Source organism: Lates calcarifer, linkage group LG5, assembly GCF_001640805.2.
Source record: "Lates calcarifer isolate ASB-BC8 linkage group LG5, TLL_Latcal_v3, whole genome shotgun sequence".
In the NCBI taxonomy this organism is placed as follows: domain Eukaryota; kingdom Metazoa; phylum Chordata; class Actinopteri; family Centropomidae; genus Lates; species Lates calcarifer.
The window spans coordinates 13,172,395-13,244,483 of NC_066837.1; the positions used below are offsets into that span (position 1 = coordinate 13,172,395).

At 38.9% G+C, this 72,089-nt stretch overlaps 4 protein-coding genes across 7 annotated transcripts; 3 read left to right on the forward strand and 1 right to left on the reverse strand.

Annotated features, from left to right (window-relative positions):
- Positions 1–2,953: 2,953 nt before the first annotated feature.
- bdh2 (3-hydroxybutyrate dehydrogenase, type 2) lies at positions 2,954–11,061 on the forward strand. Of its 2 annotated transcripts, XM_018695823.2 has the most exons (11): positions 3,024–3,046; positions 4,773–4,800; positions 5,530–5,620; positions 7,279–7,357; positions 8,439–8,535; positions 9,009–9,117; positions 9,486–9,546; positions 9,713–9,826; positions 10,199–10,257; positions 10,427–10,519; positions 10,679–11,061. In XM_018695823.2, exons 3-11 carry the CDS (start codon positions 5,549–5,551, stop codon positions 10,730–10,732), a joined length of 738 nt encoding a protein of 245 aa, XP_018551339.1. In that variant the 5' UTR covers positions 3,024–3,046; positions 4,773–4,800; positions 5,530–5,548; the 3' UTR covers positions 10,733–11,061. The 2 variants fall into 2 exon arrangements, with proteins under 2 accessions (XP_018551338.2, XP_018551339.1); XM_018695822.2 differs by lacking the exon at positions 4,773–4,800 and having other exon boundaries at positions 2,954–3,046.
- Positions 11,062–11,111: 50 nt separating this feature from the next.
- On the forward strand, positions 11,112–22,082 carry si:dkey-162b23.4 (sodium/hydrogen exchanger 9B2). Of its 3 annotated transcripts, none has more exons than XM_018695818.2 (13): positions 11,112–11,247; positions 12,584–12,840; positions 13,735–13,936; positions 14,546–14,716; positions 16,432–16,574; positions 16,829–16,956; positions 18,052–18,227; positions 18,665–18,771; positions 19,025–19,174; positions 19,391–19,499; positions 20,212–20,348; positions 20,600–20,822; positions 21,170–22,082. In XM_018695818.2, the coding sequence occupies exons 2-13, from the start codon at positions 12,706–12,708 to the stop codon at positions 21,229–21,231; spliced, it is 1,743 nt and encodes a 580-aa protein (XP_018551334.1). In that variant the 5' UTR covers positions 11,112–11,247; positions 12,584–12,705; the 3' UTR covers positions 21,232–22,082. The 3 variants fall into 3 exon arrangements, with proteins under 3 accessions (XP_018551334.1, XP_018551337.1, XP_018551335.1); XM_018695821.2 differs by having other exon boundaries at positions 11,113–11,247; positions 20,600–20,783; XM_018695819.2 differs by lacking the exon at positions 11,112–11,247 and having other exon boundaries at positions 11,356–12,840.
- Positions 22,083–22,821: 739 nt separating this feature from the next.
- Positions 22,822–27,221, reverse strand: cisd2 (CDGSH iron sulfur domain 2). The gene is given in 4 exon segments (XM_018695824.2): positions 22,822–24,002; positions 24,141–24,341; positions 24,343–24,356; positions 26,981–27,221. Coding segments are annotated over 4 exon segments (408 nt in total). The 5' UTR covers positions 27,084–27,221; the 3' UTR covers positions 22,822–23,912.
- A 1,594-nt stretch (positions 27,222–28,815) lies between these two features.
- Positions 28,816–48,912, forward strand: suclg1 (succinate-CoA ligase GDP/ADP-forming subunit alph). Its single transcript, XM_018695845.2, is given in 10 exon segments — positions 28,816–28,974; positions 31,534–31,634; positions 34,577–34,669; positions 34,671–34,694; positions 34,916–35,128; positions 35,694–35,751; positions 36,331–36,414; positions 39,417–39,568; positions 43,683–43,871; positions 48,483–48,912. Coding segments are annotated over 10 exon segments (975 nt in total). The 5' UTR covers positions 28,816–28,940; the 3' UTR covers positions 48,510–48,912.
- The last annotated feature ends 23,177 nt before the right edge of the window (positions 48,913–72,089 follow it).

Below are 72,089 nucleotides of genomic sequence, written 5' to 3' on the forward strand. Positions count from 1 at the left end.
CTCTTATTATTCTCTAGGACAAATCTATTTTGAGAATATAACAGCCTCCATACAGGCAGAAATCCCAGAAACTGCCTATTTCCTAATTTGTCTGATTATCAGACAGGTATTAATTAAATTTCCATCCTCATTTATTCATATAAAAGACCAAACAGTCTGTCTCAAAGTTGATGAGTGGTATCTTCCTTTAGTCATTAAAGAACCTTTGTTTCAGCAATTTCAGACCATACTGACAGACAACAAAGTCCTTCAGTGATGTGACTTGATCAACTCAAGATGTTTTAACAAGCTTTTGGAGGGAAAATTAATTACAAGAAAAGTTCACACCATAAAAAAGAAAGAAAGAAAGAGAGAGAGAACGAAAGAGAGGGGGAGATATACATTTCTGTGCAGAGTGTATTTTGTGACAAAAAGACAGAAATAGTAATCTTTTTCCACATGTCATATGACAACTGAATTGCTGGCTCGCTTATGAAATCTGCTTCATTCCAGTTTATGTATTTGGAACTAATTTGCTGTCTTAAATGTTGATAGACATGTTCTATAAGCTAATTTGAATATTAATTTTCCTTCTATGCTGCTATAGGAAAATGGGCAGTAGCCTCTGTGCCTGTTAACTGAAACCATTTAGATAAAACCAAAAAAGTAATGGAAAATAATAGAAACACACTGACTGCAGTGTTAATGGAAACTGCTAAATATGTGGATATTCTAATTTGTAGTCTTCATGCACAGCACTGTTTCTCTATCTCTTACAATGGTGAATACATTCTGTACAGTATTTTTCACCTCCATGTGTGTCTGCTCCTTTTCGACAAGGCATCAGTACAAACTTGGCAGAAGCCAATCTGGATTCTTTCCCCATTTGTAAACTGTGAGAATGACATGGTGGGGATTGGGTATTTTGAATGGTTACCAGGCCCAGTCATTCTGTATTGCTCCAAATCCAAACCCATTTCCAACTGCACCACAGTTGTATTTTTGTTGCCAAACCTTTTTTTTCCAGAACTTATCACAGATAGGTCCAGGGTCTATTAATTCTTAGTTTGACACTCACTCTGCTCTTTAAGAATAGCTGTAAGTATACTTTGCTATTAGTATGTGTGTGTTCGTCATGTTCTGCAGCTATCCAGATGCAAAGTACCTCATGAAATAGTTCATACTCCCCACAAGGGGGAACTGTTTGGGTGGACTCGCTCTTTTCCTGACAGCCTGCACCACCTATAGGAAAGGAATGTAATAACAGGAAGTCAAACCCTCAGGTGTAAACATATTAAGTTGCCTCTAACAATCAAATATATCCTGGCTGGTAGCTGAAATTTTAACCTTTGAATCCCCTGCAGGGAATTATTTCTACACCTGCAGATGCCTTATTAACTCACACGTCAGGTATTTATAATGCTTTAAGTATGCAAAAGACTCAGACATACTTGTATATCCTAGTATATTTTCCCATGTACAAAAAGACCCTCCTCTTCACATTTTACTCCAGCAAACAAACAGATCAGGGAAACAATGAATGATCTTCAATGCATTGTTTAGCAGAATAAGCTGAAGAGCTCTCTTGAGACAAAGACTGTAGTTTAAACACTGTAATGGCTCCTCATGTATTGACTCATTTGGTTTACACAACTAATGTAAATCTTGCACAAGGTCTTGACAGACTATTTTAGATTAAATGGATATACAGCCTTAAGGAGGAAAGTGCTTTAATTTTCTCCTCCAGCTCAATCAATAAGTCATTAAGGGTTTGCTACAAGTCACTTAAAAGGCAGGTTCTGTACTTATGCATAGATTCTCAAAGGGATCTTGTCCCCTGCTGTCTGAGTACATACTTTTTGAATAGACTAAGAGTAAATTACTGAAATTTATATACATGAATAAATCATATTATAAAAACATCATATACAGTATGTTACTCAGATGAAATACATGAAGGCATACTGTGTAACAGATTAGGATATGCCTCATACTTACATATAAGAAAGTGTAATGTACCACATCAAGAAGTGACCAGTTTCAAAGAGTACCATGCTGCAATAGGCCCCATACTCTATCCTTGCATGTTATTGTCCACTGATTATAGTGTGTCCCCCAGGCGTGTACCAGTCTGGCTCTCAATCCACTTATCTGTGGTGATGAAGATAATAATGGCGACCTCACTGCCACCTTGGCCTCATCCAAGAACAGCTGCTGGGCTGATCAAGCCTCTAACAAATGTAAAATTGTTCATGCAAATTTTACCATTCAAGACACATGCAGTCTTTCAACAGGTCGTGTACTTCAGTCACAATTTGCTGTGTGTGTACAATAATTTTAACCAGAGACTGACATGTCAAGAATGAGCCACAGCCACAAGCTTTTACTCTTCTCTGGTCATTTTGCCCATGGTCTGGTTGGTTTGGTTCCATGCCTAAATGTCATGGCATCTACAGGTGGCTGATGACTGTCAGTCAGCATTCACAAATCAAACGCTGACTGATTTGTAGTTTACACCATCAGCCAATTATCGAGCTTAGTTTTTATATTCTTTTCACAAACCATTAACCTGTGGTGATTATAAAATCAGAACCTTGCAGAACTTTGTGCAGATCTCGTAGGTCAATTTCCAAAGATACTGAATGTCATTATCATTATCAAGACAGTTCACACAGTGAAAGACTGAAAAGACCAAAATCTCCTGATGCATAAGATGGCAAAAATAAAAGAGAAGAGTAGAAAAGAAAAGAAGAAAACAGACTATTAGGCTAAAAACTGCTTTTATCACATTTGAAGGGGAAGCTAATACAATTCTTAACGAATCAACTGTCGTGCAGAAAAATACATTCATTTGACTAAATCTTATTCAGTCTCATAATAGCGTCTTCTTATCAAACAGAGTGGGGAATAAAATCTTTCACTGCACTCTTTTTCTCTCTATTTCATCTTCTCAATTTTTACAATCAGCTGTCATGCGCACTTCCTGTTCGGGAACCAATAGCAGTAGAAGCAGAGGGCAGCGTGACGGGCTTTCCTGCTCTTTGTCGCAGTTGGAAATCAACAGAGGGTGAGTTTCCAAAACGAGTTTTTCCAAGTCAGTACTTGGCTGCACAGCCTATGAATACAGTAGTCGTCAGACGTAATGCGACGACACTGTGTCTGCTAAAAATAACGAGGATCATAATCACACCCTTTGATTACTGTGTTCTGCTGAGTTTTGTTCACCTCAGCCTGATCTCGTTGCTGCTCCTCTCCTTGGACTTAGCACCCGCTGCATGTGCCTAGTATATTACCATTCGTGTTGTGCATGCAACGTTAGAGTCACTCAGAATAATGCAGCTCTCAGAGAATTCAACTTAAAAGTAAACGTCCCTAGCTTTCTGTTGAAAAACTGAAGCTATGGCTTAAGTTTATCACGATTTAGCAACAACAGCACACAGTCTTTCAGCTGATTAAAACATGTAATGCCAACGCTCTCACAGAGATGAAGTACAGCAGTTTAAGTGGTTGAATAAAAAGTTTAAAGCTAATTTAAAACAATAGGTGTGGATTCTGATATGTGGGGAAATTCAAAAGAGAAGTTAATATTTTGCTCCACCAACTACTAAAAGTCCACTAAATCAAGACAATTAAAAGTCCAAGAAGCAGAGCAAGTGTAAGGATTCCAACTAAAAAGAGGAGGGGGGCATTTAACACATCCAACAGCTCACACCTCTTGCATCCACCTGGCCAGGTTCAGTGCCTCTGTTTTCAACACTGCTGCACTCTAAGCGCCACTCGTCTGTCAGTGTAATTGATTCTTATGTTCCTTTCTCCCCCCTCTGCTTTTGTTACAAGGCCCTTCTCTCTCTGTGCTCTCACCCAGCCACGCCACTGACCTGTCACCACCTCCAGTCTGTGAGGGTTTGTGTGTTAAACACAGGGAGTCTAGTCCAGGTGTGGTTAATAGAATGTTTGTCATGGCTCATGTCCCAGTGGCAGCAGAGGGAAAGACAACCAACACATGCTAAACAAACAGCAATCAGAAACTAAAGCCTGCAAACACACCTACAGATCACTGCAGAGTCTAAGTCATAATAAGCACGAAACACAAATGATAACTATCATGGCAACACATTCACACAAGAGGCCAAACTCTTAAGTTAGTTTAATTCAGGGCCAAATAAAAACAGAATGGGTGGTTGGTCCGTACAGATCCAGACTCTACAGCTGCAAAATATTACAATTTCATTGAATACCTAACCATTTCTAGTCATCAGCAGACAAATACAACTTAAAGCAAAACTTGAGGGCTTTTATTCACCAAGGACACTACACAGAAATAGTGCTTATTTCTCATTTGATTTATTTTGCATTGTTATTGTATGGCACTGTAAGCATGTGGTCTTCAGCTTGTTGAAAGAGAAAAGAAAAGAGGGGTGTGAGTGAAATCGCTGACTGATTAGACCAAATTGTGCCAGACAGAAACTGCAAAAACCACAGGCAGCTGCTGGCCACACACAGCCCAACAATGCTCGATAGCACACTGTTGGCTGTGAATAACTGAATAACCATGAGTATTTTATTTTGAAATTGAGTTTTCTCTACTGTGTCTATGCTGTAGTTTCACTAAGGCAAAGAATGTTTGATATGTTTTACTTTTAGTTTGCCTATGAAGCTAATACATAGGTACTCTCAATAATTAGTGGAAGGGGTTTGATCACTGTAACATCTATTTGTTGACGTTGAGAAAATTAGGGAAATGCTGAAAGTGGAAATTTTGCGTGCAACTGGTAAAACACATTTCTTCACAGGGTCTTTTCCTGGAGGCTACACGTCAGTGTGAGTGATACTGTAATAAAATTCACATGAATATTTATAGCTTAGGACTTTGCAGCTGTCAGTTATGGTGTACTATTAAGTACAGACTCATTATAGGCAGCTGCCTAATGAATTCAGGTTCATAAGATCTGGTACTATGTAATCTGCATCAGAGGTTTCATAATGCATAGTAATGTCTGGGTGGTCACTTGTGATTTTTCTCTGAAGCTGTAAGGCGTCGAATGCAGCAGCCTACTGCCAAACCATTTTGTCTCTGCAGTCTGTTGAGAAACAGCCTGTCAATTATTACTTCTTGGCTACACAATTGGATCCACCAGTGAAATTAAATGCAAACCTCAAGTGGTAAATTTGTTAAGAGACTGTCTTTGTGGTGTTTTGAGCCGCATGTGTTAGTTAATGTGTTTACTTTGACATCTTTCTAAGTGGATTTTTTTTTTCCTCACCACAATCCAGTTCAGACTCTCTGAGGCTGGTGCTGTTTTGTTTTTATCTTTAACAATAGTGGCTTTGCTTGTACTTATACAGTGCTTTGTAATATGTAACAGACATTGCACGTAAACCTTTAATGAACTGGGACTGTGTTTTTCCACCATTTCATTCAGCTGAAATAGAACTTCATAAACACTTTTGTAAATACCTAATGAATTCTCAGCAGGATTTTTTCATTTTTAAAAGAGAGCTTTTATCATCACAATAAACCTGTTGTTATTGTTCATGTTTTGATCTCAGCTGCAGTGGAAGGAGCACTATGGGCCGCCTGGACGGGAAAGTGATTGTGCTGTCAGCTGCCGCGCAGGGGATTGGACGTGCTGCAGCATTAGTAATGAGCTTTAATAAGTACTTCTCACTGATAGATTTCATACTAAATCACAGATTACTTTTAACCTATTTACGTTTACTTAATAGTGTGTGGTGTACAGACTCAAAGCAGCATATATTTTTTTTTACTTCATTACATATTTCAGCCAGTGTTCGTGTGTGCAAATGGAAGATTTTTATGTTGCTCACATTTTATTATATATTATATCTTATCTTGTCTTTCTCTTTCAGATTAGTGTGCCAAAGAAAAGAAATACAGAAAGAAATACGAACTGTAATTGTTAAAAAAAAAAAAGAAAGAAAAAAAAGATAATACATTGTTTCAACTAGGGATAGACCGGAGAGGAGAAAAAGTTTTGCTGGGTGGAGAAGCTGATATATGATATAGAGCAGATATATATTTCTTTATTTACTGTAGAAAACTTTAGAGAGCTATTTATTTGTTTAAGTTTTCATTTAACTTTATAAGACATGCTGCTGAGCCTTGGAGCTCCCTGCACTTTTTGTTAGAATTTTAAAACAAAGATGTCTATTGTCTAAGATAAAAAAAAAAAAAAAAACACTATAAATCTGAAAAGCTGTTTAATAAACATATGCTTAAAGGCATTTAAATGAAGTTAAGTGTAACACCAATATTTTCACTTTTACTGCAAATGAAAATTGGCTCCAAATATCGGTTATCAGCCTCCTTGACTACTAATAATCGGTATCGGCCCTGAAAAAACCATATCGGTCTATCTCTAGTTTCAACAACTATTTTTACCTTGCATGAAGATTATAGATTTTGTGTTGTGTATGTTTACAATGCTATCACTCCACGAGGATGTGCTGTAAATAACTGTGCTGTTATAGTGATTCTTGAGATGGTGCAAATACAGATTCAAGACACTCGTCACGGACAATCCTCTGGTGATATTCTTGCCAAAGTGATAGAGCAAAGCACTTGAGAATCTCACACACACGTACTTGTCAAGATTGGGTCATCATCACTTCCATTCCCTTTAAGTGACCGTTTTAAGTGTGTGAAACTGTGCCTTGTATCACAATCAGGGATTTGTGTTTCTATGTAGTGTGGAGGAATTCAAATACAGAGACCTCGGTTTACAGTATCTCGGATCATTAGGTTCAAATTACATAGTATTACAGGTTGTATATGGTGTTAAGTGTCTATTGAGCATTTCCCATTTAGACTGGAAATAGGTGCCGTTTGTTGATGTGGTCTGCTCTGTGGTTAATGGTGCAGTCACTCCCTTAGCTATCAGATGACTGCAGATGGAGCTGAAGGATTAGGGTTAGAAATGGACATTCAGAGTCTATAGATACTATAGATAATGAGATCTTGATGTCAACACTGTGACCTGAGTTATTGCCTCAGAGGGAGTGACAAGCAGCAGCTCAGATTTGGGAAAAAATTACCTCATTGTTCCCAGCTTTCAGTTTGTTTGTGTTTTTTTTTTTTCTTCTTAAGCAAATGCTTGTCTAACAAAATGGCCCTGGTGAATTTTAGAATTTAAAATGATTTGCTTGAATCACACTATCATAACTATACAGAATATTCTTCTGTTATTTAAATGAGGGAATACTGGGCAGCAAATGTTGCAAAATTTTGCATGGACGTTGTGTAACCGCTTGTAACTGACTCAAGTTTTTCAACTGTAGGCATTTGTGAAGGAGGGGGCTCAGGTCACAGCCACAGACATCAACGGAGAAAAGCTGAAGGAACTGGATGGTATCCCGGGTAAGATTCATCTCTGTCAGTCTACAGCTGCCATCTGCTGGGTAACCAGTGTGATGCAGCCAAGTCGGCTGAGCCAGAAGTGTTCTTCCCCCTTTTCCTCTGTCTTTCATTCTTTGAGAACCTCATGAAGATCATGTACTGACCTGGTAGCTGTTAACAAGTATCATGTGATACATTTCCCTAGTTTATCCTGACAGTGTACTTGATTTATGATTTGATCTATACAGTGGTATGAAAACCATAGATATGCAGTTTACTATTATAGAAGAAAATCAGCAAATATATTACATTTATCTTTGTTTTTTGTTTTTTTTTTTGTTTGTTTGTTTTGCCTGAAGTTACTTGATTGATTAGTAGATTATCAAAATAGTTAATTTGTTAATTAATTAGGTTTAAAATTTGTTCTAGTTTCAGTTCAGAAATAGCCCATGAATATGACCACATTACTAAAGATTATATATGACATATTTTAAATGCGATGGTTAGTGTTGTTTTTTCTTCCAGTTTGGTTATACAAGTAAATTACTGCTCACTGATCTCCACAATACATTGCCAACTAAATGTAGATACATAGGATAGTACTGTTAAACCATGAAAACTGTCAACAGGATCACAATATTTAATTTTCAGTATTTTAAATAGTAGGCAATAAATTTGAGGGAGCAGGTTTATTGTAGGAAATTGTCTCCTCTAGTCCCTGTTGAACCAGGCTTGAATAAATAGGAGGTGATCAACACTATTCCCTCTCTGAACACCACTCTCTTCAGTTAGCTCACAAGCGAAGCATTTCATTTTTAACAGCTTTCCACAGACCTGATGAGTGGTCAGCAGAAAATGACAGGTGGTACAATGCAGCAGGTAATGTAGTAGGTCCCCTGGTTTGTCAATTTTGCGCAACAGACCATTTACTCAGGGCTATTCAGTGTAAGAATGTAGATGGAACTAACAGAAATATGATCTGCTTCATCTTTACGATTATCTTCTGCAGCAAAATAAATAATAATAAATCTGCCTTTATTATAATGAAATCAGTGCATGTGTCATCATACCTGAATTGGACCCTTTCCCTCGTCACCAACAGGGATCAAGACCAAGGTGGTGGATGTGACTAAGAGGGACCAAGTGGAAGCCCTGGCCAAGGAGCATGACCATGTAGACGTGCTGTTCAACGTTGCTGGGTATGTTTTCATTCCTTTTCACACTTTTAATGTAATGCTAATGTTGCCTTAAATTACTAAAGTAGTTATGCAATTCATTTATAGCAAAAAAGGGGGGAAATCAGTTCTATTCACTGTCTGCTGTCTCCACATTAAACACGTTTATCCATCTCCTGCTTAACTACATTTCTAAAATCCCTATAGCATAAGGTTTAACCTCCACTTGACCTTTTGTCAATCTACTTAACAAAGGTCTCTAAATTAGCACCTTTAAGGCTCAGTAAAACAATGGCAGGGCTAAAGCAGGATTTCGTGTTTATTCCTATCTAATAACAATCTCTTGTGCTCTTCTGTGTTTTGATTCTGATTGACAGATGAAGTATTTTACATTTTATAGCTAAAGCCATATGTTTAGATGATGTATGTAATACTGTTTTATAGAATAGTGCGAGACTGTTTTAGCCACTATCAGGTTTGTCACGTTCTGTGTGCAGGTTTGTGCACCACGGCTCCATCTTGGACTGCGAAGAGTCTGACTGGGACTTCACAATGAACGTGAACGTCCGGAGCATGTATCTCATGTGCAAGGCTTTTCTGCCTAAGGTGACCTTTGCCCAGTTTACCAAATGCTTAACACAGTTTATCCTGTTGTTGAGAGAATGAAATAGGTGCCGTTGAAAATTGAGTGACATATGCTTTTATTTTGTTCTCATCCTTTGTTCGCTGGGATTAGCTGTATTACTCTGAGCCTGTGACATGATGGGCGGTGACTGCCCAATCACTAATCCAGCTTTAGCTACAAACTTAACCAAACTGTCTCTAAGGGTACTTTTTGGCTTGGATCGTAGCACATTTATCAAGTCTTTGTTATATAAAAATAAAAACCTAAGATTGTTACATAATTTTAATCTTCATTTTACCAATTATAACCTGTTAATATGCCAACTTTCTGATTTATTTTGTTGTTCTAGATGTTGGCAAAGAAGTCAGGAAATATTATTAACATGGCTTCTGTTGCATCAAGCATAAAAGGTAAATGATAATCCACAGATCTTTTTACTGTCAATGTTTGTAGAACACATTTTACATTGCCCAATTAAAAGGACATTAAGTCACTGAAGTATGACCATGTTCAATGTAATCCTCTTATCTTAGATAATTGCTCTGCGTGTGAGTGACATGTGTTCCCTTGACACAGGTGTTGTGAATCGGTGTGTCTACAGCACCTCCAAGGCCGCAGTGATTGGGTTCACCAAATCTATAGCGGCTGATTTCATTGAGCAAGGCATTCGCTGCAATTGTGTTTGTCCTGGTAAGTTTAAAACATGATGTACTGTCCTTTTACCCTTCAAGTATTAGTCAAGGTTACAAACATTTTGATAGATAACAATATCCTGTAGACATTCTTTAGAGCAAATTAAATTGATGTTTTATATAAGAGATATACAAATCTTGAGTTTGTCCCCTGTGTTCAATTCTAAATAACTGCCATATAAACTAGAGATCTTCAGGTTTTTTAATGAACATTAATCTGAAGAGCTGAAATAAATCCCATTGTGTTTAGTTAAAAAAAAATCCCCGCAAGTAATCAAAAACTCTATATATATAGATATCTATATATCTATGTTCACTATTACTGAGGTTTTCAGAAGAAAGTCAGGGCTGCTCTTTTATATTTCCTCAGGGACTGTTGATACTCCATCACTGAGGGGTAGGATCCAGGCCCAACCTGACCCAGAACAGGTACTGTAGGCTCTGATGTACTCATGTCATTTTCTCCATTCTTAATCTGACAGTAATGCCTGCATGAGTCATATAACAGGAACATCTTATCTTGGTTTACAAATAGAAGAAATCCTGATGGCTGGGTATTGAAGATAATGAATGCTACAAATGTTACACCTCTCCACAGGCTTATAAGGATTTCATGGCAAGACAGAAAACTGGCAGAATGTGTACAGCTGAGGAGGTGGCATACCTGTGTGTATACCTGGCCTCAGATGAGGTAGGTGCTCGCTCAAAAAAGTCATGCAGTCATGGAGTGTGTGTACAGTGTGTAAGCTCAACCACAGTGTAAACTTTTAATATTCCAAAGAAATCAATGCAATGCCACTTTGTTTGCAGTGAAATAATTAACCTGATGTTTGTCTCTGGTCCTCCACAGTCAGCCTATGTGACAGGGACAGAGCACATCATTGACGGAGGATGGAGACTCTGAGAAACCTGTGGCATCCTTAACGTGGCAGTAGTGGAGACAGTTGGCTGTTCTTTGAAGCAAATGCCTTAAGCCCAGATAAACTGTGCACAAAGTGATGATTTTTTTTCACATATGATTTTGATAGGAGAATTTTTCCCATTGTCTAATCTGAAATCTATGCTGCAAATGTGTCCATCGCAGTGCCAAAATACTAACATGCTGGCAAAGGTTGACAGACATTGTGACTGGCAGGTACAGTGTCATGGTGTAAACCAGCTTTTTTAATACAAAACGATTTTGTGAATTTCAATGTGATTAATAATAAAAATGTGTCTTAAAACCCATTTAAACGTCTTCAGCAGTGCACTTCCATTTAACCTTACTTCCCCCTCCCTAACCAAGCTCTCCTGTGCTGGGTACATACTTGCTTGGACATCACTAATCCGCCTCATTTCCCAGCTGGTCTATCTGCTACAGGACTGTCAGAAACGCTGCTGGCTATAGTTCACGAGAGGTGACAATGTTTACGATATGAGGTGAGCTGCCATTTTTATATATTTATTTATTTTCTATAACGCCAGATATCTATAGGGGCCCAGTCAGGGGGGTCAGGAGCGGTCGTTGTAGCTAGCTACTGTGCTTTTAAATGGGAGTGGAGAGTTCACTCACAGCTGTTGGTAGGAAGCACACAGGCAGCTACCGGGGGTGCATCCAATATCGGACAAGGCTCATCTCGCTAAGTTTGACGATTACCTGCACTAAACCGTGTCGGAATAGGAAGTCAAATTGCGCCTGACCATATTTCCCGTATTCAGACGTTGTCGGCGGCCGTGTTTAGTTTACCGTTAACGTTACCTCTGCGTAACGCTAGCTTACGTTACAGGGACTTCTGTCACTTCAACACGAGGACGCTAATGCATCGTGTGCCAAGCCAAAACTATCGCTAACATAACGCTAGTTTGAAAAGGGATTAGAAGTTAAAAGACAGTATGATACTTGAACGATTTTGAGGAAATAGCGGTGTGCGGAGATGGCGCGTCCGATAATGGATCTACTAAGATGGTTTATCATGAGGCGTGGATTTGCCTCTTCGCCGGCTAATTGCTGTCACGTTAGCTGTGGTTTCAGCTGTCTCGGTGCCTACACGTGTTGTGTAGGCAGCTTCACTAACAAACTGAACTAAAACGCAACTTAAGCCGTCCTCAAACATATACTTTGCTTTGCTGGCTAGCTAAGTGACTAGCCAGGGATAGGTTTGTTGTTTGCTGGTTGCTAGTTAACTCTAACCTACTTGCGCTAACGCTAGCTAGGTGTGCCATATGGTCAACCTGTAAGCATTGATTAGTGTGGTCTGTTCACAATTGGATTAACCAGCGTCTGTCGCCATAAGCAACTGTCAAAACATTGTAGTAGCGTCTCTTTAATATTATTTATTTGTAACACAATTTGAACTAAAACTAATAAGAGTTTAGCAGAAAATATACTTGTTCCGTGTAAGACGTTAGGTTTTAGCCCTGTTTCCTCGTAGTGGTGAGACAAGTGGACATGTGAAGTACACACAGCTACCAGCACACAGTGTGTACTATAACCCACATAGATCCTTATTTAGGAATTAGTCATGTGGCTTGAACCCAGGTTAGCTTTCTCTACATCGTTACCAAGAGCCAGTACAGTATCTGTAAAATTAAGTGAAATCATGTCTCTTAAACATGGACAGTTAAATCCTGTATGTTTTAGAGGATAGACCAGAGTGTGAGATTAAAACTTATTCCATGTCATGCCAATTTCCACACCTGTACCAACATCGCTGTTCTCCATTATAAGTAAACACTAATTTGTTTCCCTACTGATAAAACCATTCTGAATGAATAGGTCAGAGCTGGACATACAGAAACAGAGGTGAAGGAACTGCCCATCAATGGCCAACCCCACCCCTCAGCTTGATGTACTGTAACAGAGAAGTGAGTGGACCAGAACTACTATAGTGAATTGCCATGGAAGACACTCAGCCCAAACCTGCTACTCCAGAGCCAAGCCCCGCACCCAGTCCTGCTCCCAGTCCGGCACCCAGTCCGGCACCCAGCCCACTGCTGGACAGAATTGCTTTACCTGCAGCAAACCATGTGGAGGTAAAGTATTTTACTAATAAGAATCTCTTACACTTTTATTCTGGATGCAATCTGGTTTTACCTGGTTTTTACCTCCCCAAGATTGAAAACTGTCCTGATAATTGTTTTTTTGGTAGCTTCTTAAGTTACATTGCCTTTGTGGTTTTTTAATATTTACTAAATAAGACATTTTAAGTCACATATAAATGATGTGGTTGCTGTCATGTGATTCTATGTCTCTTGCATTACGCTGCTGTTAGTTGTTTTAATGCTTCCACATTTTCTGTAATATTCTCTAACCATGTCAAATTAATTGTCTGCCATCATTTGTGAGAATTAATTGAAATGCAGCCAGAGGCAAAGTCAAAACTTTGAGCCAATATTCTTACCTGAGCAATATGACAAAGAGGGTGTTCTAGGAGTCACAGAGATATCAGCTTTGAGGGCAAGTTCATATTTTCACTCTATTATTTGCCAAGAAACTGTAGCTTGTAATCTGCCAGTATGACGTGCCTCTGTGTCAACAATACTGATAGGGCACCACACTTGGAGGATTTCGCAATGAATATGCCTCAGGAACATCTACCAGTTTTCTCATTGTTCCTTAAGCACTGCATTCATATTCATGTCAGTGTGACACATTAGATTTGATGCTCTGTGTAAGGTGCCTTATTTTCTTGGACTACTTTGACTGCGCAGTCATTTTTTTAACCTGCATACTTTTTCAGCAGGTGAAAAGAATACAGAGACATCACTCACCTTGTGTGTTCATGAAAAACATTGTAGGGTACTGTAAAAATTGAGGCTATGAGCCAAAAGTGCCAAAATTGCCTTTACAGATGTAGTGTTTGGACAGCTGCTAAAACATGTTATCACTGACCTGTCCCTCTCCACATCCTGACTCCTCTACTCCAGCACCTAAACGTGAACCAGATCCAGGTGGTGGTACGACGCTGCTCCAGTCCAAATGTTACGGAGGAGACGACCTATTTTATTCCTCGAAACCCTGTGGTGGACGCCGGCACAAACACAGACCCGCCAGTGGTCTGCTGCCCATTACTCCACAGATTTTGCCCATGTCCACCGAGAGGCCTCCTGGCCTCTCTCATTACCAAAGGTAATAGAGCAGTGGGGGTCTCCTGTTGACTCAGAGGGTTCCTAACTGCACATTTATTGCATGGCCATCCTTTCTTTAGAACTTTAGATCACATGACATTTGTGTATGCTCAGAACAATTTAATAGATGCAGTCACATGATAAAAAAGACTTACAAAACAGTCATATGTAATATGTATATATATATATTTAGGCGCACAAATACTAATGCTATATTTAAATTCATAAGACACATAATTGATATCATTATACACATTGTATATACATACATATCGTCTATACAAATGGATAAGAAATGACAGATGAAACCATCATAATGTCTTAGGTGTAGATTCATGTTCATAACAGCCTTTTATAATGGATAGGTTGTCCATCAACACTGAATTCTTAGTAGCTTTATCTGTTCAAGGGGAACAACATTGTTTTCTTATAAAATACATTTGAGGAAGTTTTTGAGGTCGACAGTTGCGATGTAGAAAAAATACCTGTAATAATTCATTTATCCCTATCTCTCTTAACCCCCCTTCTTTCCTCTCATAATGAATCATATCATGCCATTGTTGACATTAACACACACTGAATCTAATTCATTCTTCTCTGTCCCCTCCAGTCCTTTTGGCAGCTGTGCTCTTTGGAGTTGTTTGGTCTATCACAGAGGACGAATGTCTTCCAGGTGGGAACCTGTTTGGCATCACAATACTCTTCATCTGTGCGCTCATCGGTGGCAAATTGGTGTCTCTCATCCGTCTGCCCAGCCTCCCACCGTTCCCACCACTCCTCGGTAAGACAGAATTCACTGATTACACTTTTCACAGTGGTGGGTTAATGCAAGCCTTTATTTCATGCTTAGTCACACAGATGCCTCCACCTCGGTGATATTTAATAACACAATACATCATATTTCAGTGTCAGTATAAAATAGTTTTTTTGAGAAGGGAAATGCCAGAACAATTAGATACATAAAAGCTCAACTGTGGAATCATTATTTACCTTCATAGCTGCATATACAGATGCAAAATTCCACCTGTAGAGGATGAATCAGTCAGGGAGTGTTTGTAGGAGGTTAGTAAATGGCAGGTTGAGGTGGAAATGGGTGCACTGTGCTGTCCTGGTGTTACTCTTAGTGGTCCCAATGTCTGTCTTGTAGGTTTCCCACCCAAGCATAAGCTAGCATTAGCTAACAGGCTAATTCAGCCGAGTCAAGATACCTACAAAGGGTATCAACCCTAGCCTGAGCATTCTGTATGTACAGTGTTAGAACAACTAGAAGATGCAGATCTGACTGCGTGTTTTATGCATCACAGTGGAAGCACTTGAAATAATCTAAAACTAAACTCAAATGTCTTTGAAAAGCTGTTGATTTACATGAGCTGGCCAAACAAATATTAACATTCACCTTTGTCACTGATGGGGGGGGAAAAAACACAGGGCAAAAGGGAGTTCTGATTAGCTGTACAGTCCTGTGACTCACTTCCTCCATTCCTAGTCAAGTACCCAATAGCTGCTGGATTTTTATCCGTTTTATCATTCTGTGTTTCATTTCTATTTGTTGTATTATTATCCTACAAGGTTACAGTCCTGTTACCTTGAAAATGCATATCAATGATTCCCCCTGTTTATCCAAAGATGTTAGGGTAAAAAGACTGGTTGATGTTTGCTCTCATTATGAAACACAAGCAATGTGAGCCTTGATCAGGCTCTGGTCAGATAAGTCCAGTTTACCCAAGGTGAGGGAGTGCCATTATTTTACATCAACAACGCTGGCTTGTAATAAATCACAGCATTGACCAGAAGATGAAATGTCTTCTTTCTTAGCAGTTTAGAAGTATGTTTAAATGTAGTGTAATTTGAATTCATGATGTTATGTATTGGGAAATGGAGAAAGTCTCTCAACTGCACCCCTAACAAGATAAAAATCAAGGAAGCTGGAGCCACTCCTCATTCGCAAATAACATCAACAGGCAGAGTGAAGCACAACTTGGGGTTTATTTCTCTCTGAACTTCACTTTCCTGTTTTTCTCTTCTTTTTGGGCCAAGTCTTCAAAAGAGTAGCCTTGTTTACCAGTCCAGTGTGGATTTCTGTATTTTAAAATATCTTTCGACAAACTAGCGAGAGAATTGCTTTGTTATAATCATTAGAGAAATAGTGGTCAGTCATCTGCTGTCCCCACTCTGTAACAGTTTTAAATATTTGCTGTTCTTGACATATGCTCCACATCCATAATCAGAAATCTATAATTTTGCATCATTTCAATATTCTTAATAATGTGTTGATTCATGATAACATAATATTCATAGTTATGCCGTAGTGTAATGTTCAGATGAATCATGAAGTTTAGGTTTATTAGTTTTAAAACACGCTGGAAGTTCACAAAGCAACAGTTGAACTTCATATTTGTTCTGTAGCTGGGAGATGAGAGATGGTCCTGCAGAATAAACAGTACTTCATGGCAGAAGGGATCATCTTTGTACCTCACGCTGTCTGCTGTGTTGTAGGTATGCTTCTGATGGGTTTCCTGCTGCGGAACATCCCGGTGGTAACAGAGGGGGTGTACATTAACTTCAGATGGTCTTCGTCACTGAGGAACATTGCCCTGGCTGTCATTCTAGCCAGAGCCGGCCTCGGGTTGGATCCCACGGTATGCCTCATACTCATACTCCACTACCAAAGCTTACAATCTTCACACTGAAATGTTAAGAGAGATATAATAATATATAACTATGAGTCTCATCCCTTGACTTCAACATATGACTTCAACAGTTTCTTCAGTTCATTAAACTGCCTGACTGCATTTAGTACTGCTGAACATCCCAACGCTGTTTATCTGTACAAAATCGGATTTATTACCATTCCAAACTCTTGAATCATGTATGCGTGTGTCTGTACTGTCAGGCTCTGAGGAAACTGAAGTCTGTGTGTGTACGCATGGCAGTTGGGCCATGCGTGATAGAGGCTTGCACCACAGCTCTGGTCTCTCACTTCCTCATGGGCCTGCCCTGGGTGTGGGGCTTCATCCTCGGGTAAATGCAACACTACTCACTCTCCTTTCTGTCTCCACTTTTCATTCTGCAACAGACACTTTGAGGATCGTGTTCCATTGTTTCATGCATGTGTAGCAATCAAATATATTCACCATTTCTTTTTATATCTATATATATTTAGCTTTTTAACAGTAAGGACAAGAGGCACAGGATTTCAGCTTCAGGAGCGCTTGAAATTGACAAAATCTAATAACAGAAAAAAAAGACATCCTTCAGGCAGAGCAAGGACAAGTTATATTAAAAGCTTTTATTTAATCAGGCATAAAAACCCCAGAGTTGTTTTGACCTCACAGCATCTCTTTTACTCCTATATTTCTTGTATATTCCTGATAGAAAATATTTTTTTATACATAGTTCCATTATGTCCTGTGTGAGCAGACTGCCAGGGCTCTCTGTGGACTAGACACAGAAGGCTGACTAATACAGCGCAACATACTGTACCCACAAGGAACATGTTTCCATCATTAGATCACATTACACCCTCTTATCCACACACAGGTCCTTCAGGGTTAGTGATATGACAAATATATCAACCCTCAACAATAAGTTGTGTCTGTGGTTGATAGACTTAGAAATAATACAAGAGCCTTTGCATTTCTTCCTTGTCAGGGTTCGTGTGCCATCAGTCATTGCAAAGGAAGTTGTCATACGGACTTTATTCAGTGATGGCTGGTTCCCCCTCTGAATGCTTTTCTTATCAGTGGTTGGAGGGTGGATAGGGGCCAGAACAAATATTTTTGTACTGCCCAACTCACATGTTCATTTTTGAGGCCAGCATCATTTTGGAAACAATGAATACTGTCGTCATAAAGCCATGCAGTAATTTTTTTATTTATTCTGTTTTGAGTTTTCACTGCAGACTTTTGATAATAAGAAGTTTAAGAGTTCAAAATCAAGTTTATGTTATATAGCAGCCCATTATTAGGGCATCATTATTATTAAGCACTAAAACTCAGTTCATCCTTTTTGTATCTCTCCAACTGTATTCAAAGGTTGTCTCCCAAAAGCATTTCTTTGCTTGTTACATCTTTGTAAGAGAAAGTAAATCTATAAACAATCTCCTCCATGCCATAGCTTTGTGCTGGGTGCTGTGTCTCCAGCGGTGGTAGTTCCCTCCATGCTGATGCTGCAGAAGGATGGTTACGGCGTGGAGCAGGGCATCCCCACCTTGCTTATGGCTGCAGGCAGCTTCGACGACATTCTCGCCATCACTGGATTCACCACGTGCTTGGGCATGGCCTTCGCCACAGGTAACCCCCTGCAGATGTTATGTGTTTTGCTTGTGTGGAGAGGTGAAGGAAGATGAGAAGTGCTGTATTCAGTGTTCTTTTCTGAAATGCAACACTACCTTATCTCCAGGGGAGTGGCATCCTGTGGAGTGTACTGCAGTGTACGTCAACACTGAAATAACTAACTTTTATCTGTAGTTTGTCAGGAGCTCAGCAGAGGGGTGTAAGTGAGCTCATGTTAAAAGATAAAGTTTTTTTTCTGCTAGTCCTACAGTGCACTTTGTGTTTCATGAGTCCAGTATACCACTATGTAGAATCTCTGTTTTACACTAAACTACATTTAAAACCTTAAATAAGACAATCCATTTTCACCCAGCTGCTGTGACACATCTTTTGGACAATTAATTCAAGTTAATTGTATTGTATTAATTGTGTATTTCCTCTGCTGATCCTTCTAGGCTCCACTTGGTACAACCTCCTGAGAGGTGTCCTGGAGGTGGCCGGGGGGATGGTTGCTGGGATTCTCCTTGGCTTCCTCATCCAGTACTTTCCCAGTGTTGACCAGGTAGGCATGGTCTTGCAGCATTACTATGACAGTAGCCAGTTTTACCATTGCTTAGTCATCCTTACACCACAGCCTGTGAATGAGACAACTTGAGAGGAACCAACAAACTCTTGTGAAAAACGTCAGTGAAGACAGAATGATATCAACCACCTGATATCTGTTAACACTTTTACAAGTGTAATCTTAGTATTTATAGCTTTCATTACACTTATATATTCTGTATGTAATCATCAACTGTCTCTCTCTCTCATAGAAACACTTAGTGATGAAGCGTTCCTTCTTGGTGCTGGGTCTGTCAATCTTTGCCGTGTTCGGCAGTGGTGTGGCTGGCTTTCCCGGCTCTGGAGGCCTCTGCACCCTGGTGTTGGCATTTCTGGCCGGGCTCGGCTGGGGGACGGAAAAGGTAATAACATAATGCATACAATATCTGTCACACGTACAGCATATTTTTCAGACCCCTATTTAAAGTTATGCAACTCTGACAATGAATTTTGAGATCAACTTGGCAGAAAAGTACATTGTAAGTAAGTTCTTCATTCATTAATCATCAAATGTCTACACTGCTGTGTGTCAAAGACAACCATACTATACATTTTCTGTGTGTTGTGTTTGTCTTAAGGCTCGTGTGGAGGAAGTGGTAGGGTGGGCATGGGACGTGTTTCAGCCTCTCCTCTTTGGACTCATAGGAGCAGAGATTCGAATCTCTGAGCTGGAGGGATACACAGTTGGTGAGGCAACCACACACACACACACACACACACACATACTTCAAAATGACACACAGTGAGATGGCTGTTACCACTGTGAGGGATTCAAATGTGACTGTAGATGTAAATATATTTGCATAGCCAAAAAAGACACCCTGTGAGAGTTTTAATCTCTGTCTGTAAATAGTAAAACCTTTGTGCTGTACGTCCATATCAGTCCCAGTATGGGAGTTACCAGAGAAACAGATTTTAGATTTCTTCCTAGAAAAATACCTTATGCATGTCAGTACAAATGGTAAAAATAACATATTTTGGTGTTGTGCAATTATGTGTGATTTAAGCATTACTTACGTCTACTTGTAAAATAATATATTATTAAGGACAAAAACTGTGATGCAATTTCAGAGCATTTTGTTCTCTGGGAACATTTTTGCAAGGCTGACATACTGTATTTATTTAGAATGGTGTACAGCATATTTGTACTTTAGGAGGGGCTCTATGTGTCAAGGACAAGAGAGAATCAGCCTGAACTCCCTCTTTGGCTCATTTTTAAAACCATAACTGTTCAGACTGTAGGCTCTTTGTCCTTTTGAAAAAATGTGTTGATCCTGCTCCAGTCACATTTCCAAATGGCGCTATGTTGTGCGAAGGCTGCACCCACACTCCTGGTGAAAAAAAGCTGCAAAAATTACTTGTGACATCTTTGTATGGCTCTGTCTACTTGTCTGTCTAGGTCTGGGTATAGCGTCTCTGCTCATTGCCCTGCTGGTTCGAGTCCTGTTCACCTTTGTGTGTGTGTTGTGCGCGGGCTTTAACATGAAGGAAAAAGTGTTCATAGCCCTTGCGTGGATGCCCAAAGCCACAGTGCAGGTAAGTCACTGCTGAAATATTTTTCAGCAACTCTTGACAACTCCTCCATCTGGAGTTAATTTTTGTGTGGCTCACTTTAAGGCGTGTCTCTTTTCCAGTTAATAACTTTTGATGTTTTCATATGCAAACATCTGAATTATAAGTACATACACTGAAATATTATCAAAGTTTCAAGTGTTCTCTCACAGCGATGGTAATGACTGTGTGAGTGAGCACAAAGGAAACACTGCTTTTGTCTTTTCCCTCATTAGGCAGCTATAGGCTCCACAGCTTTAGACATGGCCAGAGCAAAGGATGACGATGAGATGAAGAAGTACGGCATGGATGTGCTGACGGTGGCCGTGTTGGCCATCCTTCTCACAGCACCTGTAGGAGCTCTTATTATAGGGCTCTCTGGACCTCGCCTGTTACAGAGACCGAAGAACTCCGCCTGTGGTGAGCGAGTCAAACCCACTTTATCAGCCTTTTTCTTAGGTAGGTAAAGTCATACGTTCAACAATTCAACTCAGCTCAACAACCCCGTCCAGCCTCGCTTCGTAGTTGCGATCGAGTAGTAAATATCCTTTTCCCTACTTCACCTTTGTGATAGCTGCATCCTTTCAGATGAGCATTTGCATAGCTTTAGGCTGGCTGTTTACCCTGTTGCTCATGCCTTCATGTATTTTACATACATACAACAGTGGCATTGTTGCTGTTACAGTGTATGAATATTGGATCAACCACAGTGCACAGTTGTTTGTGTTTGTTTGTGGTTCCTGTATGCATGTAATCAGACTTGCACTGAAGCTTCTCTCATTACGTTTTTTTCTCCCATCATGCAGGCACTGCAGCAGGAGGCGACGATGACAATGAAACTCCTGTCACCTATGAAAGTACTCTCTGACACAACCTGTCTACATCCAGCAAGTGAGGACTTTTATTGAGACCTCCGGTGTGCGTTCACACCTTATATATTTGAGCTTTCTTTTAGCCACCGAGTGGCTCTCTTTGTCTCTCTATCTGCTGGTCAGCTCCTGATGATGTTTGCTATGCTGCAGGAACACATGAATCACCCTGTATTTTTAACCTCTGATGGTTTCCAAGCCTCAGGCTCCAAATGACCCTTATCCAAGCATCTGCACTGTCATGCTGTGTGAACAGTATACAAGAGTTGGTTTGGTTTCTGGTCCTGTGTGTGTGTGTGTGTGTGTGTGTGTGTGTGTGTGTGTGTGTGTGTGTGTGTGTTTTATTCCTGTCTGTCATAGTCACTGAATCTACTATTTGTTCATTTAAATTATTACATTTCTGTAAGCTATTTACTGTTTTTGGACTTGAAAAGGCAATAATGCTCTATTTTATTAAAGCAGTTTCCTTTGGAGGGCTACATAACTGAATGTACTGATAGTAGCAGTATTTTTTGTTTTGAATTAGACTACACAGTTGACACACATTTAGTTTTTTAGGTGTTCTGCACATTTTTCCCGCTATGCGTTTGTGTGTTTTGTGTATTTTTTATTAAAATATGTATTAGCTGTTTGTCTTGGTGATGAGAAAGGTTTGTGTAGTTTACAAGGACTCAGGAAAAGATCTAAATAATCCACAATACTTTGCTCTGGTTTATACACAATGCTGCTGAAACTCCTGGCACTAAGTCTGCTTTCAATGTTGTGAATGCTCAACAGTGATCATGTCCATATTCAAAACGTTCATGTAAACTCAACCTTTTATAATTTGATTATAATTATTGTTACAGAAGTATGCTGTGTAAGTTAAGATGTTTTTGATTTGTCTGAATTTATATGGCCTCATTTAAAAGGTTCCTATGTATTATTAGCAACTATTTGATAATTTTACAGAATTGAGCATTAGTTTTTTACCAAATATTCTTTAAACAATAAATAATAAGAAAAAAAATAAATGTCTTGAATTTTGTATGTAAAGTACATTTCTTCAGTTTAGTGAATGTGCAACATACTGTATATTTATACAGTTTGATGTATGCTAAGTAATGACCCTAATTTATCTCAGCAGTGCTTTTAAGTTCAGGATTGAGTTAAGAAAACTCCACACAAATACCATCACCTCACACATTTGAGTTGTTGATTTCCTGAGTCTGCCACAGTCACTGGACCCAAAATGTTACCAGTCTGTCTCTGTAAATAAATACTTGAATTGTCAGATCAGGTCATCAAGTCATCAGCAGCCAAAGGCCTGTGTGTCCTCCAACTGTCAGATGATACTGACCACCTTGGCCAAGGTAATTATTCCTCACAACTTTTGTTTTACTGTATTGTTAAATGCTTTTTACAAACTCGTTCAAATTACTTACTAAAAAGATCACCTTACTACTTAAAGTTTATGAAATACTTGACCAAGAGAAAGACTTGAGGCTGTATTAGTGGATAGCTTGCCTATAATAATGAACCTCTGTATAAATATGATCCTGAATGTGCAAGTTTTTCTTAACAGTGAAAGAAGGGAACAAAGCTGCAACTGTGTTTGTCAAAACGGTTGAGTTAAACATCCTGACATCCCGACATATTACATTTCAAATGCAGAACGAGTGAATTCCAACTGTTACAAAGGCTCTTAAACACACAGTCATTCATAGACCTCATCATGACAATACAGATCTGACAATACAAACCATTTATGTATAAAATATTGCTCCAGCAGGAAGTTAACAACTACAGTATACAGCCATTATGACAATACAAAGGCGAGAAAAGAACAGTACACAGCAAAAAATCTCAAGCTGCATAAGTTATGTTGCCGAACCTCGGTAGGGTAGTGAGGTTAAAACTGAATTGAATTGGATATTATTAAACGGTGCAGTGGTTTGAAATGTCTGAAGGCAGCAGAGGTGAATTAGAAAAAATGTAAAACTCAAATGTTTAAAGGCTATGAACAAAGTACATCTGAATAACTTATATGAGATTATTTCACATCCTGACATTATGTTAATATTTGGCACACAGAAAATCTGAGGCAGGAGAAAGAAAGCTAAGAAAAAAAGAACGTCTGGCTGTTAAATAAAATGAAATAATGGTCCAAAATGAAAACATACAGTGCAAAATGTTGATTACAGGTTGGACTAGTATTAGGTATTTCATTTAAACAACCATTTAAGTAGAAATAAACATTTCTCCCGATGGGTTCAAATTACTGAAAGTCCTCATAACGTCACTGAAATTATGTTTCAAGTTTTCCCCTCACAGTGGTCCCAATGATTTGTAACTGATTCTGACTGAGACGTGACTAAAACTGAATTTACAGTCATATAACAAGTTGTTCCATTAACAAACAGAAATGAACAATGGCCATGAAAAAGGAAAAAAAAAAACAAAAGAAAAAGAAACCTTTCCTAACTGCACAAAGACCCTAACTACAGTTTCCACACAATCAGACAGGAAAATGTGTATTTTTGTGTGTCAGACCACTTCAAAAAAAGACTCTGGAGGGAAGTTAACCAACATAAACAAGATCAAAAAATGTTTTAAAAAAAACAAACGAACTACAAACTGTAGTAACAAAATGAAAACTAAAGACTGGGGAGGTGAGAGGAAAACTCCCATTAGTGGTCAATTATAGTATCTTCTTTTTGAGAATGAGCGGTCCCACGTTGTCTCCAGTTAGCTCGTTGTGCTTTAAGTGTGACTTGTCACAAACAGGAAACTAAAACAGGAAACAACTTAATATTAGCTGATCAGCAAGATATATAAACAAAAACTTCTCTTTGTCCAGAAATTAAAAAAAAAAAAAAAAAGTTCTAATGAATTCATGAATTATTAGCTTTAGTTATAAAGTACTTACAGTTTTGGAGCGCCAGCAGCGACAGTAACACACATTCGCACTGTTCAGGTCCTCAATGTCTATCTCATTGACCACTTTGGGGTTCTCTTTCTGGATCTTCAGGTTGATCAGGCTGTCTCTCTGCTTCTTCTTCTTAGGGAGGAATGGGCGAATGGTCAGATAGCCCAGCAGAGCCAGGATACCCAGGAGAGGCAGCAACCGGTAGCCACTCGGACACTACAGATACAGAGGCAAGAAATACAACAATTGCCATGAACACAGACACACCTTGTGCAGCGCCTGAAACCAGTGTTGCCCACAGGCTGAAAATGTAGTTGTGATGTTTGAATCTGACACTACTTGATTAGTAGAAAACTAACCGGCAACTATTTTGATCATCGTTTACTTGTTTTGGTCACATGGTCACAGATTTGCTGCTTTTCTTTTCATTTACTTTGGACTGTTGCTTGGACAAAACAAGACATCACCTCGAGATATGAGAAACAATGATGGCCATTTGTCATCATGACATCATCATCGTTATAATCAGATAAACTGAAACTTCATAGATGAAATAATTTATACAGAAACATTTATTTTGATTAAATAAAATCATTAACTGCGGCTCTACCTAGATCCATAAGTCACATTTTTGCAGACTTTACAATTGTACTTAAATGCACCACCCTAGTTCGCTAGGATTTTTAAGGGTTATACAGTCTGCTCTTGCACATATATATATATTTATTTTGTTTGTGTATATTTTATTTTATCTTTTATGACTATGTTATGTTCTCTTATTGTTTCATATTGCGTTATATTGTATTATTTATATTATATTGAATTCTTTGGCAACTCGGACAAACACACAATAATTCCAATGTGCTTGTACTTACATATGCCTGTGCAAATGGCAAATAATCTAATCTACATGTACGATGAAAATGTGGATAAACTACATTTTACAAACAGGTCAGTATATAAACAGATTTTGGTGAGTCTAATCCTCCTGCTTCTGTTTTTCTCCCCTTCTTAGTGAGCTGACGCCAAGGTAGCACACTGTATGTGCTGAACCAGCAACAGAGAACCAGTTCACCTCTTATGTTTTTCTACTTTATTATGCTGAGTGTCATCTCACTCCAACATTTACCAGGGGAAAAGCCACACTGAGCCCAGGGAAGTGCTTTGGGGAAACCCATCGTACAGTCCACTATACATGGAGACGAGAGACAAGCGAAGCACAGTGAGGATTAACCACAGTTATGTAATTTTACTATTAGCTACAAGCTAGACCCCGGCTACTAGAACTTTTGATAATACTCTTACGGCAATTAAAATGCTTTCAATAAAAGGATTTTGATGTTTAATGGGACATTGCTAATCCTTAATCTCTTGAGGCAATTATATTCAGTTAATTTTTCATGTAGGAGCACTTCATAACTCTTTCAACTTCTAAACTGAACTGACTAAATTGCTAAAAAAAAAAAAGGTTTTATCCTCAAGCAACATCTGGAAACATCAAACAAATTCTAATCACTTATCTAAGTACCACAATATCTTGCACTCTCTGTGTTTGATCTGTGTTCTTTTGTTTACCGCCCTCTCAGAGAGGCGCCACTTAGATGTTTCTAACACGTTATTTGTCACAAAAAATGTTTTAGCAATGCATGGCTAGCTCTGCTTTTTGGCTTTTGGGCCTCTGATGGCTGAAGTGGTCAATCAGCTTTCACTTCTGTATTCACTTACTCGTTTAAACTGTGAAGCTGTGAAAGCATTTTATTTTGTGTTATATTTCAGCAACATGTTGGCTCCTGCAGATGAAGAGTTGTGAATAAGTTACTGCATTAGCTTTTGTGTTTTATGTTAACGGGTGCCATGTGTGATATGACAGAACGGCTCAGGCTGTGGCGCAGTAGGAGTTTGTCATGACAACAGTTTCTCAGCCCTGGGGACTGATCTGGACACATGGATCCAGAAGGATTCAGAAGATTTCTGTACTGGTCCAACTGATACAGATTGTGACACCTAATCTAAAATAATCCACCAATGCATCTTATTCAGATGAGTTGTGTGAAACTCATATGAACTCATCTCACCTGAGTAATTTTAATATCAGATGGCACAAAGCCGGTTATTGTTGTGACACTAAAAACTCAGTGTCCTGCTCTGACTGATAGCAGAAACCCTGAATTTTATTATGGTTCTGGACAAGAATAATCACAGTTAGCCACAGCCCAAGGTGACATCTTCACATGTCTTGTTAAACTCAAAATTAAGTCTTACTTTTTTGGACTGAGTATGGGGTCACAGGTCTGATGTGGTTGTAAAGCAAGGATCCTGAAGCAGACTGTACCCTCTAATCCAGGACTGTGCATCACTTGATGGTGTGACAGACTGAGGTTCGTACATATTGTGCTAAGAGCACACAAGGCTCATATTTCCAATTGTTGGGATTAACAGGATATCACATCCATAACAGAGGACATGCTGTAACATATACGATGCACTTTATGGTTAAAGTCATAATTGTATCCACATTGAAACACACAAGCAGACTTAATTGTATTGTTGAGTATTGCTTTTTCACACCTTAAGGTCATTACTAGACTGATGTTGCTAAACAGAACAACAAAATAAAACCACGATAAAGAGTTTTGCAGAAGCTAAGCAGAAGTTGAGGATATAAAGCAGGTTTGGAAGGACACACACACTTTTAACACGAATATGACTGTGTTTTCGCTTGGCTTGGCTTGGCTTGGCTAGCTAAGGTAAAGAGCTTTGTGCTGCAAAGTGCCCCCGATGAGTTAAGAAGTCATCTTTACAGGACAGTGAGAAGTGCAACACAGCGGCTGCTATTTTACCTGTTAACCTTGCAAATCCACCGATGGTCTCCGGTAGCGGAAGCCTCTTGAGGTAGGCTGGAAGCTGGACTTTTATTATCCTTGAAATACTTTCTAAAACCATCTTGAATTGCTCAAATGGGCAGGTTTGACTTGAATAGTTCCTGGGGTTCGTTTATGTCATTGCGTTCATTTCTGAACGCAGACTGTCACCGGTACGTAAACTCCTCCCGTGACACTGGAAAACGCCAAGAAAAATCGTAGATGTTATGGTGAATATACGTAACAACGACCTATGACGGTGGAGAATGTAACCAATCAGCGGTGGAGGAGTTGGTGGCTCCTGATTGGACAACTTGAATTCAGCGTGACTGAGGTGTTTTCTGCCTACTTCAAGTAATCCCTGTAAAATTCGATTTTTGAAAATATAAATAGAGTAACAAAAAACAAACAAACAAACAAAAAAAAAAAACATATAATGAAATCTGTAATCTGAAATCTGAAATCTGTATCTTACGACACAAGCAGTTTGTGATATAATAAATATGTATAATGTTTTATAAAGTTTACTGGCAAAAGTGATATGTGCTGTATGAATGACTAACATCAAAATCTGTTATCTACTACAAACTTTGGTCCTGTGACAATAAACTGTTGGGAGTGTACACTCCCCATGCCTTAAAGTCACCCCTCTGAGATCTTTTGATCAATTTTCCATATTACAGTCATGGTTTCACTTCACTGGGCTTTTAATCTGATAATAAGCCATTATTACAAAATCCTGGGGAGTACCCTAAAGCAACATTATTGTGGATCATCCTGTTTGGCCTTTTTGACACAATTTTGAACTGGTGTTGCAGAGACATTTCTGAAATGTTAAATATCCACAGACCTGCAAATGAAATAGGGTATGTATAGCCTGTATGAAAAAGAACACAACATTTACTTCACAGTTGATGCTTTGTACTGTGGGATGATGTGTTACATATTTAATCATGTTGTTCATTCTATGGAAGCTATCCCATAATATCCATGGTTGTATGAGGCCATTGTTGGTTGTTTTATTTGTGCTGTTTTCCCCACTTCTAAAGAACCATGGCTTAGTTCATATGGGCCTACTAATTATATGCAATTATATAAGCTCAATTGTGAGTGGTGTAGTGAGTAAATCTGCAATACAATACATTTATATTTGCTTTAATTGACACTGGATATCCAACAGAAGAAAAGGGACTGACTCAAAACTCACAAAACAGAGATACTTTAGCAAAGTTCTAGATCCTAACAACAATCTTAAAATGGCCAATTTGTGGCAAGCTGCAGAGAATCCTGTTCTCCTGTTAAACTCACTTACTGTCATCACATGTTACAACTTGCACACAAGAGGAGGCACCATAAAAAAGTGACAGTGACTCTTCAGTTAACACCATCCACAAAAACTGCTCAAATACCAAAATGTCTTCCATACAGATTAATGTGTTAAAAGGTCAAAATATGTGAAGGAAAAAATAAAAAATAATCTGAGCTGGATTTTGACATAAATTCAGAAGTCTAGGGTTAGAGTCATATGATATAACATTATGAGTAGTCAGTCTTATTCTTATTCTTATTCTTATTCGCCGAGGGTACTCAAGGTGACATTTGCTAAAATTATCTTTGTGTCTGATGCGCCCTCTAGCGTTGACAAAGGTTTCTTTCAAGTGCGCTCTGGAGAACTTCACTACCCAGAAAACATTATGAATTGATGCAGTCCACTCTATCGCCTGGAATAATTTAAACCCCGATATTTGTCTTATGTACTACATTCACAAGCTCATGAAAAAAAAACATCGTCAGTAAAATATAAGTAAATACGAAACGCCCGGAGTTTTAAACAAACATGTTTTTAAAGCCAATTCAAAAACCCACGGGGATATTTGTAGCCAGCTAAAATCCGAGTGTTAGGTCCTCAGTCTCCGGTGTCATTGGTGAATGACCGAAGATGTCTCACAGCAGGTTGTTTGCCAGGCTGCTTTGTAAGTATTATAAACAAATTATAGTTTTAATCACTTGAAATGTTTGACAGTGTAGTGTCTGCTGCAGAACTGTATTCGGTGGCTCTGTGCTGTACATTAGCTAACCTTTGCAGGCTAACACAGTCTCACACTGGCTAGCAAAGCTCCCCTGGGTTAACTGTCAGCTAGCTTCCAGGCTAGTTAGCCACATTAGCCTACCAGCTGAATATGCTGGTAAAGCTCATTGACAGTTAGCCAGCAAGCTAACTAGCTAACTTTTCGCTACCGTCCAGCTAAAACCTAATTTTAACCCCCTGCCAGCTTGGGGCCAGACAAGGACAAGTGTTGATCTTTGACCTTGCATGTCTTCTTGACTAAATGCACCGTGTCCATTCACTCAGCTCCAGTTGGTTTTTTAAGTGGAACTTTTTTTTTAGCTTTCACCCAGCAGTGATTCTGTCTGCTGCCTGCATGCTCACAGCTGTTTGCACATGAGTTTGATATCTGCCTGTGTTTTAGACGTTGCTTTGACAGGAACACAGATGGTGCTACTCTTTTATATCAAGAGATAAATGTTTGTTTGGTATCAGTCACTTTGTGAAGAGGACACCGAGCCTAAGTGGAAAGCTGGACTTTGCACAGTTTCATTGATAACTTGCCTCTGACTGAGCCACTGTGAGAAGACCAAAGTTCAGTCATTCAGGGGGAAGGCTGTTAGCCTTGTCAGGCGCTCCTGTCAGACTGTACACATGTAAAACCAACAAATGTCGCTTGGTCAAATCTTTGCATAAAGTTGTGTCTTCTGAAAGAATTCACTTAGCTTTAAGATCATACCGAGACTCTTCCCTCTTTATTTTAACCTATTTTTATTACTCGGTGAGCCTACTCAAATTTAATAAAGGGTAATCTGTTTGATTAAATTAAATTAATTAGCTGAAAGTTTTTTAAACATCTGTGCCTCAGACTAGTGAACTGAAAAGTTAAATTTATTGAGGTTGCAGCATTCAGCGTCCTCCTTGCTTTATGAACATTAGTGCCATATCTATTTATTGAACAAAGTCTGAATGAGCTCTTGCTTATTCAATCTGATGCAGCATCTAACGATAAAATGTAAGGATCTTGTGAAAAAAGGGCACCACAAGTTTTGACATTTGAAAGTTTGAACCAACAAATATTTGGTCTCTTTGCCTGATAAATTACTTACAATTTCTGTCTATTGACAGATGGATTAATCAACTTATCTTTTCAGCATAAAATTAGTGTTTATGTTATGTTCATATTATTATGAAAGTGATTACAGCTTAAAGTGCAATGAACTATGAACTTACTTAAGTTTTGTCCACAGTGTGATGCGTGCACACACATTTTAAAAAGTCGATGATGCAGTGACTCAAAGAGAAAGCTCTTGAAAGCTCTCATGAAACCACACTGAAGGCTCAGATGAAACCTCTGTCTAACCAGCCACTATGTCTGTAGTATCTCAATGTGATGTTGTGATTGGTGCATCATGCTGCTACTTTTATGTGTAATGTAAGGTTATTATACAACACGTACAGTCTTTGTCAGTTGTTCTTTGACCTGAATGTGTCTTGCTAAGTATTATGTCTAAGCTGGGGTAAAACAGCTGTTTGCAGCTGCTGAAAACGCCATTTATAAGAGCTGTGATACTGAACTGAACCATACAGTGAGCTAAAAGAATTGCGGGACATTTCTCTGTGAGTTTTTTCCTTTGGCTCTGTCACATTACGTATAGTTATTAAAAACAACATCAGTGTATAAAATACTGATTACTGCAGCTTTAAAGAATGTTGAGCTGCACCACTGTGCTGTATTATCTACTTCCAAAATATTGTTTTTAATACATGCAGGTTCCCAGCAAATTTTAGTTCACAAAATGTGCTGGTGATGTCCTTTTGTTGAAATGGATAGCATTATCATACCCAGGAAGCTTAGGAAGACCTTTACAGTAAATTGTAGTGCAATGCTTCCAGTCAGTCAGTGTAATTATACATAATGAGTTTTCATGTGACAAATTTCCTTCAGTTAATATCATAACAGCTCCACAGCATAAGCAACAATCTCTAATTAAAAAGTATTCATAGCAAGAAAAACTAACGTTTGTGGTCACAGGTGCAGTAAACTCAGCTGTCAAGTCTGAAGAAAAGCTGAAATTGTTGCTCAGCAACAATAAATGATAGTTGAAGAAGCAAAGACATTGTTGCCAAAACACAAGGTCTAAGTCCGAAGGATAATTTATTGGAAGAAGTGAATAGACTGCTCTATTTTCACCTTAAACTATTCATCATGAAAATAAAGGGTTATATTGAGGAAAATTTGATTATTATTAATACTTTTTTTTCCAAGCTGTTTTTTAGATGACAGTTTATGTATATCTGCACAGCTTGATCAATTCAAAAACAATGTGTTACATGTATGTAACAGCACAATTATTGTCCTTTTTGGTGAGCAATGGGAACATTGTAAGACTGTATAAGGTTTTGATGATTAATATTGACCTGTGTATGTATATCTGTCACCTAATATCTGTCTGTGTTTTACCTCCTTTCTTTCTCTAATCAGTGCAGCAGAGTGGAGTCAGGCACTGTTATACAGCATCAAGAAAGAACCTCTACATCAACAAGAACACGAAGGTCATCTGCCAAGGTTTCACAGGGAAGCAGGTTTGTACTCACAACTTGTTTACATTAACAGTTTTTTTTATTATTGCTTCACATGGGATTAAGTTACTGCAATCTTGTTATGAAATCTCGCTGTCACGCTGCACAATTCCTCATTTTATTTTTTGTCAAATTCTTTCTGTATCACTAAAATCATTGGAGAGGCGATATTTTAAAAGCTTATTTTTTCCATTATTTGTCAATATTTTTACAAGTGGTTTCCACCAGGTGTTTACTCAGTTGCAGTAATTATGTCAGTCAAGTCACAAGTAAGTCTGAGAGCAATTTAAATATGTACAACAGACAACAGTCTCCATCCTTAAACCCTCAGTTCATATAAGGAAAAACTCCTCTGTTGACTCAGGTAAAGAAAACAAAAAGTCCTGCAGGACTACTTAGTTCTAACAGGACTCCTTCAGGCCAAACAGACATATGATGAGTTCAGTATATAAATGACAGACATAAGAAGTATTAGTAGGATTACAGTAGAGAAATTCAGATTTACAAGTAAGTAAGATTAAGATAAAGATTTTGAGAATTAAACAAATGTCAAGTATAACTTTAAGAGTTGCAGTCAGAGTGTAAATGTGTTTGAAGTAAAGCTAAGACTTGACCTGAGAGAAGAGTTTGTTTTTCTTAAATTTTTGTTATTAATTTGTACTTTTATTCATGATGATATTAATGGTCTGTAAATGCTAAAAGCGTGTCCTTGGATCAGTTAATACAGTTGTGCTGTAGTGTACTGCACAGTTGTGAGTTGTTTGCTTTTAAGTCCTGTAAATCAGGTTTTTTGGGGAAAAGGAACTTTCATTTTTACTTAAACTTCAGTTTCTTGCCACATGACAACCCTTAGTGATTGTTTCAGTCAATAATAATAACTTTGTATGACAGATTGTTGATCCTTCCAGTTATTTTTCAAGAGTATGAAAAAGCTTGGGTTATTCACTTTGAACTGCATCCAGTCAAGGAGAATAAAACTCTTGGCAAGTGCGTTCAAGAAGCAAGAAACATGGACTTTACAGATTTATATCCCTCCCTCTGTCCTTGTGCACATTCCATTTTCCATCTTCCATTTTCTCTTCAACATAATAAAAGGTTGTTAAATATAGTTCCAGTTAACACTTTGGGTAATTAGAAAAGGATGAGAGATGAAGCAAGTGCTATTGAGTGCACATTGTCGTGTCGTTTTGGTGTGATAAGCAAGCCATTTTTCAAATTTATTGTCCCAACATTTGCGATAATAGTGACTGGCAAAAATAGCAAAGTTAGCAGGGTGAGGGAGTATATTACATTTGGAGGAAAAAATGCTGATTCATAGCTTCTAATTCCTCTTAATAGGCTAGTTATAATTTTTACATTAAGGTCATTTATTTGCACTTGTAGTTATGACCCTTGGCTACTTTATCTACATTGTTTCAGGATCTATTCAGTAATAATTAACAGACTACAGACTGATTGGTTCTGTGCCGCTGAAAATCAATTTACGCCGCCTTGATGCACTAATTTTCCAAGAAAGTACAACTGAGATTCACTCACATGATTTCACCTCCCAATATACTCTCCACTCCCTTTATTGTTATTGCCACTTTCTCTTGTTTATTTTCATTTCAAATGGGCCCTGATAGTGATATTTGTACCAAACACAGAACACTATGAACAGCAAGTACTAACAGTTGGCTGAGATTCCAAACACCAATATTCTCACTTTACTCGTACTGTATTAACTTCTTAACATCCAGTGTTCATCTTTTTTTTCCCTGATACATGACTTTTAGTTTGAAAAATCAGCTTATTTCATGCTGTCTTACAGTATATTTTATACATTTGGTGCCATCTTGTTCCAACTCTTCATTGAAGCTTTATGATGTTCACTTTGAGTGAACATCATAAAGTGTGTCCATGTTAATGTAATGCCTGCACTTGTCCATCAAGCGAAAAATATTCCACATGTATTCAGCATCATATTTGTATGTATGTCTGACATATTTGGTATCTGAGGGTTTGAATTAAGTTTGGCTGCTCAGCTGTAAATCAGTACAGATTCATGCAAGTGAAATGTTTATGCTCAGGAACAGTTTTTGTTTGTCTTAACAAAAATGTTATGTTATGAGAAAAAAATGACTGTTGGCTGATATATCTTTAAAACATCACAAACTGAAACATCAATTTACTGGTTAGGCTATAGTCTTACATGGTAAGGAGAAATCTGTCAGGAACAAAGTGAAACCATACTGTATCTGTACTGCACCTTTACAAGCATAGTGTCTGTGTTGTTAATTACTTCCATTGGTGCCTGCTGCCACCAAGTTTTTAAGCTCCTTCTTCAAAAGTATGGCACACACAGACAATTAAATTATAATGACAATATAATTTGTACACTATATTTCCCCTGACAAATTAAGAAAAACTTTTGAAACCCAAAATTAATTAATGAATTTGACTTGTTTCTGTTTGGGTTGAAGTAAATGAAACGACTCCTCAACTGTCAGGAGGAGTAAAATCCTCTAGTTGTGGCAGCCGTGACAGGTTCCCTATAGCTTTGGTGGAAGTGACAGTATATGAAATATTTCTTTGTAAACTATCTTTCTTGGGTGATATTTTACAGTCTGTGTTGGAGAATATCCAAAGCTGCTTTTGATTTGTTTTTCAAATGTTCTGCGAGGAGATTAAACTAAGCTTACATCATTATTTATCTGTCAAGAACATTTCGATTCCTCCTCATTGAATATATTTACCAGTAGCTACATGCTTAAAGGAACCCAGCCTCACTCCTGTATCCATCCCTTTACTCGGATGCACAGGTGATTAATCCTGGAAGGCAGCATATTTCCTCCTTCCTCTCTGTCTGTAATGATATCTCAAGGTTGACGCTGCAGAAGCGGCTGTACCTCACTTCATTACACACTTGTACACACACTGACTCCTCTTTCCCTCTGTCCCCGTAGGGAACATTTCACAGTCAGCAGTCTCTTGACTATGGCTCCCAGTTAGTTGGAGGTGTTTCCCCCGGCAAGGGTGGTAAGACGCACCTTGGCCTGCCCGGTCTTCAACTCAGTCAAGGAGGTATGTATGGCTCCTTAACCTTATGTGGTTGTGCCTTTGTTTTAAATATATAAATATATTAAATCATAAAAACTGAAATATTTGGTGTGGTGCTGGCAGATTTGCAGCTCAGAGGACTGTGGAGCTTTAGAGTGGAGAAACATTAGGTGGCACTATTTCACAACTTTAGAATTTCCATTTTTGTTAATACACCACCAATCCCTTTTTATTCCTCGCTTCAGGCAAAGGAGGGCACAGGGGCAGATGCCACTGTGATTTATGTACCTCCTCCATTTGCGGCAGCGGCCATCATCGAGGCCATCGACGCAGAGATACCCCTGGTGGTGTGCATCACTGAGGGCATCCCCCAGCAGGACATGGTGAGAGTCAAACATAGGCTCCTACGCCAGGGCACCACCCGCCTCATAGGCCCCAACTGCCCAGGAGTCATCAATGTAAGCTCACACACTCACACACACATAGAAATGCACGCACACATAGTTCTTTTTGTTGTTGTTGTTGTTGTTGGTGTGGCTGAGAGGACTGAAAACACAAGCTCCCTCTCAAGGGTCCAGGAGTAATTCAGATTTAATGCATTAATATTCTGACACAGTCAAACTCAAAGGAGCATGATTTTCTTCTACTGTTGCTTTTGTTTGTTTGTTTCTGTGTTGGTGGTAGCATCAATAATGTCAGCTATGTGGGCTGAATAACGCATTTTCTGGATATTAAGGTATAGCAAAATTTGCATTTGGACAAAGAACAATTAAAAAAGTTATTCTTTCTCCATGGAATTTATGCAGGGGATAGTCTTTGAATTTGTTCTAGTTTGTTTATGGCGCAAGGGGAAAAAAGCTAAATAATAAATTGTTCTTTTGCAAAAAGAAATGTTTTGTTCAGTTAAACTGGAGACTAGAGTTTATAGTTGGGTAGCAGAAGTAGTGAAATAAAAAAAAAAACACAATCATATGTGTATATGTTGCAATAAAAGGTCTTTAATTAAAATGTATTTATTTGCAGCCTGGAGAATGCAAGATTGGGATCATGCCAGGCCACATTCACAAGAAAGGAAGAATTGGTGAGATTTCCTAATTTGCCTGTGAAATGATGCACTTTAAATTCTTTGTTTGGCTCTTTAAGTGGTTTAATTTATACATGGAAATGCAAGTTGTCTTTTAAATGTTAATGGTTATTTAAGAATATTTCCTGAGTGACAGCTTAAAGGGTTTCTTAAAAAGAGACTCCAACAAAAACTTTATCCCTGCTAGCACCTTTCTTCCCAAATTAATTTTCTTGCACAGCACTGTACTTAAATCCTAGATTGAGCCTCTGCTGTTGACAGCTTGATAAGCAGTGTGTGCTGCTGCTGACCACTGAACCTTCACAGGAAGTCTGTTTTTATAGTAAATTGACTGCCATCATTCCCAAAGCATGGACAGAACAGCTGTTACAGAGCTTTGTTATTATGGTGATCTTTTTTCTTTTTGCTGTCACGTTGACAACAATTCAGTCAAAGTTGGACAGAAGAAGACAGCTGGGTTTTATATCACTTTATCACCCTTGATTGGAGCAGTTTAGAAGTTTTTTTTGTTGTTGTTTTTTAATCAAAGAATAATAACAGCATGCTTTTTTTTTTTTTTTTTTTTCTGTCTTTCAGGCATCGTTTCTAGGTCGGGTACCCTGACATATGAGGCCGTGCACCAAACCACACAAGTCGGCCTGGGCCAGTCTCTCTGTGTTGGTAAGATAGCTGTGACCTTTGGCATACTGAATTTAAATTTAGCACACAGTAATACAGCTTTTAGTTTTGTATCCAGATGTCATTAAAGCATCAATTAGCTTGGAATAAAAGAACAGATTTATCATGAAGCTGTATGGCTTTATGGGATATTGGAAGAAGATTGAGGATATTTTTTGCAGAAAATAGTATAGAAAATCTCTAGAGACATACACTTGTATGAAAACTTTACTGGACTTCAGAGGAATAGGAAGGCAATTTACCACTTACAGTCTTCACTAAAACTTGTCAGATGCTGGTGCATTTCAGCACAGGCATTTTGTAATAGAAAGGTACTTACCAACTTTTTGATCATTGCTTAGAATATCCCTCTCAGATCTGAGCGTTGAAGTTTCTGCTTCCTTTGAAGGGCTCTATTGAGATTGAACAGGCACATCAAGAGGCACAGGTGCAAGCAGAAACTTTGTCTTTTCATAATGTCTTTGACCTCAAAATTTTAGGAAAAGTGAGCCACACCAGTGATCCAGGGTCAGGCGAAATGGCTTTGTTTTCCTGCACAAACCAGAGGAGTAAAACTTGCGATTCAGTTTTACATATTTGAAACAACAGGAACTCAAAACTGAATAACCTTGCTACCAATATAGTATTCTGTGAATATCCCTAATGAATGCTTCCAATTCATGCTCCTCTTTGATGCAATTGAACATGAACTTCATGAAGCCGCTTATTTAGATGGTGTCAGTGATACTGCAGATAAGGCCATAATATGATGACATACTGGGGAATAGGGTTATTTTTTTTAATGTTTAAAAAGCTGGTAGATGAATACCAGACTTTTCTTTGTGAAATCCAGGCAATACAGTCATTTCTTCAGTTCCCAAACACAGATGTGGAACTTTCCATCACTGCCCATCCTGTTATTACTTTAATTTGCTTTTCTTCCCCACAATTTCTGACAGCCTTGTTTCTGTAATTTTCTGATTGCTAACGTGGATCAGGAACACATGCAGCTTTATAAGACAGCCTGAAGCTAGGGCATTATATGGAGCTGTCTTTGTTGCTGTCTTATACTAATTCATCTAACATAGCATATTTATCTATCTTTTGCTCTTCCTTCATGGTCATTCTCACTGAACTGACCAGTTGAAAGCCCCTGTCTGTTTTGACTTTATCAGAACATGTAGACATACTTTAACAATACCATTATAACCAACTCTGTAATTTCTTGGCAACACAGGAAATACAAGATTAAGCTTTTTCTTTAAAAGAGAAAAATATTTTGGCCAACTTATTTGCCACCAGAAAATCTATATTAAAGGGCTGGTTGGACACCCGAATTAACTGAAAAACAACTTGGCTTCATTATTATTTAGACATTTTAATTATGGAGTGTCCTCAAGCCAGACTTCATAGAGCCAGTGCTGCAACACTATTAAATATTGTGGAGTTCATTAAGAGGGTTTATTGGTGGTTCTGCTCACAACTTCTTAAGTCTGAGTATGACCTAGGGGATACAGCAAATTACAGTTAGTACAATATTTAATATCTCTGTCATCTTTGTTGCCGTTAATGTGGTTCTCTTTGATAATTATTCATGTAAATTTTTTTCTTGGTGTTGCCAGGATTTTTAATGGTATGAATATAAATTCAGGTGACATTTTATCTGTGAAGATTTGTCTTGTGGAGGTTTGCCCAAGCTTTTATAGATCTTGGAGTAATTTTCTCTGGAAATTATTTTTAAAAAAATTATTATTGGACTCTTGTGATTTTGAAAAAGCTTTATAAGTCATGTTCCTTGGGTATGAAAGGAAAGGCATCATTAAACTACTATGCAGAGATAAAGGTGGTTTGGGACACTTATACTATTAAATAAAATTTTGAAGTTACTTTGATGTAAAATTGAAAAATTATGTGCCTTTAACCCAAGTCCAGTTTAACTTTATTTCTATGTTGCCCATCTACAGTGACTTTGGAGAGCATTTAAACTTCTTCACTTTTTTGCTTACTTCATTTAATGCAGCTATAATCAGTAGTTTTATATTAACAATAAATTGCATGACTACTTGTATGCGAAACCGGCACAAAGTTCAGTTCATTGTTTTTGGTTGAAGGGCCAACTTTCCTGTTATGATTCTCCTTCACCACTCTCATATAGTCATCTCCCGATGTATACACAGAAAACAGCCCAAAAAAAGCTCTGACACCATCAGAGACAAGCTGGTGAACACAGTGTAGCATTTAGCACCAGAAGAGCCAGATATTTCCCTCAGGATTTGATGAAGACCCAAACAGATGTTTGACATAAAAAGATTTGGATTTTTCAGGACACCAGAAATATGACTTCAAATAAATCCTAATGTTGCTCCATGTCTACTGGATGTGAAAATAGACAGCAGTTTGCTAACAACACCATATCAGCTTGAAATGTGATAATATATTAGTGTATTATTTAAAGCTTGTTTCTGCTGCTCCCAAGTGGTCAGAAAAAGCAATAATTACACATTTTAAACTGGATTTAATTTACTTTTGGGGAAATTCATTATGCACACATAAAGCAATAATGATAAAGAAGACACACATTTCCAGATTTGCTTGTAACTGTATTAAAAATAAAAAATACAGAATTATTTTGGTAGGAAAGTGTGCAAAGAGGACACTTCTGACCACTTAATGCATGTTGCTGATGATGTGGCAATTAGGAAAGAAAAGGTTGAATTAATCTGTAAAAGGAAATAAGTTTCTATGTATGGCATACACTAAAATCATGCTAAAACCAAAATAATCTAGAAACCTTTCAGGCGCTCTTATTGGTCAATTTATGACCCCAGTGAACAACTGTGAACAATCTCAGTGCTGATTATCAGACCATATCGACATAAAGTTGTGTTCCACCTGCTTCTTATTCTACTTTCAGGCCAAACAGCCATGTATTACTGAAATATTCACAGGAATTATCCTTCAAGAGTCTTGAGCATACAACAAGTGTTTGCTTTGTCTCCTGCAAGGTATTGGCGGCGATCCGTTCAACGGTACAAACTTCATAGACTGCCTGGAGGTGTTCCTGCAAGATCCCAAGACAGAGGGCATCATCCTTATTGGAGAAATCGGAGGCAATGCAGAGGAGAATGCAGCAGAGTACCTTAAACAGCACAACTCTGTAAGGAACTAACACACTGGACACCCATTATTTCACTTCACTCTCCTTGTAATATCCTCTGCTTGAGCGCGTCACCATAGCAGGTATATCTGTTCGTATAAAAAATTTATCCTTTTCTGAATTCGCTCTTAGTCATGCCCTTTCAAATCTATCTGCTGTAGTGAACACTGGAAACCATTGTACAATGAGAATGAGGTAGAACTATGAAAGTGCCCTTTCTTTCTGATCACAGCCTCAGGCTTTGTCTCTTAGTTTTCTGTGTCCGTGTGATTTGTGTAATAGAGATAAAGAGTGACAGATGGGATGGAGGTATGATTCACAGGGCATGTTCTAAGAAATCGGCAGTGTTGACAAGCAGTGAACCTTTTGTCATGCTTTCATGTGACAAAGAGCAGTATGGTGATGATTGGCTTATGGAACCAAGTGGCAGAGAACTTGTAACTGACATTTTTAACTTCACCAGGCCTGTGCTTTTTTTTTTTTTTTTTTTTTTTTGCTCCTTGCAGATGACTTTTAATCTGTTAATTTTTCAGTGTGTATGTGTTTGTTTCTGTGTCTGCGCGCGTGCTTACAGTGCTCTTGAGCTGAGGAATGGATTTGATTTGCCCTCGGCTGCTTTAATGCATGCAAATCTCCTGCTAGCGTCTCAGGAGAATAACTTCTCTCACTCCACAAATAAAGTACAAACACCCCCCTCCCCCATCTTCCATTGAAAGTCAATTGTGGAGAACATCGTACATAAAGTAGCATACTTGGACCTTATTTTTAATAGAGCAAGCTCAGTAGGAGACTGGAAACATTGTTTTTTACTTTGGAGAAAACTTAACTTTTATTGATTTGAATATATTTGAATTCAAGTCACCAATACACTAACCTAGGGCAGCTCCCATGTGTGAATATTGTATTAATGTGAAGCATAGTGTTGCTGGAAATGAGCAGCTGGTGAGCTCAGCTAAATCTCCCAAAATAAATGCATATTGCAAAACAGCGAAGAAGTCACCACAGTGATAGATTCTTTCTGTACTCTGTTGATCAGGAAGATTTAGCTAATTCCCAAGCTTCTTTATGAGATCTTAAGCACACTGAACTGTTGTAAAGATAAACCTCTTGATATGTTACACGTGATATGAATTTGTAACCTTGAGCTGACAGGAGAAAATCGGTCAGCACCAGCATCTCCCTTCATAGCTAGCTGCCTACTCAGCTACATCCATGAAAAATGTCTACAAAAACTGTGACAAGCGAAAGATTGCAGCAGCTGCACACGTTGATGACTTATAGAAATAACTTTAAAATCAACCTGTTTAACATTTGTAAAAAGGACACATTGGACTGGATCCGGCCACACCACCGGATTTTGAATGATTTCAACCCCAGCTCAGCCCTGCCCTTGCTCACACAGACACACACCTGCAGCTCTTTATACATCCCCGACACCAAGTGAGAATAAGGAAAGAGACCAAGACAGTGATGTAACCTGGTCACTATATTTTAATACAGACTCTCACATCCTGGGTGCTGCTATTGGCGAGTACACACCCACTGCTTAAAGGTTGTAGCCCAGAAACCTCTTGAACACAGCGAAATAGAAAATTAGAAAATAGAGACAGAGGGCAGGGGATCTGCTGATAAATGCACCACCAACACACTTCTAATGGGTCATAAGCGACAACTGAGAGGGATTATTTTCGCACGAGTCTATACATTGTTTGCAGGAAAATGCTAAATATTATACCTTTAACATCTCGTGGCAAAACTGTACTAACATCGGCAGAAAGTTGTGTGTTCACGTTTGACCACATCAGTCATCATTGTGAGAAGTTAATTGCGAAAACAGTTTTTTACGACGTTTGACGCTTCACATTAACTTGACAAATTCTGCCACACTGGACACATCATGTATCGAATCCTCTGTGAAATTAAAGGTCCGGTGTCATGATTGATTTGAGTCATGCAACATTAAATATATTGAACTCCTATTTGAGAAAGACACATTATACCAGAAAGGTGAGGAAGTATTGATTTCAGTATCCATCAATGTTACAGCTGAGTTACTGCAGACTGTTTATCTACCGACACCTTAATTCTGTAAAATTCAAGAAAACAAGCTCATACTTCCCCCCCAGGTTCTGCTGTCAGATTTTATGATGCAGGGCATATTTCAGGGTTCAGTCTTCATCAGTGTCTGCATTGCTCTCCAACATAATATGGTCTTAAGAAGTCACCAGTATCAAAGGTATGCCTATCATTACCATTACTTCACAGGCTTTCTAAAGTCAGAAATAGGTTTTACACAGAAAAACCTTATTACAATTTGCTTCATGCATATCAAGTAGGTCGGAGTATTTGGTACCTAAGCTACCGTGGAGGTTTACTGAAATTATTTATTTATTTATTTTCTATTTCAGCCTCTTGACTTTTAGCCCAGCCTGTCTCCATTGAGCTTAGCTAAACCCCTTGTAATTCAGTGGAAACAACACTGAAAACTAACACAGGTTTTAGTCTGAAGGAAATGTGAGGTTAGAAAAGTGACGGCTGGCTCCACGTGTACGCACGCTTGCCGGTTTTATTCATGCCTACCTGTCAGGCGTATAGCTCCGTATAATTGTCTCACTTTTGCTTTTTAAGCTCGTGAATGCAATTCCTCACCTTGGAGCAGGCTGTTTTTGTGTTTATAGAACAAAAGCCCTCCACCAGTCATGTTAGCACACAGAGGTGGGGGAACTACACTATTGGTCTTATAATTAAGGTAATATATCTGAACTGCTAACAGTGGAAGACAAAAGACAGGTAAAGCGAATGGTAGCAGGACTGCCCTCCCTGTATGCATTGTTAGTGCTCAGTATCCAGGGAGGCAGGGATTAATAGAGTAATTAAACCCCTTTCGTTTGAGGTAGATTTAAGACTTGATTCACATGAGGGTGGTTTGTTTACTCAGAACGTGATCTGACTTCTGAATACTGAGTCAAGTTTGATGTTAATTTGTTTTGTGCTTACATTTTTCAACTCATACATCAGATGCTTGTAACATATTTAGAGCACTTTAAAGTGACATTCCTTCTCTCTCTCCTGCTCCTTTTCCCTTTTGACTGTGCAAGTGTTAATGTCTCATTAGCAATGCATTTCTAGCCAAGGTCCTCAGCATTTCCCTGGCTGATATACATCCTGCTAGTCTCAATTATCAGAAGTCATCTCAAGTTTATATTAGTGGCTGCCATCTTGTTCTTGCCAGTGTCGGGTTTGAATTTGGAGCTGAAATGGCAGGAGAGAGTGGGTGTCTTTTGAAGGACCTCACTGTATTGCTTTGGCTGTTGAGCATGCCACATTCACTCTGTGAAAGCAGTCTGCCAGATGAGCCACAGCCTCTGTTGAAAGCACAGGACTAAGTGTGTGTGTGTGTGTGTGTGTGTGCGTGCGCGTGTGTGTGCGTGTGTGTGCGCGTGCATGCACAAAGCCGTCCTCTACAATTATATTGTTATTCCTAACTATGAAATATTAGCTGCTGTGCACACACATACACACACACACACACACACACACACACACACACTCTTTGTCCCTCTTGCTGGTAATGATGTTATTGCTGAAGATGAAATATTAGCTCTCTTCACCTTGGAAATGATCTTAACTGTTGAATGTAACATCCATCAATGAGCAAGCAGCATAGACAGGCGCTCAGCTAATCAGCGCCTGCATGACTAATTACCATCTCAGAAATGAGATGATATGAAATGGCAGGAGCCTGAGCCCCTATCTGGTCATACACCAGCCCATGCAATTAAATGGCTTGATTGACCCTTTGTTTTAATAATGCAGGCAGAGACAGAGATGGCTGGTTAGACAAGCCTGTTAAAATGGCGGCCTGGTAATGGGAGGACATGGGGTGTTTAATTTGTAATGAATGAATAAAACGCAGGTGCATAATTTTCTTTTTCTTTATTTTTATAAAACCCCTTCCCTTGTTTTGTTTCCTTCCTTCATTCTTCCTTCTTTTTCTACTTAGCTAACTTTTCCCACGTCCTCACACTTTCCCTTGAGCTCGTTCTCCTTTTTTATCCATTTTCACCTTGTTTTTGCACTCATGCTTTTCTTTGTCTCCCTCCTCCATGTCCAGGGTGCTAATTCAAAGCCCGTGGTGTCCTTCATCGCGGGGCTAACTGCTCCTCCCGGCCGTAGGATGGGCCACGCTGGCGCCATCATCGCTGGTGGAAAGGGAGGAGCCAAAGAGAAGATTGCAGCCCTCCAGTCAGCTGGAGTTGTAGTCAGCATGTCCCCTGCCCAACTGGGCAGCACTATGTTCAAGGTGAGTTCTTTCTCCCAACCAGATATTATCATAGACAAGGACAGTAATTATGATAATCTGACAATTGTACTGTTTTGATGGGGTGTGCAAGAGGACAGGACCACATATTCAAGTTTATAGTCTGGTATAGTTATGGTTATAATCTTTTAAAATACCTACCTAAAACAAAATTATTATTCATAGCAAGCATTCTCATTGAGTTCCTAATCCAGTTACAGGAAAAAGTATCCACATTTCTCTTTAGCCCTTTTCAGACAGGTGCAAATGTGATGGCAGTTTTACATGTCGGCGTTAATTCTGAATAAACGTCTGTGTTTATTTGCTGTAATATTTTGTGTTTCCATGATAATTCTGTCATATCACAGTTAGTTTTTAGAGCAGACGTGTTTAGCATAGTCACCATTGCACACTTTTTAAAATGCTCAAGTTGTCTTTCTTCGAATAATATTTCAGCATTATAAACATGATCCAAATATATTGGATTCAGATGTCCTTTACGTTGTTTTTCAATTCATCAGTCGATTCATCTCTCTTTCTGTTTCATCTTTTGTCTTGACGTGCTTCAGCTTCATTCTGAGTATTGTTAATGTTAAGTCAAATGTAACACAGTGTTGTTTGGATACAGATGAATAAGCAAGTTAATAAAAGCTGATGTCCAGCATAACCAACCAGGATGTAATATAATCACATTGTAATAACACTGTAATATTTATACTTGTCCTTTGGCCCCGCAACAAAATATCTTGTGATGCTGGTCAGTCATAGCACCATGCTTTCATCCCTGAAGAGTTACAAATGCGAGAAGCTTTCCTTGGAATAGGAATTAAATTTTTTTTCTAGAAGAAGCAAGGTTTGAAGATTGAACTTTTAATATGCCGTAAAGAAAGGCAGAAGAGAAGGGCAGAAATTAATAAACGCGTGTTGATAGTGGCTGAGTTGGCGCCACTGCCTCTTTATTTCAATTTATCTCTGGGGAAGCACTGTTAACAAGATGTATAAAAAGTGAAAGCATGTATTACACCCATTCATCATCTTATGCTTTCATTACCACTGCTGGCACTACTGCACGCGAATATAGATTTACACGTTTTTTTTTTTTCTCCCCCCCCCCACCCCCCAAAGTTTAATTCATAATCATTGCGTGTAATGATGAAAAACGTGCTATGTGGTTGCTCATTTCGTCGCACATTGTGTTCATACATCTCTGTTAATCTCATTGACCGCTGTAATCGAAGTAATAACATCTAAGAGTAGCGAGTGGACGTAACGCTTTCGGGGCGTGGGAAACAATGACGACCCCAGTCGCAGCTGTTCAGGTGGTGGAGAACATCTCTGCTGCCGCTGACCTGCATCAGCCTTCGACGTGACTGAGGAAAACATGAATTTGCAAAAGTGGATATTTGCGTCATCATACTTAATTAGAGGTTTATGAATTATGCATATTACTGCAGCAGATGTTTTTATGCTAAAAACATGATCAGCTGAACCTAGACTGCACACACTGTCAACAGCAAGTTTATGTGTCGAATGTGTATTTGGTATCAAAAAGGTGTGCACTGTATTTTGAGGTGTTTTCAGTAAATTGAAATGGCTGTTAATAATGCTCTTACTTCCAAGTAGTACATCATCAAATGGAACAAACACTGCTGAGGATGCTTTTGTCCTCTGAGTTACATAAACACATCCTGGCACACCAGTCGTCAACATAATAATTACAGATACACATTGCCAATTCACTTGTAAACAGGTAACAGTGTAAACAGGATGCAGGATCCTGGTATCATTACCACTGTGTATGTCTCTGTCTATAACATTTTCATTTTTAGCCATTTGAATAATTTGTTGAAAGAAAAACGTGGCAGGACAAACAATATTTCTAACTCGGATTCTTGTTTCTCGTTGTTTTCTTTCTGTGTGTTGTCGCGCAAATCTGTTGAACAGGTACATGGAAAAATGAAATCATGAAACGGAAATAGTAAAATACCTACGCGCTGTCAGAACTGAGTTTTTTAGAAATATAGTTTAGTCATAGCGCTTGGGCGAGGGATCATGCATAACAAGTTGTTTTTATCAACTGGAGTTGAAACAAGTTCAAACAGCGGATAGAGGGAGGAAGATCAGACAACAGCCAGTTCATGTCTGATATCTAACATGAAAGTATCTTCATAACAGTAAAAGGTTTAAAGTTTAAGGTTATAGAGATGTTGCTCACTGCCTGTCTAATCTAATTATTGGTTCCCCCTGCAGCTTTTCAATTTTAGTTTCTATGCATCTTGAATTTTTATTTCATTTTATTTTTTTTAGATGTCATTACAATGACGTTTTTGGTCAGTTATTGATGTTGTAATTGTCTCCAGTGTTTGTGATTTGGCTTCCCTTTGATTATTGCAGCTTGTGGCTTTCATTATGGTGGTGTTATTTTTCAGTCAAAAGTCCATTTTTTCTGACAAAGGTCCATGACTGAACCATTGTATTTCTAATAAGCTCAGTGCTGACACGCTGCACCATTTCAACTACTTCCTCTGCCCCTTCTGTCTTTGCAAACCATTTGTTTCTATTGTATCTCCACACCATATGATCACTTATTCTTACTCAGATGTATTTTTTACAGGCTCTTGTTCACTTAAAGCCCCTGAAAACTTTTATTATGTATATGAAGTTTTCCTCAATAGCATTAAATATTCATGACCGATTAAGCAACAGTCAGCGTTTCAAAAAACGCAATTAAGATTTAAGCACTTAAAAACACTTAACAGGACTTGTTACATGAACAAACAACTCAATAACTCCAAATATTGTGTAATCACTTAGGTCCATGACATAATCTTTTTCCAGCTAAACTCTGCAAGGATAAGAACACAAATATAGATATCTCTGAATAAAATAACCCAAACTGTTCTACATTTTGCAGTTCATTTAGGTCCGAAAGGTACCTATTGAGAAAATATGAGCTCTGGGCCTTTAATAATTTAAAAAGTGTAGAGTTATGTTGAGACATAATGAAATATGCAGTGCTTGCTGTGATATCCAAAGGTATTTTCAGTGCCACTGGTGCAAGGACAAGATATCAGAAAACGTTTGTTTATCTTAGAAAGACCTAATTCGTATGCATGGTAGAATAATTACGACCTTTTACTTGTTTACAAAATATCTAGAGCTCCTAATCACAGCAGCAGATAGCATTATCCTGTCCCGCTCAGTGTTCACGCATTGCACATGTATACGGATGTGTGCAGACAAACAGAAGCATTTAATCTCCAGTTTCTGTTTGCTTCAATAAATCCCCCCCCCCCAACAAAAAAAAAAACCTGAAGGCAGCTCACAGACCATATTTACGACGCCTGCACTCCTCATACATCTGGCCTCAGGTGTGTCAAAGCCGTTGTCACTGCTGGCTTGTAAATGTCTCGCTGTTCGTTCACGTCATGTTTTTCTCTGCTCTCCTCAGTTGGAATCCGGATGTATTTTCACCCGTCCCTTTTGAGTGGCAACCTCTACTTTTCTCATTTTTACTCCCCCTCTTCCTCTTGTCTTGTCAAGTGTCTGAGTCTGTCTCACACAAAAAGTCTGTTTTTTTTTCTTCCCCTCCGTCTCTGTCACAAACAACTCTACTCTTACCTTGGGTGCTATGATTCCTGTCTTGTACTGTTGAGTTACTGTCTGCTGCTGGGAACCAACAAAGCATCGGTCTGCTTATGTCACAACAACCCTCCTCCTTTGTTTTTGGTTTTTTTTTTTTAATGTCACTCTTTCCATCCCATTACTCTTTCTTTGTCCTCACGTTTTCCTCTACAGCTTTGTCCCTAATTACTGATCCCTTTGCCACTCCCTCTTTTACCCCACCTCATCTGTCAAGCAAAAAAATCTAGTGAACTAGGCCACAGCTCTCCAACCTACCCACCCGTCCACATGCCTGCTCGCTCATTTCGTCCTTCCCTTCTCAAAGTCAGGCTCAGAGAGGCCGAGTTTGCCTCCCTAGCATTTCAGATTTCAGAGAAGGAGGGAATATTTTCTCCTCAAGGTGGCAGTAGACCTTCAGGTATCTGCAAGCTACAGAGGGATGGGCCAACATGTGCATGAGAACTTGTGTGTTCTGCAGACCTGATAAATGGCATTTGCATTAAGTTACTTTCCCCCTGTGGAATGGAAAATTCTCGGGGAACGACATATTCTATCATCCCACGGTTTGTGTGATATTTTCCAAATTGAATATGTAAATAGCTACATCCTGTTTAATGGCTAACATAATGCTTTCTCATTTATAGTCACATGGTTGGACTGTGCTGATAAACACAGCAACTATAACCTCACATAAATCAGATTTTTTTGCAGATGTTTCACCCATATAAATCACAGGAAGTGAGCTGTTTTAATGTCGACAACTGGAACTTACTGACACGTACGTGCTACATGATTTGCACTCTCCAGGAAAAACAACAGGCTCTCCAGAGCTCTAGCCGCCTCTTGTCACCCACCCCAACAGCTGATCTGATACACAAGATCAAAACAGAGCTGTGTGAATTCTGCATGAATAAATCATTCACTTCTGTCTATCTCACTTAATTTCACGTGGTTTCTTTTCTTCTCCCTCTCTGTTGTCCGTCTCTGTAGGAGTTTGAGAAGAGGAAGATGTTGTAAATTGTGCAGGAAGGCACCCAACCTTTTACCCCCTGCCCTGAAATTGAGATGAACAGCCTGATTCTGGAGGTGGATATGCCCTACAGCATCTATAAACCCTGATTATTTCCACTACGATGCGCACATACAGTGTTTATATTGTAATTTCAGCCATGAACTTGTACCTTGCACATATTGAAATAATAAAACATAGTGTCTTAATGATATCCTAAAGAACTCATTGTACACAATGTCAAAGCTTTATAGATGTTTTTTCTTCCTCCACACAATGTCTACAGTTGAAGGGAAGGATGCCATGGTAACCTTGGTGATCTGTTTCATTCTGTTATACTGCTACTGTGGGACGTATTCCATCACTCATTTCACTGGCTGTCTACCTGAATAAGAAATATTTCTCATATCATTTCCTCGCTGTGTCGTGTCTATACTTTACTCGCGTGGCACTTTTGAGAAACAGGTGTGGTCTCATTATGGAGAGAGCTCATCTGTCTTGAGGTTTCCAGCCTTTTGAAGTAACAGAGCATGAAACTGCATATACTGTATGTAAGGGAGCAGACAGGGATACAAAAGTTATCAGATGTTGAGTGGGCATGATGTTTACAAGCTTTCCAGTGCATCTTGTGTCAGTTATATGTACATGTGATGTACATGACATGTAAAATCTTACCATTTAGTTTTAGTCATGCTTATTTACTAGTAATACAAAAGACACATTGGAAATCTGAATAGTCGATCTTTTTAACGCCTCGTCACAGCAGCATTCAAAATGGCAAAGGTTTGCAGAGATTCTATTGGAATAAAGTTAACTTTGGTGACCTTTTGTTCAGTTGAGCGCTAGTACGCCGTCTTGTCACTGCTGATCTTTGAGGGAAAGCAGGAAAGCCAGTGACACATCACCTAAGTGAGTTTGTAACATTATTTTAGGTTCAAATGTTTTCATTTACACAACTGGCAGTTAGTCTGGTGACATATAAAAGCCAAGTAGGTGGGAGAAGGTTAAGGTTTGTTTCCTGGAGCTATGCACTAATGTAGACTGCAGTCTTATCAACCTCACAAAAGTACCAGTAGAAAAGATTAGTTTGTTCATTTTTAGCTAACACTTAGCCACAATAGTTCATTAAAAATCCCTGTGGCTAATCTCCTACTATAACATATTTTACAAAGACTTATTATGGTGTGACAAAGTCTTTTTAATAAAATATTATTTTAGTTATTAGGTACTTAAGTAGAAAAAATGGAAAAAATTAACTTATTGCATCTTCTCAAATGTAAAGATTTAATACTTTTCATTGTCCCCTGTGGCAAAAGAAATTATTTGATGATGTTACCTTGGGCTCTGAATAATTGTGATGGGTCTTTTTCTATATTTCATAGACCAGTTAATCTAAAAAATTTAATTCAATTCAGTTTTATTGATAAAGCGCGAGACAAACAACAACGGAAATTTGTGGAATGGAAGGTTCATGGAAAAAAAATAGGTTAAACTGACACCTCATTACAGTACACTAAGTGAAATTAGACTGAGTGGAGGGAAATGAAAGGGGAAGATAAGGTTACACTTGGTTCTGCTCCCACAGAATCTTTTTAAATTAACGCACGAGGAACAAAAGAGAGTAATGAAGCATATAATGCCCTACGCTGGACATCTCTACTGCCTATTCTTATCTGCTCCACAGCAGTCAGCCAAGGCAGATTATTCTGTGTACACATTGTTAACAATTACTTTTTAATCTGCATTAGCGAATTAACATAATGTCTGACAGTGGAACAGAAAGCTTATTTGTTTAGAGACTCAGAAGTTCCTTCTTGTACTGAAGTTGCCAAGCTGTATTCTGCTTTGGTCGGTCTCATGTAAAATGTAAAATGTAAAAGAGGCTGCTTTCAGGTGATGTTTTTTCTTGTTGTTGTTGTTGTTGTTGTTGTTTTTACAACTTAAGTGTAATTAAGTGCTGATTCATGAACAGTTTTCATTGTCAGTGATAACATCATCGGACAACTCAAGATGGCTGTCTGGTAGCTGAGCAAACGTGTGAGTTTCAAAAAAATATGTGCAATGACATTACATCACTAAATGCACTAATTTTGGGTTGAATTACCTTGAGTTAGGGTGACGTCAGCTATCCAAGATTTCAGTTGTAATTACGGCTTGAATGTTGACACAAGCACTGTTTACAAGTTGCTTGCAGTTAATTATGTATCTCCGTTGACATTAAAGTGGCAACAAGGTTAGTGGGATTATTCAAAATTTGTTTCTTGAGTGATTTTTTGATTAACCAAGGCCATAGGGAGAATAGCATTGATTTTGGTTATTTGTAGGGAAATGTTAGATGAAGCTTACTGCTTTGAAAAGATCAGTGTACATCAGCAGAAACCTTTCACCAAATACCTGAGTATCTACCTCAGAAAGAATTGAATTAGTATTTTTTGATTTAGATACTTTGAGTGTCTGAATTTAAGTGCTAGAGTTGAGTACAGTTTGTTCCAAAAACAACATTTGTGATTTTTAAGATCTTGGTTAGTTTTAGAAATAACCAAGAGAGCTGCTCTTTTAGAACAGAACCACGTTCAACCTTCAACCTCACTGACAAAGCAGCGCTGATGACAGGTGTGTTCGATTTTGATGTCATCCTTTTGGCCAGACGAGCCGGAGACCTTGAGCAGACAATTTATTCTCTCCGACCACAGAATTAACTTTATTCATAAAAAACCATGAATGGCTGACTGAGGCCCACCCACAGTCCCACAGCGAAGGCCTCATTACCAAGAGACTGCCGACTTCAGCCTGAGTCAATCGTCTGAATTGAAGAAACAAGAATATTCCTCGGAGCAGTCGGCAGTCCTAATGAACTCAACAGGGTACAAGTGCAAGTGCCCCAGCACGCACAGCAACACCTTATGACTTATGTATGTGAAGAGAAGTTGAACAGTGCAGAAGTGCCCAGCATGTAAATCAGTCATTTAATTAAACGGTTGCTAATGAAACAGACAAGATAAATCTCATGTTAAGAGGTAAGAGCTCTTTTTTTTTCCTTTTCTTTTTTTTAATTTCTAGACTGTGTTCAGGGATGAGTAGAAGCTAACATGGTACGTACGGTGGGTCATTAACATTGGTATTTAAATGTAACAATAGCACAGGCTGCCACCTGCCAATGAGGATAATTATGTTGCTGTACCAAAAAGTCGTGTGATCTGGAAGCTGTACAGGTGCGGGTTAGAGTTGTTGCCCCTGTTTGTAATTACCTGGTTTGTTGGCAGCAACTCTCAATGAAGTGCTCATCCATTCATTGTCACATATTGCTCTTTTTAGCCTCAGAGTGCCAGCGATCATTGTCAGATTGTTTTATTGATACCATTGATCCTACCTGATGCTGCAAAGTCTGGCTGGCACAATTTCCATTAAAAGCATTGGAGAGCAGCAGTGAGGACAAGAAATAAAACCAAGGGGCTTGACAGTAGCAATTTGCATGAGGCAGTATTGTTTTAATAGAACCACTGACTTGAGATTGCTTTGGGAATTGAGGGCAAGAACGAGGACAGGGGAGCGGATGTATAGGGATCTTGGAACAGAGCTCCATTATTTTTTTCAAGTCAGCTGTGGATTCACTGCTTCTTCAGACAGAGGAAAGGTTTTATTTGTCTGGCTTGTGATGATAGAAAGACACAAGACAATGTTTCATACAGAGAGTAAGCCGCTGCCCGTTCATAACTAATGTTTTGATGAATTAATTCATACTAGTGGCGTCTGTTCAACGACGAGCAAATGGAGCGGCCTTGTTTTTTGGTTTTCTAAGATAATTCATAAAAATGATCTTTGGCTTGAGTTTTATGTTTTGTATTTTTTGTTTGTTTGTTTGTTTGTTTTTGGTACAACTTTCTAACCAGGTTTCCATGCATTTCTAAGTTATTACCAGTGTTTTATTAATGATTAACAACAACAACACTTTCTCTCAGAGATTTGGTGAGAAGATCGATGCCACTGTCATAGCTGTAGCTGGCCACCAGCACCTCTGAAGTTCACTTCTTAACTTGTTATGTCTTATTTGTTAGAAAGCAAATTTTCAAACTTAAAAACTTTGGTTTATTACAACCTGGGCAATATTTTCATAGATTCCACCACTGATTTTATTACTGTTATGATAATATCCGACTGACCAAAGTAATTACTGAGACCTTGGAACACTCATCATTCACAGTATTACTAAATACAGGTCAAACAATACAATAACAACAAACTGTATGGTCATTTAGACCAAAGTCCATTTATTAACATCTTATTAATATTTACAGCTGCAGACTTGACTGATAACCCTTTCACAACAATTAATAACTTATTAACTTTGTATGTAAGTTCTGCTGATGGCATAATTAGAAAATAATTAGAAAGTGATATCAATATGTATCTTTTTATATAGATTTCCGTTTCTATTGTATCTTGTGTCCGTGCCTTTTTATGTCTTATGCAAAGTACTTTGAATTTCCTTGTTGCTGACAGAGCTCTACAAACGAACTTGCAAAACTGCATATTAATAGCTTACAATTCATCTGTAAAGCACTGGTAAATGAGGTACATTTATAAACCCTTTGTAAAGAGTGTCTTATCAGATAGTGGGCACTGTGTTCTACCTTGCAAAGGTGTAGATTTGGAAGAAGGAAGAATGAGTTTCCATGTGTCTTGTTGGTGGCCATATAATAACTGTAATGTTGAGCTCACATGCTGGGTTATCACGTCCAACCAGTCGGTGCTGCAGCTCCTCATCAGGATTCCTCCCAGTAGGAACGGCAGCAGCGTGGGCTAATCCCAAGGAGAGATGGGTTTTGATGTGCAGGGGTATATTTTGTGATATGAACACGGGTGGCCTTTAGTTCAGTTGTCAGCCACAAATGGTGTTTGCAAAAAATAGGAACAGGACTGACAAGAATATGAAATCTGAAAAGCAGTATTAGGCCTTGACAGAATCATTACAATTCCTACCATGTGTGCCTCAGTATCATTTCATGAACAATCTGCCCTCAACGTTACCCTGTTCCATCATCTTTATTAATGCCCACATTTATTCTTTTTTTTTCTCCAATTGGACAAAAACACATGGGCATGAGACACAGGGCCCCTCATGCTCATGCTTAAATGCATTTAGCTGAGTTTACACAGGGATGTACAATGAATTTAAGTTCCTCTGATCCTTTAATGTTTATTTAAATTTCGGTTTACGCAGTGGTTTGTTTGCCTGCAGCTGGAGGATAGATGTATTTCTTTAAATGTCATGATTAGCAGCTCTGGGCGATGCCTGAGGATGTGAGATGTTGTAGAACATGAGGCACAATATAAAACACAATAATCCTTCAACTTTAAAGAGATAAACAAAATAGCCCTTCCCTCTGAAGAATCTGTAGAACTTCTACAGAAGCACTTCTCGAGTGTGTCGTAGTTTTATTGATCCCCTTGTTGACGGTTTTTGGGCATTTATAGTCAGCCTCGGCCCTTTCATCTGCCGTCCTCTTCCCCTGTCCTTCTGGGCCTTGGTAAACACAGACCCACCACTGATGATAAAGATATCGTAACTTCGATTTCACCAAAAGGATGACTGAAGAGGATGATTACTGGCAAGAGCTGCCTCTAGCCAGGAAGGTCTCCTGATTGATGTATTGATCGCAGCCGTGGAGTTCCTCACAGCACAGGGGTAAGTTTACCTGTGCTTTTGATAAGAGGAAGATTGAAGAACGTCGCATTTTGCCGCATAACAGCCTCTTAACAGCTCAGAGTCTCATCAGAGAGGCAGTGATCTCCTCCCGCAGCTCATTCAGTCCCTTATAGCAGACTGCTGTAGAGTACCTCCTTGCTGCTGCCTATCCATCATACCCAGAGTGAACACAACAGAGCCAGTAATGTTAGACTTAACACAATTTAAGCTTTTCTCTATGTTGCGACTTTATTAAATTTAAGGGCACTGTAGGTACAGCAGGGAGTCTCTATGGGCAAGTTGATAGGTAGACAAAAAAATCCAAAGAGGAAACAGCTCCTGTATAACAACACTTTGGAAAAAGGCTGAGGGGGAGAATCTCCTGTGATTTAAAGGTCACGGGTTTGATGCCTGCAAAAGAAGAGAATGGGAGCACTTTCATTGGCCTTAAATCCTACAGGGAGTCTCATAACATGCCAGCCTACTGGTGAAGCATACCTGAGCAATAACTGACGCAGCACTCTGGACTCTGGTAATGAGTGTTGTGTGTGCATCTCAGAGGGACAAAAAAATCGTATACGTCGTACAAACGTTCTCATTGTACGTCTCCCCTTCATTTTCCTGCAACCAAGGTTACATTACCTACTGGACTGGCTGCAGGCAATAGGGATGTGGATGGGGGCATGCAATGCGTTTCCATGGGCATTGCACCCCAATTCCCCAACCCCCTTGGTGATGAGCCTGGTGTTACTTCACTTTAGAGGTGCTGGTAGGCATATTTGTCAGGTTTAAAGCCAGGATAGATAGTTCCCCCTGCTTCCAGTCTTACGCTGAGCTAGGCTGACCTCCTCCCACATCTAGCCCCATATGTAAAAGTCATATTGATCTTTTCATCTCATATACTTGCTTTTAACTAAGTGTTTGCATCTGCATCACTAATACCTACCAAGTTCTGATTGGTTAACTGATTCTCAAACCAGTGGAAACAGCCACGAATGGGCACATTAGATGGTGGATGGTGTGTCAGAGGTTATACAGAGTTGGCCAGGCCCAGCAATTTATTTTTGCCCCATCCATGATTATAATATAACACATCTTCTAGTTTTACACCTGATTCTTATTGTATCAGTGTGCTTGCTGCAGAAGCATAAATGGTTGATGGTAAACTGTTATAAGCCTTTGCACCACCTATGAATTCCTCCATAACCACACGATTCTTCATATTATGCAGCCAGAGGCCTCAGCACTTAAATCACTTAAACACTAAACAACGGTGACATTACTTTTTATTTGCAAGATTCCCATCTCAGATCAGTGAAGTCGAGACCTTCTACTTTCACTTCACTTTTCATGTCTCTTAATCTTTGTCTCTGTTTTCTAACAGGTTTTGTAAGCGTAACCTTTGACTCGCAGCTCGCTGTGCTGAAAATGACATACCTTTAAGACACACAGCTTTGGCTTTTCTCTCTTCTCTTTTCTCTTTTTTTCCTTTTTTTTAAACTTTTATTTATCTTGGGAAAGTCAGCCGAGCATGCTTGCTCTTTTCCAGCTATGCCCTGCTTAACATTCATGGTACAGTTGCACACATTCACGCCTGGGAGCAGCTCAGTGCTGCCTGCAGTCTTCAGCTGTTGACCAGTGAGAGGCTCCAGTGGAGCAGCTGAGGTTAAGTGTCTTACTCAAGGGCACCTGGACGAAAGTAGTGACAAGCCCTCTAAGGCCTGACATGACCCTTGCCTGTTTACTTTTATTTATGTAGCTTCTTGTAAAATAAATGTGCATAAATACTTGTGGGAAAGAGAGAGAACATTCTCTGCTCCCCCCCCCAAAAAAAATGACAAGAAAATATGAATATTGATATAATTTGAAATTCTTGTAGAAGATATACTTGCAGTTCTTGATGTTCTTGACCCCAGAAAAACCCCCAGATATTCTCTCTCAAGCATGTCTGTTTATTTATCGTTTTTCTTACGCTGTGCATATCTGCCATGCCGGTACCGTCCCTGAGGTTTTGAGCCAGTTTTTTCACAACGGCAACTGCAGTAATCATCTCTATGGTAACTCATTGAAAATGCTTTGCTGCAGTCGAAGCAGAGAGGACAACAAGCGAGGAGGGAGGTGGGGGCTCCGAGCTTTTCATTTCATTTTTAGCTGTTTTCCGGCCATCAGTTATTCATCCATGTTTTAAGTCCGTCACTCACACTCACTTAAGAATCCCCAGATCGCATCAAAAATGGAATTGGGTGGATGGTATTTTTCCTGCCAGTCCTGCTCTATAAATAAAAAGGAAACGAAAATCAAGTTGTACTGTCAAAAATAGTTTATTCCAATAACATGTCTGACTTCTTCATATCTGAGAGGACAGGCAGTGCTGCTTGTCTTCCTAACAAGCCTTTGTTTATCAGTTGCAGTTAGAGGGGAAATACATGTTCTGGTTTGATGTAGATGTGCCGTCATGTTTTAGGACAGTGCGTTGGCCTCATAAATATCTCACCCTCACTATCAATCAGTAGGCTTGTTGTAGTCAGTTTTTACATTCTGGCCTGTTGTTGAGATATAGGGCTGTAAGTGGTTGTGCTGGAGTCACAGATGAATAATCTATGTGTCCACTAAATTCTGCTTTCATCCAGCTGGGAAATGAATACCAAACCAGCAGTGCTCAGCGAGGTGTGGGACTCAAATCCCTGGCTCTTTACTTTTATCTTTTGGTGCAAATATTTGTCTCATGAATTTCTCTGCCAACTGTTCCCAGAGATATTATATCCCCAAGATAGAGCACAGGTTCTCTTCGACATTTATTTAAATCTTTATTATCAGTTCAACCTCTCCTTAAAGCTCTTAGCTCTGGGAGTATTGCATTCATACGTTTGCTGTTGGAATATGTACATAGGGCTTCTGTGCTTCCTCCCGGTGTGTAATGTATTCGTCTGCCAGGAGTCTGGTCAGAGGGCTGCCTGTGTGTTACGTGTTGGTTGAACCTCTGAATGTATCACTCTGCTAAGATTAATTAGTGCTGCGGGTTTGACTTAAAGGTCGCAGCCTGGGGATCACTCAATAGGACCACAGGTGCCTTGGGACACCTCTGGACAAATTAAATGAAAATGTAAGGATTGAGCAGAATAGTGTGAAGCAGCCAGGTGCTTGCCGTGTGTGTGCTGAAGTAGCTGCGGTTGGATAGGGTCTGGACAGGAGAATATTTCCTCTGCTTTATTATAAAATATGGAAGGCCATTTATGTCAGAAACAGCATAAGGACTAAATTTTTGAGTTGCTATCTCACAATGTTTGCGACAGAATTTCGTTTTTTTAAAGGCACAATATACTGTTAAACCCCTCCCTTGAACAGCAGAAAGAGTTTGGAGAGTGGCGTCTTGATTTTTAATCACTTTAACCTGACTAAAAAGACAACAGCAAAAATGGAAGCAGTGCAATAGACAGTATGTTTATCTTCTCTAACTTAAGCTGCAAACAGTAGCATGTCCTGCTACATTAACTGTCTTAATACCTGCAGTGGTAATGGCAGTAATTTGGGGAAGTTGACACTAAAGGAACTCCAGCCAAACTTGTTACCTGTGATTATGTGTGTAAACTCATTTGTCACAGCTGCATAAATCATGGGATTATATTAGAACAAAGTAATGTGTCTGTTCTTTTTCCCTCATAATAATGCATTACAAAATTAGTTCTGACTAGCTTTATGCTTAGATACACAAACAATGCTGCTCAATATGAAAATTATAAGTACATTATGTACTGTATGCACAGTATATGTCGCCATTATGTGCATATTTAACAACTCTAAACATGTGTACAGGTATTTTCACTCATCCTTTAGCTGACTGGACCTCTGCTCATGTTGAGGGTGGGTGGAGCTACGCAGTCTCCAAACTCCATGCACCAGTAACAACGATAAAGGTGTAATTTGTCCCACCCCGGCAACAAAGTGCAACAGTAGCGTGAGGGAGATGTCAATCAAACACAGTCTGCTCCCAGCCGGCCGGATTCCTGCGTGACATGCACACTGCTGCATGTCATTCCCCTGCTATCTTTCCCCACATTTCCTGTTTGTCCCTTCTGTCGCTGTGAATAAAATGCCCAAAATGATAATTTAAAAAAACACAGTCTGCACACTCCCACACAGTCCTGAGAAGAGCTCTAGTCATCCAAAATAAATGATCACCAGTGTGGGTAGCGTCTTTAAGACCCTTTTACAGGTTCCTTGTTTTATAATGAGTCAGCTAAGGACTAAGTATTTTCAACCAACTCACAGAGTTAGCAGTGATTTACAGCTGGCTGCAGTTGATAAAATCTGCTGCTACTTACAATTGTCATTTCCATCAGTGAAATTGACGGTAACCAACTGAAAAAGAGAAGCCTAGAAGTACCCACTGTTTCAAAGACAACTAAGATTTTGGAGGGTAAATCTTTCTCTGTTTTCACCGTGTACTCCCTGTGTAAAGTGCTGGAACAGAAATTTTGACAGGCTTAGCAACAGTAACCAAGAAGGGCAGCGATTAGTCAGTTTTGATGTGTTTACCTATTATCTCATAATTTTGAACTCTTGCCACAAGTAATTTCATTTTTTCATGCCTAACTTCTCATGTATTTATTTCTGTCCTTGGCAGAAATGAGCTTCTGTACATATCATCTAATATTCACGGTGAAGTAAATCACTACCGTTATTATCTTTCCTGTGTACGTCTGCAGATCCGAGGGACCGAGGCAACATGTTTTTTCAGCTTCTGCTCTGCCCATCACCTGGCACTTATAATATCATAATGATGTCGGAGAAAATGTTTAGCTGTTCGCAAGTCCCAAAGTGGATTATTATCTCTGCACCTCTTAACACTGACATCAAAAGAGGACTCCCATCCCCTCGGGGTACGTCTCTTGGTCTCCCAGCCTTCCCTCTCTGTGTGTTTTCTCTCACTCTTTCCTTGAACGACGACAAACTTCTCTCCTGTGTACCAACAGTTTTGACCCAGTGTGACTCGCCAGGTGCTGAATTTTTCCTGGATAACCCCCTCACACCCTGCCTCCTCCTTGGAAATGTTGCATTTACACCACAAAAGGAAACACCAGCATCGTTTTCAGACATGTTCAACAAAATGGGCTAATTAGGATGGCTGGCTACCACTCATACTGCGTTTTAATTTGCCTCTCACAGTGCGGATGTTCTGTTTCCTTTTACAGTTTGTTGACTGCCAATGTGTGAGACCAGATTAAAATGCTGACATCAGATAGGGACATTAATAAGGATATCACTTCTGTTACCCTGGGTGCAAGCATCTAAATAATGGCATTCAAATTGTACATACTGTGTTCTGCACAACACTCTGCTGGAGACTAAAGCAATTTTAGGGCAATCAGACAGTGACTAGAGAGCAGTACTCTGATAAGATAACTAGCATCATTATATAAATGGCTGTGCTACACTGGACTTAGACACTGCTAATATTTGTTCCACTCACCCTGCTATAATATGTTGACACATTAGAACAGCTAGCAGCATTACCGGTTTCCTCTCATTCCCGTGGAGGAGAGGATAACAAGACAAGAAGAAGAATGTTACAAAGAGCATACAAAATGTCTTCTCCTGAATAAATGACAGCCTGCCCTGGAAGTGACATGGAGCTTCACACATACCAGGAGGCACAAACCATTAGCAGAGTGCGAAATGGGGTGATGAAGACATATTTTGTGTTGTGGGACTCCAAAATTACAGTTTTTGGGAGGGGGAGCTGGAAGGAGGGGGAAAAAAAAGGCAGAGGTAGTGGAGAGTGTTTGGTGTGTGGGTGTACGAGCAATGAGCATGAATTGTGAATGAGCAAGTGTCTGAGCTGAACACTTGCATAACAACTTAGCTGAGAAAGAGAAATCCGGCTCTCTGAAACTGAAAGGAATGCACCGGGTGTTTTGAAGACATCGTGTCGTCTTGTTCAGATTAAAGGATGAGAACTTCTTGGCATGATTATGGTTTACACATTAAGGTTATTCATAAATTATTGATTTTTTTTTTATGAATACCGTACTCCAAAGATACTGGAACCTTTGAAATCTCTCATGTTCTTTTTTAGATTTCCAGATGTTTATGAGGCTAATTAGTTAAACTGATTTAGCGGATTACCTGTTCTCAGCAGCAGCAGCAGCAGCAGCCTGGGGAAAAGAGAACTGGTGCAGGAGAACTGCTGAGTGAAGTGCTGAAGTGTCACTTCATACAGACTTTATCATCCTGCTAATTAACCGTTAAAAAAGGAACCATTGTAACTGTTTCCATCACTGTGCACCATTTGGTTGGGAAAAAAAACTTAAAGTAGAGCTAAAGGCAGAATGATATGATCTCTTTATTTTGTATTCTAGTAAAATAAAATCATTCATTTGATTTATTTACAGCTGCAGTTATTCTGGTATTATGAAGACACGCTAGGAAAAAGAACAACGCACCGCATGTGTCAAATCATTAGCAGCTTTATGCTCTTCAAGGGCATTAACAGTGATAGATATATACCAGAGTCCTCTAAAGCTGTCGCGTCTTCAGTGTGGTTGGGTGCCTTTGCTAATGCGGCTCTTGACAGTACACAAAATATATCAGAGAGAAGTTTGAAAGGCTGACGTCCACAATGTCTCAGCACCCTGGGTTTATATGGGACAGCGTTCCTCGTACTAAATTTAGATTTGTGGTAGTTCAGCCAGGAAGGAAACTGGAAACACTTTCTGAACTTGTTTTAATTAGGTGTAAGAACTCAGTGTTCTTATGGGGATGATTCAGTGACCCAGCAATGTTGGGAAACTCATAATAGACAGGTTTGAGAGAGACTGGTCAAAACTGAAGTGGCTGAAGGTCAGATATCCCTACTTTCAGTTCCTAGTTTGAGCAAAGCTCCACATATGCTGAATACTACACTTCCCATAATACGATTTAATATGTAGATTTTTAATTAAACCCACCAGAGCCACAGGAGATATTCCACAACTGTTTTAACATGCTGAGTAGTTCTCCTTGTGATGAGTAACCTGATTTTCACTTTATAAAATTCATAGACTACCCCTTTAACTGTGAGTCAGAGCAACCTACTTCTGACTGCTCCCTTACTTTCAGCTTAGCCTTGTCTTGGTATGTACTGTTGTGTTGAGTGTTTGTTAATATTCTGGTGGATTGTGCACCACCTGTTGTGACTAGTGAGCATGTAGACTGTGTTTTGAGATGGTGCCATCCTTCCATTCCAAATGAACTGCGTGGCATCGACTGTAGGGGGCAGCAATACTCCTTATAGCAACACAGCTCACCAGTTAAATCACAGAAGACTGTAGAGGACTGGGTGATCACGCGAAATGTTTCAACTGGGAGTTAATCAAGATAGATAATCAGATAGAAGATAATCCAATCAATCAATAGAAAGCAGTGAATCGTGTTTTGGGGAGACTGTATTCAAACAAAGCTGGTGACTTATGGAAAACTAGACAACCTGTCAGCAAAAATTAAAATAGAGCGTTCTTATCTTGTGTTTGAACCTATTAGCATTAGCAGTGATGAGGCAAATAACCTCTCTAACCTCTCACAAGTAACCTTCAGTGGACTGAATTGCATGAACTGCATTGCATTAATGTGATGACACTGCACATATCGCAGCACTTAGATAAACGTTTAATCATGTGCTGAGACAAAAATACCCAACACTTTACAGGAGTGTCTTTTTTTATGAATGAAAAACATGCAACATCTCACTCCAAGGAGCGTTCCAAGTTCCAGACAGCACAAGAATGCACATGTTTCCTGCTGGGCCAATTTGAATCACTTGGATGCAGAATACCTGCCAGACACTAAACTATCCACCTGAAAACACCGGAGCAAAATGTATCACTGTATCACAGCTGGCTGCAACAAAAACAGCTCATGCATGTAGGGCGGCTGCTGAAATGTCTCCTCGTGTCCTGTCTCTAGGCATTTTAATACAGCGAGTAATCAGTTTAAGTGCTTTCAACAGCGTCGTAGGAAATGCATCTAAAAACTCTTTGTAACATTCAGCATGTACTTTTCACTGATTTTCCATCCCATGCTTATGCACACAGCATGGATGCCACTGTTTTTATTTCAGTCTTTAAGCCTAAAGCAGCCTCTACATGACCCCTTTTGATAAGAATACATTTATTATTATGTTGAGCGAGTACTAATAATTTCAGCTAAAGGTCACACCAGATTGGCTGAGGTAGTTAAGTAAAGTAGTAAAACTTGGAACATTATTCATGTCTCACTATGTGATCTTACATGATCTCAGCAGGGTTACTTAAGGGTAATTTTGCCATGAAGCTTTAAATGGCACCATGAGACAGTCTGACCATGTACAGCATATGTTTTTATTCTGCTTCTGTTTTGCAGCTAGTAGAGCACATCCTCCTGCAAATATACATAAAGTTACTTTCTTCTTCTGTACAAGCTTTGCCCTTTGGCTGGTATATAAGTGCTGCTGGAGAAATGCTTACTCTTAAATCATTTAGCACGTTTTGTGGATCAATGATCCCCCCACCACCACCACCACCCCAAACTTTGGAGAAACGACGCCTATTGGATTGATGTTTCCCAGAGCAACACTCTAAGTAAATATATCTGCATTCATTGAGCTGCCTTGCTCAATCACACTGCTTTGGCTGCAGCACTACAAGATAGCTTGTACCCAGAGGGAGATACTGGCAGACTCTGTAAGGCGTCTTGCTGACTGCTCAAGTGCCTTTATCTGTGCATTTCCTAATGGCATAGTGCTTGCACAGACTTTTATGTTAAAAAAGAGATAATGTTCAAAGTGATTTTTTTTTCCCTCATGACTTAATTAGTGATAATTACGCCACAGAAGTGAATGTTTTCAAACTTGTCCTGACTCTTCGGTTATTCTATTAGGTTCGCTGTGACTGAAAACTTCACAAAATTGATTCCACTTCTGTGAAACTGCTTTGTATTTGAATGTTTTGGCATCTTTTATCTCATTAGATAGGACTACTCATTAGCAGCTAGTCATTCATGTACTGTGGTCTTTGTTTGATTTTGATGCACCTGCCAGTTCATCCAGATATGACCGCCATGTAATCACCTTTAAGTATTTTGTCTGATGCCATTTGAAAAGAATAAATCCAAGTGTAGTTATCATCTCGCTGTATTCAAAGTTCCCGGGAAAGATCAGTGCTTCACCTGACGAGCGCTCTCAGATTAGATGACCTCCAGACATCTATTATAGCTCCTCTGCTGTCATTTGACAAGTAATCAATGGGTCCTTGTGAGGACAAAAACAATCCCAGTAGAGCATTATAATGTATACATACTTTCACTTGTTTAATGGCTCAGCCTGCTTCTAGGTACCTGCCAAAAAAAGGGTGATGCCATCTGTTTTAAATTAGGACTGGCCGGGGGAAGGAGGCGTCTGACGGTGTTGTTTAAATCAATCAGATAGGAGATGGAAGAGATCTCATTATGGTTATGCTGATCCTGGGAATCAATCATGACCCAGCAGCAGTTTCCAAAAAATAGTCTTCATTTTGGCCCCTGTCATCCTTGTCATCCATCAGCTTTCCAGCATCAGCTAAAAAACATGAATAATCAGGACTGACTTGGTTGAAGTGTAGAAGTAGACAGCCTAACTTTGATTTTATACATTTCTATCTGAAGTCTGGATTTGTGTCTGCTTTTCTCAAAAATGAACAATTTCAAATCAGCTCCACTGTCATTAAATGATATTTCACTAAAACATTGTCTCAATGAGGCACTCCCTCCTGTGAACACTACACTTCAGTAGTATACTATATAGTATAGTATAGTATATACAGTACCTACTGTTTACAAGAGGAGCTGTCAAAAAATTCAATCAGTTGTATTGTGGCAAGACAAAGTTTAATGCCCATGTTGCTGTTTATAATATATGCCCATGTGCTGTGTGTGTGTGTGTGTGTGTGTGTGTGTGTGTGTGTGTGGTGCAAGCACCTATGCATATAGATTTGTGCGTGCTCACAGCAACAAAGCCCCAGCAGCTGACTGTGTTTTCCAAAAATGGGGAATAACAACTTTATAATTCCTGTGTAGTCTGAAACCTGCAGTCTGGGCACATACTGGAGGTGGACAAAACAACACAAAACACTCTATAATGTAATCCAAAGCAACAACAGCAGAAATAATAGCCTTGAAAATATTAAATGAAAATGAAAGCCCATTCCTCTGCTCATTTCCAATATCAGAAACCTGGGGGTTGTGTGCAAAAGTTTTTGTAACTTTCCAAAAACCGTCAATCCAACAAGCACACTCCTTTTACACAATGATTGCAGGGTTTGAACACTCCCCCCCCCCTGTTCTTCACTTTTTGTGTATAGCTGCAACACCGTGGATGTCTTTGAAGACAGGCTGTCCAAAATTTTGTTGGAAGATGTTAGGGATAGAACATGAGTATCTAGATTTCCAAAATCAGACATCAACACTGTAAAAAAAATATACTGAATTTATATGATACATGTAGTAGATTAAGCCATGTGTATAAATATAGAAAAAATAAGATAAAAAAATAAATGAATAGGTAAAATAGATTCATGAAAACTGAATTAATAAAAGAAGGGAGAGATTTAGAAAAGTCTGGCTTATTGCTGTGAAATGTTTCAAATAAAACTGATTAAGTTTGTAGTTAGTTGTATTTTCTGGTTCTTGTTTTCATGATTATAAAATGACATTCTTGGCTTTCATCTCAATTGTGTGTTTTGTTGGATGAGCAAAATAACTTCCCCCTGTTCGTACAATCCATTGTATCTCAACCCTCTCTATGACAGCAGTCTTCTCCCAGCCCAGAGTTGCCTCTGTGAAAATAAATTAGCATAAAGCATGAAGCAAGTTCATCATTTATTCACTTATGCATCCTCAGCACATTCCTAAGAGGGAGCCCCCAGGACTGATGTCTTGTCCTAGTAATTTGTTCCTTGTGGTCTCTTGAGGTTACCATAAAAAGGCGATGTTGATGTCGACCTCGACTCTCTCTGGGGTCTGGACATTTTTCTCATTCGGTGAACAGAGGGCCGATCATGTGTGAATTCTTTTTTTGCCTTAACGCTATAAATAGTGAAAACTATTGCTCTGTGGAGAGGCATATTCTCTGACTTCCATCACCATGTTGTACAATATATTTTGCTCTTACGCTCATCAGTGTTTTGTGTGTTATTTCACACCGATTGCAACAGCTTTAAATGCAGTTTTCTGGCCTGCACCTTAACTGTTGATTCACTCTCATTTGCTGTCATCAGTGTCATTTCTGGCCACAGCAGGGAACCTGGTTTAGCAAAAAATAGCTCTAAAAACCCACTATATTACCTGCTCTGCACCAAAAAGGCAGACAAAGTTAATAACTAGCTGGTGAAAATAGTGGAGCATTTATCAGCTGAAGAGACAGTTATTTCCCTCAGGAGTTGGTGGAGACTAAAACAGAGCTAAAAGCAGAGTGAATATTGAACTTGAATATTACTGATTAATCGGGGTGGAGAGACACAGGGCTCTAAATGAATGCTAACGTTTCTCCATGTCTGCTGGATGATCTGCTGATAAGTTTGCTCCACTGCTCCAAAGCGACCAAACAAATCTGTTACTGCAGGTTTAAGATTCTCAAGTGTAGTATTTATTACGCGGCTACTTGCATTCTGCCAGTTGTCCCTGATATGTTGTCTACCCCTTGTGCATTCAAACAAAGGTAGATTCAGCACGATTCACATTGCCAATGTAAAATACTGAGCCCAAAATGCATGACACAAGATTAAACCACCCTCCTTCCAGCTGCCAAAACACACACACATACACACACACCACTAACAACAACAGCAACAGAGTGCACAGACATGCATGCAGTTATACACACACACACACATATACACAAGGGCTTTGGATAAAAACTAATAAAAAAGGCTGGCAGAAGAGGAATGTTTTGAGCCTACTCTTTAAAGTGATAAGATTAGGGGCACATCTCAGGTCATCTGGCAGGCTGTTCCACGGTTTCAGGGCAGAGTGACTAAAAGCAGCTTCACCAGATTTTGATTCCATTCTTGGAACAACGAACCCCCCCCCCCACCACCACCACCACCACCACCACCACCAGCAGCAGATGATCAGAGAGGTCTGCAGCTGATAAACAGTGAGTAAGTGAGAAAAGTATTACGGAGCCAGGTCGTTCGGTGCTTCATATACCAGAAGTGCAATCTTAAAGTAAATTCAGGAGGCTTAAAAGGAGCCAGTGTTAAAGTATAAGCACAGGATTGATGTGCTCAGCGTCTTTATGTTGTGCTCTGTGCAGCAGGCAGTCTTCTGGGGGGAGACCAGAGAGGAGGGCATTTCAATAATCTAATACAGTAGACCCCGATGCATGTGCAAAGTAAAATGAAATAAAAAAAATATCGAGAAGTAGAAAGTTTTTGGACTTTCCATACTTAATGTCATCATTGCAGTCAGTCAGCATTTCCACTGCACTAACACTATTGTTCTGACAATATACAGCCAGGGGCCTTTCATATTCAGAGCCCTCAACAGTTCCTCGGGATTAGACTGGAGGATGTCATCTTGCGATACACTAACTGTATCAGACTGTAGCATCCTCGGGGGAAAGGTAAACTTCACTGGCTAGAATATGTGATCTACATGCCTGATGATTTACTGTGACAGGTGTTCTGTGGTCAGTTCTTTGCTGCTGCACTCTCAAAAAATACTTCAAAAGTTCCTCTCTCGCTCCATTGGCTCAACAACCTTTGATTGAAGTTGAAAGGTGAAAGACCACTCCTCTCTTTTGGGGCCTGGAGGTATTTTTCAGCTTTGTGAAAGAGATGGAGCAGTGAAGAAGACTGATTTGAGGTGCTGTAGCTATAATTAAGTTATAGCCGAAGGAGGCACAACATGTGCTTGTAGTCTTATCAGCTGCAGGATTTTTGTACCTTTCCTTTTTACCTTTAAAGTGTGGAACAGTATTGCCTTGAAATTCACAGTCTGCACACAGTCATATACTTTATTAGACTTCTCTCTATGAGCTTAAGGACATTTTATATTCAGCCTTGTACTTCACTGATATCTGCATCTTGAACTTGTTTTACAACCGTTCTCTCTTATGATGTGATTTCTTGTTTGGTTGTCTATGATACTTATTTTTTCTTTCTTTTTTTTTTTTTAACCTTGTCAGTTTTCTGGAGAGATTCTAGCAATTGTTTGCTCATATGACTCATATGTTTTTGAGCTCTTTATTAGTTTTTAAAATATCATGAGACACTGAATACTTGCTGAGTACTTGGCATTGGAGTTTATTGTTTATTGTTGTCACTGACAAAGTCTGACATGGTGTATTAAAAAAAAAAAAAAAAAATATATATATATATATATATATATATATATATATACACCATATACACACACATATATACATATACACACACACACACACACACACACACACACACACACACATATATATATATATATATATATATATATATATATATATATATATATATATATAAATATATAATGTCATCAATAAACCAAAGTCAAAATAACAAGCTGGATAATGGCTTGACCCAACATATGTGGGGTGTCGGGAACAGAAATGAGCGAAGGGTGTGACGAGTGTGTGTGTGTTTTAACCTGTTTAGTGCATCGTAGTGAAAGATATCTGATGCGACGTCTTGCCTATTTTGACACTTCTATAACATGTTCCTAAGTTAACTCAAAGAAGCACAGAGTGCTCTACTGCATGCCGCTATAAACACAGTGAAGCAACAGAGGAATGCTTTTGTTGGGGGTTTTGTTAGTTAAGACAGTGAAGTCAATCCCTCTCACTTCCTGCTTGATGGCCTATGCATGCAAAGTCTTAGAAGATGGCAAGTTATGATTGGTAGAGATTCTACATGTAGTCTGCCATTGCTGAGTCTGTGATCCCTTACTCTATCACAGTGGCCGAGTCAAAACTACCATGTAGTCTGATTCCAGCTATAACATTATAATAAGATCTGTGGAGCACAAAAAAGGATACATTACCATATAGGCATCAAAGGTGAGTTCATCATTAGGAACAGTCTTGATCTCAGGTTGCTCAGGTGACAAAAGTAGATGTGTCTGTGGTATCAGGTGTATACTATCAGCCATTCTTTCCTTCCTCCTCATCAGTGCATTCTCTACTGTGGTTCATCCAAGGCTGAGGTGCAGACACCAGCAAAGTCTGGCTTTTCATCCATTACATTTTTTGGAAAGGAATTCACCAGCTAAATGAACAATATGCTTGCATGGCTTCTGCAGAGCCCAGTTAAATGGCTTAACTAGACCTCAGGAGAGAAAATTCCTCTCCCAAGGCCAAAGATGTCAGATTTTTTACATCAAGATCCATATATTATTTCCTGTGGAATTTATGAAATTGTCTTGCAATGTTAAGGACAGTGATAGAATTTTTCCTGTATCTGCCCCTTAACTGTGTACATATGTCAGGTATATACTATGTGTATAATGATAAAACTGGAATTTGTGAGTAGACACTCATGCACCCAAAATCATCAACATATTCACTCCAATGTCCTCCCATTTATTTTGTTTGTTAATATATTCCAAGTTTCTGACAGCATTTAATCTCCATTTACCCCCTCTCTGTGCCTGCTCTACGCTTGACTGTCCTGGAAGATGGTTCCCTCACTGTCAGACCCTTTCTGCACTTTCTTCCATGTTTGTTTCCTAATGACTTTTTTTTTTTTCTTTAACAATCTAATGTTGGCAACCCTTATGTCCTTATGTACTAGCAGTGTGAGGATTTTTCTGAATGTTATTAAGACCTACACTTGAGCTTAGTTTGGCCTGACTAAACTTAAAGATGGCAACTCTGTATTTCTCATATTGTTTAGAAATCCTATGAAAAGATCAAAATGATAATGTGATCTGTCTATGGATACATTACTGAATGGGTGAACACAGTGGGTGGCACAAAAACCCTGCAAAGATACACAAAACGGCTACAAATAAATGTAAAATGACCAAAAAGAGATGCAAAACGAATGAGAAGGCAAACATAATTTGATTTTAAAAGAAGACTTAGTAATGTGTTAAAACATCCGGGCTCTGTAGGATTTAGCTAATTTTACTCAAACGGGAGGAAATAGCGCATTTGTTGGTGGACTATTTTCAGCTGTGGATTAATACACATTTGGTTTGCTAGTGAGCATTTATAGCAGCAGGACTGTGAATGTGGGATTGACCGAAAATAAGCTACGGTGCCCACATTCAATACATTCTGGTATTGAAATGAAAGAACATGCCACTCAGTGCAATTGTGGGACTCGATGTGTTTCTAATAGTTTTAGAACACCAATGGACGTCAGTGTCACAGAGGAGTGTGATATATCCACGGCTTTGGCTGCACAAACAATACTTGTTAGCTGGATCAATTCACTGTTTATTATGGCATTTTCATGGGATTTGTTGACAGTATTAAAAATATAAAATATCACCGGCCTTAGTCCTTTAAGGACAGTAAAGTGAAGACTACATACCTGCTGTATCCAATCATTGTTCATCTAAGTCTCATTTAATGTGTGTCAGGAGAGAGATGTATTTAGTGTATTTAGTGATGGTGTTTTACTGCAGAGTTCCCCTGACAGCTGTTTCACTGTGACAAATAATGTGTGTTGACACATTTTAAAAACAGTACCACTGACTAATCACATTAAATAAGTTGCTGGGAGTCAGCTAGCCATTCCACTGTTAAGTTAATTACAGGTTAATTACAAATATTTACTTCTGAGGATTTTGAAAAATCCAGGCATATCTGGAGCAATGAACCCAACAGGCGAACACATTCATCTTAGTTCTTCTCTGTTTGCTGTAACCAAAGAATAAGAGATAAACAGCATTTTATAAATGAAAGAGGGGATTTATCTGTGGTGGTAGTGGGTGGACAGCTGATATAAGGATTATCAGCGTGACGTGTTGTGACAGTAAAACGAGTAAAGAGTGGTGGAAATGTGTTAACAGTTTGCAAAGGAGTAAAAAATAATTAATCACAAATTCATAGCACTACCATGCCAAATGCGATAGTGTGATAAACTGAAATGAAGCAAATATAATGAAGCCAAAATAACTACGGCTTTAGATAATGAATAATTTGTAGAACTGTAGGATTACGAGCATGGTATTTTCACAACAGAAAAAAAAAACAACAAACTTTGGCATTAAACTGTAACCTTGCTACTGACATTGGCAGAATTTACCTCTGACCTACGGGATGAGTCTTACTTTTCCTGGACAGAATGAGAATGAGAGAGAGCATAGAGAATAAAATGAATTATAATTATTATAGAACAGGGTTGGGTTGATGATTGAAATTCCTGTTTTTTTCCTCTCATGGCCAGTGGTTACATGTTATTTAACATTTGTCCTGGCAATATGATGACATGATACTGTTCCAAGAAACAGCTTACCTGTGCACAGGTGGCAATATCTCCCACTATACTGGAATGTTATTTCTCCTTCCTCTCTAGCAATTTATTTTCATTCTCTCATGCTTGACGATCATTTTGTTGTGGTTGCCAAACAGTGCAGCACTGAGGACTGTGAAAGACTTTTTCCCACTCATTAAATTTCAAGATGCCAGGCACACACACACACACACACATATATATATATATATATATATATATAGGGAGAGGAGTTCTTTATTGTATGTGTGCTTGTGAAAGTATGTGGGCATGTGATTTGGGACTGTGCAGAGCATTAAATGGATTTCATATCAAGTAGAAAGTGTGCAGTGTAAAGTGAAGAAAATCTGGGGAGGATTTGTGATGTCTGAAGAGGTGATGTTCTGTGCAATTCATTTAAAAGATTAAAAAGACACTTTTATGTCAAAGTAGTAGTGTTAATCTGTAACATTTTAAGTAAGTAAATAACTCATCTGATGATCCGTATCCATCCATCTATCTTATGCCATGCTTAATGACAAAAGAACATTAACAGTGAATAGTGAATGGAATAACTATTTAAGCAAGCAGCTGATACAAAACAACAGCCACTGTAAACTCTATAAAAATGACTAACACATCAGGACAATATTGTATGATTTATGCTGGCCAGGGGAGAGCATTTTATATGGTTTGTTAAGTGAATCAAAGAGTAAGATGCTGACAGCATCCTAAGTGCACATTACCAGCAGTCAGATTGTATTTTGTCACAAAACACATGTATGAAAACAAGCACGCTTCCTAAATAAAGTTACATTTTGCTAAATTAACGAGGAGTCCACACTCGATAAATAAAAGATACCTCAGACTTTGCAATATTTGCATCATACAAAGAGCGACACTGGCTTGAATCAGACATCTGAAAAATGAAACAGCAAAGTCTACACACAGGTACTCTTTCCATACAATAATCAAGGCTCAATGAACCAGGTGACAAACGGAGAAGCTGATTCCATATGTATCAGAACAGACACAGAAGCACATACATACAGGCAAACATGCATATATACAGTATATATAAAGTCAAGTAAAACTGTTGAGTTACCTGATAACTTCTCTCTATACCAGTAAATTCTCTTGTGTAAATGATCTATTCCATATTAATGGGAGTTGTTTCTTGCCTGAGCCACTTCCTGCCAGCTGCCAGTCTCCTTAGCAATTAAATGAATTCCATTTGTGTTGAAGAAGTGTTTGGACAGGAGACTGGAGACGCAACAGTAGGGAGAGGCAACGTCTTCCGACACCAGGCCTTTGATGTTGCCAGTGCCCTTTAAAATAATTATGAAAAGAGAGGGATGAAAACATGGTGCACATGCTGCTACATCTCAAAGACAATGTGGGGTGAACCTGATACAGCCGTTTACTGGAGGGTGATCTGTCTCCCTTTAATGATTTTTAATGATATTTCAATCAAACTT

Bases quoted from the DNA above. Each gene is read 5' to 3' on its own strand.
- bdh2 (XM_018695822.2), top strand. From the start codon at position 5,549: ATGGGCCGCCTGGACGGGAAAGTGATTGTGCTGTCAGCTGCCGCGCAG. The intron at 7,358-8,438 runs GTAAGATTCATC...CGTCACCAACAG, and splicing joins GGAACTGGATGGTATCCCGG to GGATCAAGACCAAGGTGGTG. The intron at 9,827-10,198 runs GTAAGTTTAAAA...ATATTTCCTCAG, and splicing joins CTGCAATTGTGTTTGTCCTG to GGACTGTTGATACTCCATCA.
- si:dkey-162b23.4 (XM_018695818.2), top strand. From the start codon at position 12,706: ATGGAAGACACTCAGCCCAAACCTGCTACTCCAGAGCCAAGCCCCGCA. The intron at 18,228-18,664 runs GTAACCCCCTGC...TGATCCTTCTAG, and splicing joins GGGCATGGCCTTCGCCACAG to GCTCCACTTGGTACAACCTC. The intron at 18,772-19,024 runs GTAGGCATGGTC...TCTCTCTCATAG, and splicing joins ACTTTCCCAGTGTTGACCAG to AAACACTTAGTGATGAAGCG.